Source organism: Pezoporus wallicus, unplaced genomic scaffold, assembly GCF_028554395.1.
Source record: "Pezoporus wallicus isolate ANWC-B61680 ecotype Strahan unplaced genomic scaffold, APGP_CSIRO_Pwel_v1 scaffold_13239, whole genome shotgun sequence".
Taxonomy (NCBI): domain Eukaryota; kingdom Metazoa; phylum Chordata; class Aves; order Psittaciformes; family Psittacidae; genus Pezoporus; species Pezoporus wallicus.
Window position 1 is genome coordinate 1,543,531 of NW_026642052.1, and position 71,842 is coordinate 1,615,372.

The 71,842-nt window shown below is 43.9% G+C and overlaps 2 protein-coding genes across 2 annotated transcripts; both read left to right on the forward strand.

The window, feature by feature from the left end:
- Positions 1-37,732: 37,732 nt before the first annotated feature.
- Positions 37,733-40,372, forward strand: HMX1 (H6 family homeobox 1). Its single transcript, XM_057426763.1, has 2 exons — positions 37,733-38,009; positions 39,666-40,372. The coding sequence occupies exons 1-2, from the start codon at positions 37,748-37,750 to the stop codon at positions 40,241-40,243; spliced, it is 840 nt and encodes a 279-aa protein (XP_057282746.1). The 5' UTR covers positions 37,733-37,747; the 3' UTR covers positions 40,244-40,372.
- A 7,410-nt stretch (positions 40,373-47,782) lies between these two features.
- LOC130608655 (homeobox protein HMX1-like) lies at positions 47,783-49,537 on the forward strand. Its single transcript, XM_057426750.1, has 2 exons — positions 47,783-48,052; positions 48,539-49,537. The coding sequence occupies exons 1-2, from the start codon at positions 47,854-47,856 to the stop codon at positions 49,123-49,125; spliced, it is 786 nt and encodes a 261-aa protein (XP_057282733.1). The 5' UTR covers positions 47,783-47,853; the 3' UTR covers positions 49,126-49,537.
- The last annotated feature ends 22,305 nt before the right edge of the window (positions 49,538-71,842 follow it).

The window sequence follows — 71,842 nt, forward strand, 5'->3', positions numbered from 1 at the left end:
ATTCCTTCTCCTGAGAATTTTAAGGGATCTGAAAAACGGTTTTGATCTAAATCAAAATATGTAAATTTTTGACTTGGACCTTCTCAGAACAGCCTAGATTGAACAAAACATGTTGTTTCAGTAATTTAGAGCAATATCATTATTTACCTTTACTATGTAGAAATGAAAACCTAGTATTAACAGAAATATGAAAATTAAAATTCTAACATTCTAATGAAAGTGTTAGAAAACTCCCCCGGTTTTATGTACAGGAACATTGGAAGTATCCCTGCATGGGAAATTGATTTTGTTGAATACATGTTTTTGGCTGATTAAATATCTGATTAAATGATCTGTAACTTGGTCAGCTTTCAACTGGGCAATAGTTGGATTTAGATGTGCTAAAAATTAAAGCTCTTCATTTTGGGGACAGAAGAATTTTACCAAGTTTTGTTTAGATATGCTTGAATTCTGAATTACTGGATGATTTCTTTGAATCTGTACTCTGCAGTAGATACAATTACAATAATGGCTCTTTTGGTTTTAAAATCACTTGCCCGCATCACTTCATATAAAATCATTTGGTATTTTCTATGCTGAATTGCAAAAAATAGAAGATTCCAGCTTCTATCAATTCCCTCTATTAATATCTATTCAAATATTATATAAATACCTGGAACTGCTCAGAAGGCTTTTATTTGTTCCCACTGGGCAACCAGGATTTCTAAGAAACCTCAGGAAATTGATGGAAGAAGTGCATGGGGAAAAAAAAAATCTGATACTGCAGATTATCAAAGTTTTATCTGTAAGAATAATACACCCAAGGGTAGCTTGGCTTCCAGGCACATTTGGTGCACTGATGTGTTGGTCTTGTGCACATTGAAGTCAACACATCTTAAATTTCCTGTGTAAATCTTCCTCATATTCCTACAGGGTCCCTTTTTTGGTTTTCTCTGGACACCGTCTTTCCCTCTGTTATGCTTTCCCAAACCTTCTGATTTTTTGAGCATTTCAAGGCTGGTGTTTGTCTCTTTAGTGTGCTAGTTGAGGCAGATACAACTGGGTTTACAGAGCTTTTAAATACTGTAGTCCCTGAAACTGGGCAGTGCAGAGAACACATACATAATGTTCAGCAACAAAAGAGGAAAAAAGTATTTCTCTTCCTCGGTTTTCTCACCATCTCTAGATTTTTCAAGGTTAAGCCATTTTTGGGGAAGATGTAACATTGCTCTCATGAGTATTTCTTTTTCCAAATCCTGGAGTTTCAACTGACCTAAGTGGTTTTTAATTCACCTGGCCTTGTCCAACAGACACAAATAGTCTTTTCCACAAAAGCAGATCCTTTTTAATTTTCTTGCCTGAAATTTCCTTTCCCTGTGTGCCCTTCCTCTTGGCATTTAGGTTTTTTTCTTGGCATTAGGGTATAGGGGTCTCTAACCTTAAAATCCCAATTCCTACTGACAAATTTGTCTTTTGCTAGAGAGGACCACCACTGTCCCTAAACATTCCTCTTGTGATTGTATCAAGAGTTCACGGTCAGGGACTTACATGGCACGGTTCTGCTATCATATACTGGATCTCAGTTATGCAGGAATGTTATGCGTACTCGTAATAAGGCAAATTCAGAAATTCACTGAATCAGAATTTACAGGTCAGACATAGATTGCCTAAATTGTCTTGTCACCTTTCTTCCTTGGGCAACAGTGGATAGGAGAGTTTGTCTTGGATCTGAGCCATTAAGAAAGTTAGGGGGAAAAATAAATTCATTTACCAGAAAAAGTATAAAAGTTCTTTATGAACATGGCACTGGACCAGATGATCCTTGAGGTTCCTTCCAACCTGGAATTCTATTTTTTTTTTCCTGTAAGTAGTTGTCATTGCATTAGAGTCTCTCAAAGCAAATTCTTCCTTTTGTCCTTCTTGAAGCATGTGAAAGTCTTCTTCAGGACTTGTCTCTCCAAAGTGAGACATGACTCACTATCACAGTGATATGGAAGGGTACACTTAATATTCCTTCCTGAGATAGTTTCTCCCTGTAGTCTTAAAAAAAACAACAGGGTAAAAGCCCAGTCATGCTCCGGTGCGCCTTTTGAGGGTTTTCTTCCATTTACAGTCTAAAATCCATAAGTATTTTCTAACTGGAAATCGAGAAAAAGGAGTGGGGCACATCACACGCAAATTCTGCTAGTAATGTGCTGGAGAACTAAAAGTATTCCTGACTTCACACAGTGAAAATAGTAGAAATAAGATTTTCACTGACTTCCCTTCTTTTCACTAGACTGAACTTTCTCCAGTGGAAATATGCACGTACTTCATGAAAATATTGTCTTTGTTTCTTATCCATGCTCATGCTCTTTCCCTTTTCAAGGATATCAGAGGTGACAGATGCAAAACAGGCTGAGAGCCACCCTGCAACACTGCCAGTTTCAGTCTCAAGTTTGGGCAAGTTCAGTCCAGACCTAGAGGTAGCAAACACAGGGACAGCCATTGTCAGAATGCAGTAAGAAATATAAAGTAGTCTTTGCTGCTGCTGTCACTTCAGTCTGAGAGAGAAACTGGAGGCTGGTAGCAAACTGTAGCCACATTTTCTGAAGAGCATGAGATATGTATTAATCCTTTTGACTAAGGGGCAATAAAAAAAACAAGTTGTGTCTTGTATCTGCATGTAAGGTGCTGAAATCAATTTAAAAAGTCCTGTGTCCAGAGTTGCTTTTTGCTGCTTGAAGGCTTCTGAAAAGTAGGAGACGGGAGGAAACAGGAGAAAGGAAAAAGAGCATGAAAAGAACAACAAACAAAAATATGTCTGGCAACTGAAAATGAAGCCAGACAAACTCAAATTGCAAAGAAAACAGGATTTAACCGTCGTGGTGATTCAGCAGGGGAATGTCCAACCAAAGGCAGCCATGTGAGGTCCATCTTTTATCTCCTTGATTGTAGACAGCCTGTCTTTTTCTACAAGAGGCATGTCTGCCCCATAGAAACTGTGTCAAGCACGAGCTAATTCATTCAACAGGACAGAAAGCAATGGAGGTATAACAGACTGAGCAGAGTTCCCAACCTAAATTTGTACTTCTGTGTTGAAAAGCTAATAGAAACCTCCAGCTGGAAAAAGGAAAATCAGTTGTCCTTGGCTGTCAGCTACAGTTGGCAAACAGGAGCTAGATTTCCCTGAGCAGAAATTCCAGTCCCTACTGGTTTCATCCAAGAGTATTCCTGCTCTGGCAGCAATAACATCTATCTTACTTTGAAAGAGCTTTTGCCACTTAGACAAATAGAGAATAGCCTTTGGGTCTTCAGGCAGAGAGAAAAAAAAAAAAAGAGGAAAAATCAAAGAAAAATAAATAATTATTTTGATTCATGGGAACCAAAGAGGAAAGTTGCTCTTGTAAAAGTGAGGACCGGAGACTGCAGTAACTGTGCATTTTTCAAGAGCATTTGGCAAGTTAGCTGGTGCTGAATAGTGATGACAAAATGTTCAACAAACCAAAAATATTCCATCTGTTCAGTAAAAAAATGGAATTCTATGAAGCAAGACAAATAACAGGAAATACAGAATTCTTCCCCTCCTCAAGGCATTTAAACTCCAGCATCTCAACCCACCTACTTAACCAGTATTAAAAATCATTAAACCTGGTCTCTAAAATCAATTACATCTATTGCAAAACTCAACAGAGAAAAGGTGAGCGGGGGGGCAGGACACCACAGAGTCATAGAGTGGTTTGGGTTGGAAGGAACCTTGAAGATCATCTAGTTCCAACCCCCCCATCAGAAGGGCTGTTCCTGGGAGATGTGGCTAAAAGCCGGGCTGTCTCTCCTCCTCTGTGAGCCCTGTGTCCCTGCAGGGATTTCAGCACAGCAGGCAGTACTGCTGCAGGGCATCTGCAGTCTCTGGAGGCAGAAAGAGTTTTACTTGTGAAGAAGCTCAAGCTGTTTGGGGAGGACTGGCTGTGTGGGCTGTGCTGGGCTCTTCTTCCACCACTCCTCACCCCACCTCCCCGTGCTTGCTCAGATGGGAGGCTCTGCGGAGGACAGTACGGAAAATGTGCTCTTTACTCAACAGTAACACTTCATGGCTGGTTTTGACAGCAACGCTTGTAAAGACTGTTAAAAATTCCCCCCAGTGATTTGATCTAGGACTCCGCTGAAGCAAAGTTGGGTAAAACAGACCTTTCTGAGATGCCTGTCTCCTCTAGTCCTGTGAGCTCTTGACATGTTAGAGCTGCGAACAAGCATTAGCTGTCTTTGGGCAGACCATGCAGAAATGCTTAGACTTTGAGCAGTTTGTGTTGCTAGATTATTGTACTAGGCAAATGTTTCAGAAGCCTGGTTTGAGTAAAATCGGTAAATTTCTTTGAAATACATTGTCTTTGGAGCACACTGTGTTCCCCCAGGGGGAAAGGTGGAGGACTGTGCTCCCCGCTTCTGTGAATTTTCTTTTTCCCCAGGTAGACTTTATCCCTCGTTTTCTGATTTTTTTGGGCCCTTCAGCTGCTCACAAAGCAGAGTCACAAATATCTTTCAGCTTTATTCTTACTCTGCCCCTCTTTGTATGTGTATTTGGGCAAGTGTTTTGGCTATTTCAGAGTAAGACTGGTGAGGATTGTCTTCACTGAGCAATGCAGGAGAGCACTGTTTCATATTGTCACATTTGCATAATTTATTACAAATATATACATTTTGCACTGTCTGATTATTATTACTATATCTCTAATACAGTGATATATTTAATTAGAAAATTATTGTATTAGAACAAAAGGAAACGATCTTCCCTGATTTGATTTCACATCTCTGCTTGTGGTTCTGCTTTACTGGTAGTAGCTTTAAGCACAAACATGCAAGTGCACAGCCCATGTGCTATATATTGTGATGCCCTTCTACAACCTCCTTTGCCTCTAGCCTCGATCCCATCTCACTACTTCTCAGTAAAGACAGTTCCAATTTATACCTATTTCCAGCCATTTCAAACTGACACTTTTAATTCATCTCACAGTAGTTACCAAGGGCTCAGAAAGATAATGAAAAAAGGAAGAAAAAGAACACATACTGCAATCTCTGAACTATCAGACTCCTGTGACCGCTCTGAGCTGTCTAACTCCAACAGGTATTAATGCCATTTCTTATATTTGTGGGTAAATTGATTTCCTTTCTCCCAGGAAAGGAAAGAAAACGTAAATCTGAAAATTCATCTTCTGCAGTACCTGAGAATATATTTGATTGCAATAACCAGGTTCTAAACCATTTACAGTGACAACAGAGGGAATGAAATTGAGGAAGGCAGAGCCACGACTGCTGGTGTCCAAGTCTGATGAGGATCAGCTATCTCCTGACAAAAAGTACTACTCAGCTGCACATAGTTACAGCAAAGTTGTCTGCTTGCTTAAGAAGCCAAATTAAGGCACCAGCGCTTTGAAAGATATATGGAAATGTTAAAAATGAGTGATTTTAATGTAATGATTTTCAGGATAAAATTGTAACTTGCCCGAACAACTAACCCTATCCCTCTGGCAGACACTGTTTTTCCTCAGACAGGGAAACCAAGCTTCTGAGTCTTTTTCACCCACCTTTGAGCCCATGAAACCTTGTGCCCAAGTAGGACTTCACTCTTTTGAGGTGTTTCATCATCCCTCAGTAGGGTATGATGATGTCAGCTTTTATGTCACATCAGCCAGAGCTCTGCAGGTAGCAAGAGCTGGTTGTAAATCACTACAGGGTTGGTTTTGCCTTTTTGTTTGGGGTTTGTTTGGGTTTGCTGGTTGTTCTTGTTTTTATTTTGGACTTAGAAAGGAGTGTCATAAAAGGAAACTGTGGGGAAAAACTCCTCAGCCCCTCTCTGAACTGAAATTATAATTATAATCCAAAATCATTGGAATAATTATATAATAATTATCTATATATTCTATAGATAATGATATATAGAATAATTATATATATGATCATATGACAATAATGATATATATAAATCTGTGATGCTGCAAATTATTTGTTCACACTGTGAACTGCTCAGCAGAGCACCCTGAAATGTGACATGTGGAAAAAAACAGAATTTTAGCTAGTATAAATGCATTACTCCCAATGCAATGATGCTACTTTTTTCCCTTTACAAAAACATAAGTTTTCAAAAATATATTATAGTTTAACTTTGGTACTTTTCCTTAACATCTGCATAGAGGTGTCTTTTGGGGATAAGACCTTGTTTATAAATGGGGCAGGCATTCTTAGCAGGCAGGAACAAAGAAAAACGTTTTTATTAGCAGCAGGAACCACATGAACAGCTTTGACCTCAATTTAGGATTTAGCTTATCATTTCACACAGAGGCTTGCATCAAGAATTTGACACTGGTGCCCTTTTCTAATTTGTAAAGCAAACTAAAAGGAAAATAATGGAGTACGGATAAGTGCTGTTCATGAACCACTGAGCAGGCTCTATTCCATTCTGCCCAAATTACTCCACAATCAGTCAGAAATCTCACAACAGACTAGGTTGTCTTTTTGTTGTTTTTATTCCTCTAGGAAAGAAAAAAAGGCAAATTAAATGGCCAGGCCTGTCTGTCCCGATCCTGCTAGCGATGAGGAGTATTGTGGAATCGGCATTCCTTGCGCTTATTGCTTCCTTATCTGTGGAGGGAAGAGCTGCCGGGGCATGGGGGAATATTTGCCTGTGATTGTTAGAGCCATGGTCGTGTGATCGCAGAGCAACCTAAGGTTAGGTCTTAAGCGTGGGTAAAGCCCTGGCAGCTTTGCTCCAATTGGCTCCATGACATTCCCCGCTCAGCTGTGATCTTAATGGCTTGAGACTGGCTGAATTCTTCTAACCCCAGCAATTAGTTCTTTCATTTTCTAGAACTCCACTCACTTGAAGTGTTATTTTTTGCACACAGAGGGCATGTTGGACCTGGGGCTTAACCAACTCAAATACACTCACTGTGTGAATTGTCTTTCAGGCAAAGCCACAATGTTCTATGCCCCCCGTGCTGACTCAGCTGGATTTTTGTCCCTGACAGCAACAAAAAAAGATTCACAAATTTCATTAGATTTTCCTGAACAAAAGAGCTGTGTAAGAGCAAAACCATACAAATAAATGGTCTTGCCACATACATGGTATTGACATCTCAGTGAGGGAGAAATTTAGTCTTTAGCTGAAAGATGGCACAAGGCAAACCCAAACTGCATTATTTGTGTTTCCTCTCCCACAACAATGCCAACCACAAGTTTATACACCAATACTCTATTTCTGTGTGCCACAGCAGCCTCACAAATTAAAACTCTTTTTTTCCCACCCCTTGGGCACCACTTCCCCAGTCATGTACTCTCCTAGCAGTGATGGCTGAAATGAGGATAACTTCTCTAAATGAAGACAGGCATCTACATTGCTCAAAGTAGTATCCATATATTATATGGGAACTGCTGAGTGGCTTTTCCTCACATTACCGAGAAGCACATGTTTCCTCCATACATTTTGTAATACCAGGCATATGGCCCCCATCCAGCAAGCTATGGAAGGGTTTGCTATGTGTGATTTTATGAAGCACAGTAGGAATAGGGGCTCCTCAGGAGCTCTACGTTAAGCCTTTGTTACCCTGGTAGGAGGGAAGAGCAAAGGGTGTGTAATGTCTCTTTGAATCAGTTTGTGGATATATGAAAAACACAAAAACCACCATCTGTTTACATGGGTTTGTATCATTTCTGAGAAGAGGAAGCATATTTATGTAGGCTCTGCCTGTCATTGGGGAAAGCTAGATATAGGGCAAAATGAGAAAGCAGACTAGGAAAAAACCCAAAGCAGGGCAAAGCACAGGCCTAGAGGAGAGAGAAAAATGAAATTTAAATGAGTGAATAAGGAGAAAAGATATGCTATAGCTGTCTCCTGGATGTCTGCCTCTTAGTCTGTGCACAGGTCTACTGGTCTACTTGGTGCTCAACACCTTTGGAAAACCCAGGCTTCCCTATCACATCACCTTGGCATGATGCATCTGGGAAAGTGTATGGAAAACACCATCCATTCTCTGGATCTGCCACTCTAATACCAGCAAGTGTCAAGTGCACCAGGTGCACCTCTGGCCTCACCTGTGAAGCTCAGCCATCTCTGAGCTCAAGCATGATTTGACTACTAATTTTTCAAGAGAATTATCCTCTCTTTGATCCTCTTGTGATAGGTAACATTTTGGAAGCGATGTTGTCTGCGACAACCTATCACAAAGACTACTTCTGAAAGGCAATTGGAGCACTGGAAGAACACAGTTACATTGCCCACAGACCTGTCTGTACTGAGATGGCATCACTGGCATCTTGAGCAAGAGCTTGAAGTGCTTTTTGAAGCCAAAGCAGCACACTTTTAAAGAATGCGTGGTTAAATCTAGCCCTTGCCCTTGACTCAACAAGAGCATTAGGAAAGTTTGCTCTGGGAATTCCTCCCAAGCAACAGATCATTGTGATGGGACAATAGGGAATCCTTTGCAGGGAATCCTTTGCTTGCATATAAACCAAGAGTTCAGAAATGGAGAAGATGAGATTGGAGGGTGACTGAAATTAGCTAGGTTCAAAAAGCCTTCTCGCTAATTTAGTACTTAAACAGCACACAGGTAAAGGCATAAAATACATATTGTTTCCTCAGGTACAGCCTGCCACTTCCATGCCCTGAGCATAGCCGAGTAATCCTTTGCAATGTGGATCAGGGATAACAGGGAATGGCTGAGTCCTTTGCAAGCCAGGCAGGTCTCACAATGGCTAGTACATATATTGCACGGTGCTGCAGGGTATTGACAAGAGGCTGTGTCTGAAGTGGTGCTTTAGCCTCGTTTCTCACCTCGCGAGTGGTAGTTGCAATATTATTTCTATTTCCAGGTCCTTTAACAGTCCTTCGCCAAGGTTAGTTTAAACACACTCAGCAAAGGTAACTCATTCTGCAGCTAGAAGAGGGAAAGGAGCAGAAAATGCTCCCAGCCATTTTGGTGTGCCTGTGAAATGACCCTTTTGATCTGATTCTTCTTGACTCATTGTTTTCCTGCTATCCTCTCTGCCAACAAGCTCTGTTAGACAGGACCGAGTCTCGCTGCAGAAAAAAGGTTAAAAACCATAGCTCAGCAAGTTTGGCATGAAATGGTAAAATCAAACAATAAATTAATTCATTGCAAGCAATGCAAGACGGTGCTTAACAAGTAGCACTTTCCTAGAGTTAGAAAAGACTACTTGTACCTGTATTTTCACCTCACCATGGCTGATCAGAGAGTGATATTGCTGTTGTGGTAGCTCTTTCCTATCATTGACTCCCCAGACTTCATCCTGCAGCAGGTAGAGTTAATTTTACAGTTAGGCTAGACAGTGTAAGCAACGGAGATGGATTTATAGTATCTGAGGTAGGAATGAAGGAGCTGGCAGTGGGATGTGTCTTAGAACCATGTCTGCAGCCCATGGCTAAGACTGGGAAATTAGTAGAGGAGGAAGGCATATACCCACAGGCCACCATTAAGTCAATGGGACACCTTTCGAGTAGCATTCAGGCACCTCCAGAGGTAGACATGTTGCCCCTGCTCTGAATGGCTGTTTGGAAGGTCTTAAATCTCTTCACTGTTTACCTATGGACAGACTCATTTCCAACCCTGACACCTAAATATAAGATCCAGACTTGGCATGATCCCTCCTCATCATCATTAGATTTTGTCAGAAACAAAGGATGCCTAAGAAATGTTGGGGAGGGTTAATATTTTTTAATAAGAAAATTAATCAAAAAACCCTTTGAAAATGAAATGTACAGCTCTGTAATGACATTGTGAACTGAAAGAAAAGCTACCATTTCTAGACAAAATGTCTTTTATGTTTCTTTTAATACACAATATTTTTACTTATTTGAAGGTGATGATAGGTTTACCAAAAGGAAGTCTGTTAGGAAATTTCAGCAACATGCTGGCAGAATGGAGGATTTATAGCAAATTATCTGTGAAAATAGCTTAAATATCTTCCTCACTTTTTCCCATGCAATACCTTAATTGGATATCTGGTGCAGTTGTAAATAGCAGTTGTTCTTTAGTTCTTTGTGCCTGTTATAAGCAAAAATTGCTAAGATAGTGCTTGCTGAGACAGTTCAGGACAAAGTGAGACTAGGAGCGATTCTTCCTAGAGGGCACTTCTCATTCCATTTGGACCTTGATAGGCTACAGAAGTACCTGAGTAGTGTCCTTTCTGGCTCAGCACATTTTTTAAAAACCCCTCAGCTGTGCTTTCTTTTCAAAACCTGCATTAGCTGTAAAACCCCGGCTGGATGGCCTAGTTTCCTGTGGAACTACAAAAACAAACAAGATGTGCCTTGAGCAGAACGACCTTATTCTTTGCATTCTTATTCCCTGCAGCACTTCCTTATGCTTTTTACTGCTGTGATGTGTTGGATTGTGTTTTGCATCAGGCAGTAGTGAAAGGCAGTAGTGAAAGTAAGGAACTTGGTGTGAAAGCAGCAGTCATGTGAGAGACCCTTCCAAAACAAACTCCTTTCAGTGGGCACATGGTCTTTCCGACCTATGTAACTTCATCTGTTCAGCTTTCTCACTGACTTGAGCAGAAGCAGCACAGTCTCCTGTGAGATGTGGGTTCTGCCTGATTCTTCTCCTTCCCAGGTGATTGTGTCTAATCATTAGCCAATATATTTTGGTGCCATTAATATCATCAGCTGTAAAAGAAAATGTGTAGGTGACTAGCCTTTAGGGACGGGAAAGGCAGGAAGACAGGAGCTGCCTCCCACATCTCAGGACTTTGCTAGAGGGGAACAAACACAACACAACACTCTCAAGTACCAAGGGCTTTTATCCATGGGGACTCAAACACTGATGGCCATTGAGCTACAGAGGTTTTGCAAGGTGCCTGGCTTTCACTCCCTCCCGTTGGAGCTGCTTCACTTTGTACAGGCAATTAAATATTCATTGAGCCAGGGAGAGAAAAGCAAGAGATTGATTCTGTTGCCCAGTTGTTCTGGTGCTCACCTGGGATGCGAGAGATGCAGGGTCAAGCTCTTGCTCCAAAGATGATTTAATTATTTATACAAAGTGGATCAGCTCCAGCAAGGAGGATGCATGTGCCAGCAGGCCTGATGGTCCTCTCCTGCACTGCACAAAACTTCCTCCCTTTTAACCCAGTGCAGTGACTTGATGCAGGTTTTCTGCTTGCCAAGTAAATGTTTCCTGCTCGCACTGTGATTTGTTAACTTCTCATTCTCACTCCCGGAGCTTGGGCACAGTGCTCCACAGCAGGATTCAGGGCTGAGGCTCTTTGCTGAGGGCCCCTTGCCCTCCAGCAGTTAATTTTTCACAAGGGTCAAGGATTAGCTTTTTACTAAGCCATGTACCCACCTCTATCCCTAGCATCTCAGCTATCTTCAGCATCTATGCAATGGAGGAAGCCTCAGCACCTGCAGCAAGGGCCAGCTCTGAGAGGCACCAGGGACCAGGAATGTCCACAGGGGTTTCCAGGGTCACAGGGACTGCTGTGAACAGAAGGGTGGTGAAAATAAGGAACTCACCTATAATAGAATCTTCTCATCCTGTTGGTTTCTCCCTGTTTTTATGTGCATTATTTATTTTGCTGTCCTAATATCAGTGCAGCTGTTGTTATTTCTGTTTCCAGCTGACACCATTATCTAAAATTAATTGAGATGGAGAGCTAACATTTTCCCTTGCAAGGGCTGGCAGGAATGGCCTGTGCCCTGTTATTCTCAGCAGGTAAATGATCTTAGTTTCAGCAGTGTCCGACAAATTTTAAAAGGCCTGGATTAAAGCAATGTCTTTAATAATGAGCTAGTCTGCTTTACAGAAAGGAAATTTAAGGACCCGACTACTAACACAGCGGGTTTTCCATGGGGCATTTAAATGGAATGTGCCGCCTTCAGCTGACTAGGCTGTTTCTGCTCTGCAGCAAATGTCATCAGGTAAAAACCAAAGGTGTCAGTATGGAGTCTAAATTTACACTCGCAGTTGTAACAGTGCCATGAGCTCATTCACCTCATTTTACACACAGTTTGCTCCGCTGCTGTCAATTTTTTTCCAGTATTTACAAACAAAGGAAAAGTTCTTCCTAAGCACAATCACTGGGCACAGTAAAATACAGCAGAAATAGGGCCATTCTTTACCAGAATTATTCTTTTAAAGCAAAGACAAACAAAAGCAGATTTTTTCTTAAATCATTATAGGAAGGAAAATACATAGTGCTTGTACCTGCTCTCAAAATCTGGTTCTGTTGATTTTGACTAATGGCTTACACACCCAACAGAAATGGCATTGTTTACTTTCCTACCCAAGTTTACATTTATCATTACTGCTAAGCTTTCTGTTAGCACACGCTGTTTTAAATCAAATGAATATCCAAATACCGGTTTGAAGTTGCTAATGGCACCATATGCACTGCATTAGCTTGCTATTTAAAGAAGAAGTCTTAATTGTGCTACCATCGCCTGAGGATATTTCTGTGGTAAGCGATTAAGATTCATTTTCCTGTTCATGTAGAAAATCACTTCATGAAAACACTAGAATATAAAAACTTTTGTCTAGTTTATGCGGTTTTGCTTTGATCCTTTAGGCTAGGGCAGAAAGAGAGCTATCATTTAAAATCTGAGTACCTCGATGTTTAGTGGCTATTTCTGACTGAATAGTTCCTTCCCTATCCATAAAATCAAGAATGTAACAAAATTTGAACATTTATTTCTAAACTTCACTAATGAGTCTGTTTGTCTCCTGGTTTCACGGCTAACCAGTCCACAAAAGGTGTAAAATAGGCAATATAAACCCCAAAGTGGGCTGAAGGATTTAGATTCAGGGGCCAAAACAACAAAACAGCAACCCCATAAGTGCATCTAATATTTAGAAAATACTGGAGGTGAGAGCCCTCATTCTCAGCAGGGAGGTGAATTGCAGGCTGCCTGCAATGTGTCACATCTATGCCACCAGCAGTCCTCCTTTCATGGGGTCAAAACCCACAGCTGCTGTGGGGCTGGCAGGAAGCAGAAAAGGGTCCTTGTTCCTTGCCGGGGCTGGACCCATCCCTGGGTGTGAAGCAGCAGAGGAGGAAGAAGCTGGGAGCCACTCCACCAGTCCCACACTTCTACATTGTTCTGGAGTGATTTGTTCTTCATGACAGGGTCAAGCTGCTGTGAAAAGGTTAAACAAACGGATTTTGTAAGCTCCTTTTAGGGGAAAGCTGGTCAGAAGGCCCCTTTAATCACCAGTCCCCTTTAGCCCTGGGAAAAGGCATCAGCCAGACTCACTTGTGCATCTGTGGGGAGCCGGGTGAGGATGGGGTGGAGGCTCCCTGCCCTCCTGCATCTGCCTTCAGCTGTAAAAGAAGAAATCCTATAGGGAAGGTGTTTGGCTGGAAGTGCTGGTGTGCCTTCTCCTGCACAGAGGTGCTGCCGCAAAGGAGGAGGACATTCCTCTGGGGCTGGTGTGTAGCCCAGCGTTCCTAATGCTGTCTGCACCCATCCTGTCAGGAGGGTAATGAGGGGAAAGTTCCCAGACAAAAATTAAAAGATCCTCGGTCTTCAGTGGGGGCTTGGAGGAGGCTTGTAGCATCCTCCTCCTTCCCTGCCCATGGCTGCATGCTCTGCTGGAAGAGGAGCCCTCGTGGGTTAATCCCTGCAGACAAGTGACTTTTAGCTCAGCTTCTCCTGCCCATTTTGAGGTGTGACCATCTCCTAGATACCCAGTGCATTACACACCTGAACTGCACACTCTTGGAGATGCCTTAGGGCAGGGATGGTTCTTCCTGCCATGTTAATCACAGGTGGTTTATAAACAACAACAGCTCTACTTCTCTCCTGGTGAGAGTGGCAGCAGCCGAGGGCAGCATTGCTCCTCCTGCCATGGGTGGTGGAGATGGCAGGAGATAGCAGTGAAACTCCGTGGCACAAGGTGCTGTATAGAAAGAATGAGAAGACACATGGTGAGAACTGAGCTGAGCAACAAGCATCACAGTCACTGTGCTCTCTGTCCTCAGAGATCCCCTGCCCTTCACAGCTGAGTAATTTCTTAACTTGGCTTCCCATCTATATCCTGCTTGTCCCCATTAAGCGTCCTACTTCCTCACACTCCACTCCCCAAGTCTTGGCTGTGAATTGTCCAACACCCAGTCACAGACACGGGCTTTCATTCCAGGGGCAATGCTTGCAGGAAAGCCCCGGAGTTGTTATGAGCAAACCCTAATGTCTCCCTGTGTCAATTCCAGCCATGCCAGGATCATGTTTGTCTGCTTCCTCCCTTAGATCCTTACATCACTCACCTTATTCTTTTCATCTGCTTTCTTCTCATCAAGGCTCCTTTGGTAGTGATTTTCCACAGTGACCCTAAAACTGCTCTTTTTGATTCCTGATCTCCAACCTGCCACTGTTTCATCCTCCTCTCCTTACTACATCCATCTTCCTAATTTCCTTCTCCTATCTCCACCTCACTGTCAACCCATTCCACCAACTTCTACTTCATGTACACTTTCCCCTTTACTCTGCAGACAAATATGACACAAAATAAGTTCCCACCTCCCACCCGTGTATTGCCATGCCCCATCAGATGTGCCATAATTGCTTGTATGAGCACTCATCTATTCCAGTGCAAATAAAACAGATTCATGCAGAAAAAGAAAACAACAAAAAAACCCTGAAGCTGATTTCCCCTGGTTGCTATGAAAAGGCCTGGCAGTTACAGAGCTCCAGCTATAGGACCAGCTGAGGACCATCATTCCTCAGTTGCTCCAGCTGGATCCTGAAGTGCATGAGAGCATAAGATGGGTGTCAATGAGAGTCCCCTCACTGTGCTGCCAGGTAGCAGGGGCTTTTCTTTCCCCTCTGAATGAGGATTTTCTAGCTCTTCCTACTTTTCTGAAAATCACAAGAAATCAGGTAAGTTAATATCTGGAGAAGAGCTATAGGAGATCTGCTCATGAGGTACTTCCTTAACTCCTTTCAAACTTTGCCTAAAACATCTTTTGCCCCTATGTTATTGATCACACCATTTTCATTTGTATTTGCAATAAGTATCCTCCATGACCAAAACTTACAAAAGCAATACAGTGCTCCCTACTTTGTGTTCTCCAAGTAATCTTGATGGTTGAAGTAAAAATGTGGGTCTTTTTCCTATAAGGAGGTCAGTTTCATACCCCTTCTGCACTACTAAGGCCATTTCTCAGGCAATAATTCCAGTACCCAAGATCTGGATTAAGATTATTCTAATACAACAACCAAGGGCAGAATGAAAAGGTTGGTACTTCCATTTAGTAATGTAGATGTGAACTGAATAGCCTAAACACCTTCTGTGCCCCCTGATCTCTGACTATCATACAGCTCATGCCAAAATAGCCATTGTACTTCACAGAGCTGGAAGAGGTTTGGTAAGAGGCCAATCTTGCAACGCTTCTTTAAAACACAGCAAAACAAGCACGGTAGCAACTGCCAGCAAAGGACCTGATACCGAGCTACTGAAGTCAGCAGCGGCCCTGCCAGCGATTTGGGTGTGAACTAAGAGCCTGAATTCCAGATGAGTCAACATAATTCTACCACCATAGTCAGCCTTCAGCTGAGTTTAAACTCTGTCCTGCATCAGCTGTCAGCCAGCTGAATAGTTGCCTTGCCTGCAGGGATGATAGCTTTGTGGCAAAGAAGCACTAAAAGAGAATTCAAGAAATGAACCAGGCCACTCTCCCACCATCCAACCCCCGGTGTGGAAGTTAAGTAAATCACTTTAGATAATATCTTATGGATATTTCTTCTAACCTGCATTTCTGCAGCACAAGCTCTGGGATTTCTACCAAACCCTTTTCTTGGGTACCAGTTTAAGAGACAGTCTGTGTTTCTAACATTGATCCTGGTTTTCTTCACTGCCATTTAAAGTGATTTCTCATTCTTCTTCAGTTGGTCACAAGTGATCATCATCAACTTTGTAGCAACATTTTACACATAGAAAACTATTGTCCCCTTGCTCTTTTTTTCTTTTTCCCCAGTTTAAAACAAAGCCACATCATTCACCCCTCATGTTTTCCCACAGAGTCTTTCCTGTTGATCAGTATGAGGGCAGCCAAGCTTCCAAACTCTGCAAACAGCACGCCAAAATGCCATTAGGCTGGGAACTGTAAGGCACGTACCTTGGAAAGAGTATGAGGGAGGGAGCTGGTGCTCTGGAAATGAGTTGCAGTGCAAAAGGATTTGGGGGTTCCTGTGAAAATCTGGAATGCCTGCAAAAACCTGGAGATCTGGGGCAGCTATTCCCCAGAGTGACTCATGGAGTGTAATCACAGCTCAAGGCACCTTGTTTGCTCTATATTGGGAATTTGGATTATTCAGCAGCCCCCAGGCAATTAAAGACTGATGCGATATGGCCCAGACAGGAGAGATGCATTTGGACTGTTTTGGAGCAAGAGTGCGGCCATCCCTGCTTAAAGCATCTGCATATTGAATCTCCTAAAAGTAAGATAAAAGTCTCTTGAAAGAAAGAGAAATTATTTCTTGGATGGAATAATGTTGCCACACACATTTTACAGGCATTTTCATCCAGATGAGTGATACAAATGTTTTTACATAACGTTTCTTTTTCTCTCATCACAAAGATGCAGATACCACAAACATGCAGCTCTACTAGTGGGGCATGGAATTGGTCCTGCATGTTATCCATAATTATATATAGGATCAGATCTGAATTAACTTAGCTTGGTGTTCAAACCTAGACTGTAAGAACATGTGGTTTGTGTTTTAAAGTACCAGAGTCTGGGCAATGAGTTCAGTCTTTTCTAATTTTTTCCTGTGTTTTTAACACTAATTGCCTGTAGGTCTGTCTTTCCAAAAAAAATGATCATAAAGACCAAATTTGCAAAGTTAATTCCAGCGTTTCCTTGCTCTGTTGAACTTTGTAGGTAAGATTTCACATGGACATTATTGAGTTCCCAAGCAATCAAAACCAGTTTCAGAAAGTAATAAAATTTGGCCTTAATGTCTTACAGAACTGGAAATGCTCCAAAATGCAAAACCTCAGAGATTTTCAGAGTATGAACAGATTTGCATCTCCCCACTACCAAAGTCCTTTAACAACGTATCACATTGCCAGGAGACAATCAGAGGTTACAGCCTACTCAAAAAGTGACCTTTGGTTTGCATCTAACAGAGTTGTGCAAGCACAGACAATACCAGTCTTTGGTGACAGTGATACTCTAAATCTGGCATAGAAGAGTCAGGTTAGCATCTTTGTTGCTACAGAAGTTATAGTTAGGTTCTTGTTTTCTGTGGGGTAGGAAACTCTGTTGGCAATATACTGTTACAACTTCTGAGGTTCCTGATAACTTAAATACCAGCTCAAAATGATACTTTATAGACTCCAGAAGGCTCTCCAAGAAGGGCAAAGACAGAGCTCAGCTTCAAGAATGGAAGGATCTGGTATACATTGTATTCTGGTTATCCTTCATACAATTTATTTAAACCTGCCTTTTAATAAATACTGTAGATGTGCCGATATTATGGGATGGAACAAAGTTCAGAAGCATCCAGCAGCATTTTCTGAGTAAGAAGAGCACAAAAATCCAGAGGAGCAATGTGAAGGGCAGTGAGAGGAGGCTAAATCAGTGTAAAACCAGAACACTGGGGTAGTAACAAAAGTGTTTGGCTGGAGAAGGGCTTTACAGAGCCCCGGTGGTGAGAAAAAAAGGATGAAGATGCAGGTGCAGAAGTTAGAGGAGAGAATCTGTTGAAAAATGTGTATGTGGAAAGTCAGCTGTCATTGGCCTTTCATGGGGAGTTCCGTGCCCATGCTCAGAAGCTGTCACAATGCTCACAGAGGGCAGGACACATCTCTGTGGGATACAGCACAGAGAAAACAATACTTGTTCTGCTATTGATTTTCACCAAAAAAAAATGAAGGTAAAAGTTTCCTTTGTGATGGATATGAACAGGGGTCCAGAGCAACAAAATGACCGAGGATGTGCACATTAGAGACGAATAAAGACTTATTTTAAACGACCTTTGCCTTTGTAAAATCAAACCTGGAAAAGATTAGGGAATGTCAGGACTCGGGCGTTTCCTACATGACGCCGCTGTAGCTGGGCATATCTTTCATTTTGATTGGTCACCTATTTTTTGTATATTAATTAAAGACCAGCCCCAGGGAGTGCTAGCAGAAAAAAAAAACAAAAAACAACCCAAGAACTCAGTAGGGTAAAAATCTTTATTTGAAGGAAACTAAATACTCTGGAAATATTCCCGTTTTCTTTATCCATTTTCCAGATGACCAGGAACGGCAGCTACACCTCTAAAAATAAATACAAAATAAATAAGTAGATAAATAAACCACGAACAAACAGACAAAAACCATCTCCCTGCTTTAGGATAAAACCAAATGAGGGAAGAAACAGATTCCTGAAGTGAAATTATTGGGAAGATCCTCCTTTGGGAGGACTTTGTGAGGATCCTCTTGCCTTGCATCCTCTCGCCTTCCATCCTGCTCTGCTCCGCGTTCGCCTTCCAAATTCGTGCAATTATCACCATTGTATTCGGGGGCAAGAAGAAACGATTGAATAAACACCCTCCGGCCGGTCGGCACCCGGTACTCTTCACCCAAATCCCGCGATGGGGGTGCCGCATCCCGGGCGGGGAAGGAAAAGTGTCCCTCGGAGAGGACCTGCAGGGAATTCTCCTCCCATCTGGGCAGAGAAGCTGCTTTGGGGCGCAAAAGTTGAGTCCCCTGTCTCCCAGCCCTCCCTGCCTTCCCGCTGGAGGTCCCGGCTGCGTTCGTCCCGTCCCGCCTTGCTAACGGGACCGCCCAGGCGCTGCAGCCCCGGCTCCGCGCTGGGAGAGCGGGGGAACCCCAAAGGCGTCAGGAGAGGAGAAGCACTTCATTGCTTCTTCCTATGGGAGGCCCTGAAACCCGGGGTTACGGGGCCGAGGGGTCTGACAAAATGAAATGAGCTTGAAATACGGGTTTCCCTCAAAAGGTAATATAAATATAATAGTATAGAGTGGAATAGGGTAGAACAGTATGGGGTGGAGTGGGACAGGATAGACTGGAATAGGCAAAATAAAATAGAAAAAAATCCTTTCCTCTGTCACTGATTTTTCTCAGGACTGGCAGGCCGTGGAGCAGCTGGAGGAGAAAGGGAGAGCTTTAGGCTCTTCGGGGCCGGTTACGGGTCCGGACCGTGGGGAGGATTTCGGGATGTGGCCTGCGCTCCCGCTCGCCGGCAGCCCCTCTCGGGGGTCGCACACGACGCCTGGAGGCGAAGCCATAGGGAGCCTTTGCTCTGCCCCAGCCGGCCCTGGGGAGGATGCTGCAGGAGCTGCGGGATCTGCGGCTCCCATGCCAGCCGGACCTGACAGAAGAGGCGGACACGGGCACGGGTGGCGTTCCCTTTCCCCAGACGTGGCCAGGAGGAGCTGGGGCTGGCCCGGGCACCAGCTTCCTGCAGCCGTCGGGCCGGGGTGCTCCTCGCTGGCCTTTCTCCCCATGGCCTACCCCTCAGTGCTTTCCCAGCATTTTCCTCCCCTCCCGGCCGGTACCGCAGCCTCTTCCATCTCCTTGAAGTAACCCACAAAGGCGATCTTTCGTTCAGAAGTAGGGCACAGTAAAGTCTGGGGCGGGGGACCAGGGAGATTTTTGTCGTCGGCTACAAGACATCAAAAGGCCCCTTCATTATGAACAGCCCAGTTCCTATCCAGGGCGGGGGATCTTCATCCCTGTGCGCACCCCTTTCCCTCAGCCTTGCTCGCCGGGGCCAAGGGGCTCAGACATGCCGGTGCCACCCGCCCCGGCTCTCCGGGGTGCTCGCCCGGCTTCGGCGTCCAGAGTCCGAGACCTTCCCCCATGGGGAAAGCAAGCATCCCCGGACTGGCCCCCTTCGCCCCAGCCAGCGTCCCCCCGGTGCGGCTCTGCGGGCAGGAGGGAGCAAATCAGTGACGAGTAATAAGCCCTTTTCCTAGAGGGAAATGTCTGAAGACCTCCACTTCTGGGTCCGGCGTCTTTTCCCCCGCCTCCCCGCTCCGCGATCCTCACCCCCGTATCCCGGACGCCGGCCCCAGGCCGGGCTTCCCCCTCCTCCGCCAGCATTCCCTCTCCCTTTCATTTGGTGATCGTTTTACTCTGCGGCTCTGCCCAGCAAGTGCATGCAATAAAATGAGATCTGAAACGTGCTGCCTCCTGCAATATTTACTACAGACGACGCGCAGAGGCTATCATTTTGATGAGAACTCTTCGATGAAATTACCTTTTTGCTGCAAAACTGAATGCACTGAAAATTGGCAAATCCGGCATCTTTGGTACTGAAGAATCTTTCTTTCTCAAATAAAGTCTAAAGAAAACCTCAAATGTCACCACGTTGTTGGTCTATCTAGTGATGCAAAGGCAGGAAAACTTGTACTTTCCCATCGGTGCTGCCAGACACAGTATTCATGGTTGAAGAGATCCCACGGATGCAGGGAAAACTTGTTAGAGGCAACTCTCGATGTGAAGACCCTCCCTGAAGTTAAGCATCATCCTTCTCTTTGTAGCCAGAGGGCAGGAAAGAGAATCTTTTCTCCATGTATTACCTGGCAAACAAAGAGCAGAAACAGTTACCATGTGTCTTAGAAGCTAAACGTTCCCATAAAGACATTAAAGTCGCTTTACACCTGCAGTGCACAGAAACCGTGGGTGGTGGCAAGCAGTAGAAGGGATGGGGCTCTGCTTGTCTCACTTCACCTTCCAGTAGCTCCAGAAAACTGCATGGTAACGGAAGCTTTGCTGCTGGTCTGCCTATGGGCTATAGAAAAAAAAAAATAAAGTGAGGTATAAACAGATAATGCAAATGGCACTTCGTTAAATGAAATGGCAGTAGGTGGTTACGATGACATTATAAAGTGTACTGAGTATTTCTCATTGTATTTTCTTCTGATTCGAGCACTCAGCAGGCCCAAATTTGTTTGGTTTACACGTGAAACAAAGACAACTGCTGGAGCTTAACAATTCCTGCATTTCTTTTGAGTTAAGTAGATTTTGTTCGTGTTAAAAACATACATTGAAGTCAAGTAGGTAATGAAATATAATTGACGTAGAAATCTCTTTGTCTCTTTCAAGGTTAAAGAACAGGAATTTGAAATAAGCTGTTTGAATCTACTCGTGAAAATAAAGTAGGTCTTTCTGTGGAGGAGATTGGAAAAAGATCAAGAAATAATTAAAATAAACAGTATGAAACAGGTACAAAGGTTAAAGAAAATTTAAGAGCCTATTTGAGGGAAGAATCGGTCACACGGACGCAAAGGGTGCAACTGGGAGCGGTTGACTGTCGCATTTTGAATTGATAGCCTAATTTTGACAAGTGTCAAGCCTTACAGACAGCGGCAATGGAAAAAAATCAGGAGAGCTGCGAGCTCAGCACCAGAAAAAGTGTCCCAGGCGTGAGGAACGGTTGGGTCGCCGCTAGGTAATTGATAGGTTTTAAAGTGTGCCTGAAGATGGTGCTGTTAGATGGCAGAAGGGAGGGCTCAGACGGCTGCAGTGAAGTGCTATATTATGGGGCAAAAAATACTCACCCACAATTGTGTAACAGCACATTGCTCCATCAGCGATTCTAGAACCTGAACAATGGAGATCTGTTGAGATAAGGCTTAACAAGCAACTTCAGAATAATTTCACAGTGATCAACCAGTTTGTGGCAAGGTTACGTTTCAGTCCCCAATGCCCACCAGCAAATCTCACCTCCCGCTTCGGCCTGGCTCCTTCTGCTCACCCTCCTGACCCCCCACTTCTAACACAGCCTTTATAAACTTACATCTGTGCAACGAGAGCCCTAAGGGAAAGAGAAGCCAAAGGGAAATACTGTTGGCTAATCTTTATTCAACAGATGGTGAAGGAATTTAAAATGGAATTTCCCACTATGTACAAGCTTTAATGTTATTAAGCTTGATTTAAATGTGACTGCAAGTGATCTGCTATGGTTTATGACAGTCAATTCTAGTCTCTTGGCCAGACTGGGAACCAGATTTTCTTCTGATGGTTTTAAGAAGGTGATTTTTTTAAAAGGCACTAGGAACTGGACTAACAGATTCAAAAAGAAATGCACTGACATGTATAAGAAACTTCCCCACAATTAGCAGTAACTAATCTGAGAGGAAAGCTAGCTCCCTGGCAAACTACAGTCCTAGCAGAATTTATGTTTTCCCCTAAATTGCACAATGTTTTCTAACACCATATGCCAATCTGGGAATCTCAAGCCTAGTAATTAGCTTTGAGCTTTTGGAACATTTCATAAAGCCTGGATTAATCCCAACTGTATTATCTGGTGTCAGTTACTGTAAATTGGAGTCTCAGAATACTGAGTTACCAGCCAGTGAATTCTGCAATAATGACCATATGCCATGCATTATTTTGTGTGTTTCCTCTATATGTATTCTACCTACAACCTGTGCTAGATCCAATTAAGGGGAAAGCCATGCTTGCACCTGACAGAAAGCAAAGCACATCTTGCATAAAGTGGATGTCTCCCAAATGGCAGGCTTTAAATCTACCCCCTGATGAGCAATTGCACTGAAATACATGTTGGTTGTTATAACTTTAAATTTACTTCCTTAGAAGAAATATATTATACCTGCACTATATAATGACCAGCCATAGGACCTTAACAGTTTGTAGGGTCACATTCCTGAATGGAAGTGCAACCTTGGTGCAGATTAAGGGATAGAAAGCCCTTCTTGCAGTCTGTTTTTATCTTCTGTGCTCCCTCTCTGCCTCTCCCACCAAAGTCCCTGTGCTGCCCTATGTGAAGAAGTCCTCAGGGCTGGGTCAGCAGTCTACATCAATCTTAGTGAGGTCTCCACTTCAGAGGAATCAAAAATGTCTGAGAGGTCTGCATAGGAGCCTGCCTGTGCAGATCATTACCTTGTAGTAATTTCATTATCTTTCTTGCCCCAGAGCCAAGTTCAAGGTGGCCTTCTAAGTGTCACTAGAGGGACTGTAAGCAGACAGCTAAGAAACTGAATTGCTCTGATGGTTGTTTCGTTTCTTGCTCCATAGCAGGAGCACGAGCCCTCACGCCAGCGAGCTTCTGACCACATCCAATAGGCAGAATCAAATCCAGAGTGAATAGTCGCCTATGATTTAATGAATCACTTTGTTTTTTAATATGTTATCTGAAACGAACACAGTAATTAACAATGGCATTTGTCTTATCGTCTTTGAAGGTAGGAATTAGTTGCCAAACCAATATGTTTAGTGTTGTTTGAGCCATACAGCATCAAAAGGTCATGTCCTGGCACAATGTGAGTCTCTCAGAGGTCCCATGTCACACTTGAAGTCCTGTACAAATACCTTGGATGTCTTTGGGAATATCAAAGGGCACTAAGCAGCCACATTTAAGCAACCTAACTATGTTCTAGAGATGTGTACCTCAGCCAGTCACCATGGGCTCTCCTTATAACCAGTGGAAGGTATTACACAGTTTTAGGACACAGGACATCTGATAAATATGTCCTCTGGATGAGACAGACTGCATGCTATGTTCATATGTTTCTGTGCAATTTAGGGTATCTAGGCTAGCTGCAAATGGTTACATTATAGATGATTTCCACTCCAAATAAGCCAGGTTCTGTTCTTCTGCTTTATATAGTAATAAAAATGGAAATGATGCTGGTGGACCCAGAACATCTGTGTTTCTCATTCTCCAAAGGCCTCACAAATTCTGGTGGGGAAGGAGAAAATAGTTTTTCCAAAGAAATCATGAGAATGCTTCCCAAGAATGTGATGATGTTTCCAAGACAAAGAAAAAAAAAAAAAAGAAAAACCTAAGGAGGAATACAAACTCCTTCTTTCAAAAGAAGAACCTCACTGTGGTTGTCCATGTAGAGCAATTTGCTCTGTATTGTAGTGAGGTTTCTATTTTGGTCCCAAGGCTAAGCACCTCTTAAGACCAAGTCCCATATTGGATAGATGGTGATATAAGTTAAAACAGTTATAGAGGAAAACATATGAGGCTCAGTATGCAGGCAGTAATCATAGAATCATAGAGTAGTTAGGGTTGGAAAGGACCTCAAGATCATCTAGTTCCACACCCCCTGCCATGGGCAGGGACACCTCACACTAAATCATGTCACCCAAGACTTGGTTTAGTGTGAACAAGGCAAGCTAAACATTTATTAAAAGTCCAAGGTCTGTCTCAGGTATGGTCAGAACTTGAGCACAGGACTCCTCTGTGCTGGTCTGATTTTCCTAGCCAAATGATTTGTGATTTGTCTTCATCTTCATAGGGACACACGGGCTTGGCACAGTACCATGTAGGATCTTTTTTTCAGCTAGATGTGAAATCTGAAGCAAGATTTATTGCCAATTTCATAGGGCTGTTTGGGGTATCTTAAATTTTTGTCTTTTTTTCTTTTCTTTTTTTTTTTTTGGTAGACAGACTGTTTGGGGCATGAAAAAATCAACACTTGGAAACACTGCTCTTTGAATTCAGTTATTAACTGTTAAATCCATTTAAGCCAGGTCTGCTTCCTATTTTTTCCATTTCCAAATATAAATTATGTCACTGTTTTGTCTTGTGTGTTAAGCTGTTAGATCAATATCTGAATAATTAAATGCAGCAGGACAATGAACAGTTTAATTAGCTTTGAGGTTTTCAGAGTATTAGCTATTAAAACTAAGTAGGAAAATTAGCTTGCTCTGAGCCCTTTTATTTATAAATTGAAACTTGGCAAAAGTACAGATCTAAGTTAATTATGCATTTGGATGGTGCAAGACAGAACTGCTAGGGAAAATGTTACTCTATCTGGACCCCAGCATTGATTTTTGTTCAAAATCAATTACATGCGCTACGGTCTCACAACATCTGTGAACATCCTGATGGGTTCTGAGGTACCAGGACCCTTTTGGGGCCTTTTAACACCACGGTTTCATATCGACTAAACTTTTAGTAAGAGAAATTAGAAAAAAGACCCTGGGGCTCGTTGAGGGCCCTTTGCAGAGGTCTGTGCTTTGATTCAGAGAGGGATTTGGCCTGGAGATGGCACTGTGGTTAGGCCGATTGTGTCTGCAGTTATCCTAAGGCGGAGGGGTAGCTTTCTGCCCTGGTATTTAAGCAACTAAAACACATCTAAACATCATACCTGTGGGCAAGGGTTAACAAAGATGTTCTTCTTTGTCATCTTATTTTCACTTCTGTTTCGCTTCTCTTTGCGTTTTCTTCCATGCAAGCAAATACAGGCACACATTTTGAAAGCAGATTAAAACACCCTGATAGAGCAATCCGTGAATCTATGCATCCAGTACAAGAAGTGGAAACTAAAGGGGTGGGGAACAAGAAAGATTTTAATCTCTTTCAAAAGAAGTTCAGAGTCACCAGACACTCATTTTGTTGACTGTGTTTGCACAAGGAAAAGATGGGAAATGCTGATTCCTGCTAGCAAAAATGTTTTCCCATGTATTGCTTCACAGGTGTACTGTTTCATACCAAGGAAGTCTGGCTAAATATGCACCTGGGATAAACATCAGATAAGATGGCAGAATAGAAATAAGGCAAATCCAGATAAAAAGCAGTGTGGCCTGCAGTCAAAAATTGCAGTCTTGAAATAGGTCTGATTCAGATACTTCATCAAAAAATTCCCAACCCAAGGAAAGGCACAGATTTTGGATTATTTTCCTCTGATCTCATCCAGATCCACACTACATGGATCTAAAGCTAAATGGAAGCTATATCAACTCACACACCAAGAATTTCCCCAGATTCAGACTCTGTGAAAAGACAGCCTTAAGACTTTATACTTCTTTTCTTAAACATGGTGATTATGTCTGTGTCTGTGTCTACACGTCCTGCTTAATTTCTGATTAGGTACAGACAGTACCTTTAGGTTTTATTAGTGTTTGCATAATTGGTAGTAGTGATCTAATCTGGAATATTAATTTGAATTTAAATTGAATCTAAAAATCTATAGGTCTTCATTAAGTGTCAGCAAGGCTCCCAAAGCTGTCTAAATAACAACGATGGTCACTTGGGAGCAGGAAGATGCAAGAACTGCTTAAATCCCAGTTTAGTCTTCCCATGCCTCATGCAAACTGTAGATTTGTTCCTTCTAGAAAGAAAGAGCTCAGATTACCCAGATATCTCAAGGATAACCCACACTTAAATTTGTAGCTTTTTTTTTTTTTGCCAAATCTCAGTGGATTGCAGATTTCAAAACTGGCCTTAGTAGATAGATGAAAAGGAAAACCCTGTATGTAGGAACACTTGGAATCATCAGCACAGAACAGAAAACAACAAGCCAACATTAAGCAAAAAGACTCTTGCTGTTTCTGACTCAGAATCAAAGTCTTTTATTAATCTTCTGTTGATCCCAGAGGTGCCCACAGCACTTCACTATCACAAAGCCCAAGGAAATATTTCATTGTCACTTCATTATTTTTGGGTTCTTTTTTTCTCAGAATTGAGCGTGAGGTTAGATACACAGAACCAAACATATTTAATTCAGAATAATAGAATTGTTCTGCTTAATGAAACAAAATTATGCTGGAAATGAAGAGTTCCAGATGAATCAATTGTTTTTTATCCCTGTGGACTAAAAGAAAAACAAATCTAAGCAAACACTGTGGATTTTATCCTTAACTGAACTTAACTTTGACTTCACTGTACTATGTAATAATTTGGTTACAATCACATAAAACTTACCATTTGATGTAAGGAATGTCTGCCATGCACTTTTGTATGGTGTATTTTTGAGGCTATATGAATGCACTTTTAAGGCTAAGGAAAAAGTCCTTAATCTGCTTCTGCTGTTCTTCACACCAAAAGGCACAAATGAAGGAAGGGGAAAGGATTATTGCAATTAGACAAGCTAGGAGCAGCCAGGAAATGAAGAAATAAAGGTAGGCTTCATCTCAATCATCATCAACCCACTAGAAGTTAGGTATTTGGTTTAATGCCATTGTCCTATACAGCGCCTTTTGGCAGGACTTGCAGTATCATTCATCCCTGCTAAGCAGGGGTGCATGAGGAGGGGAGATGGGACACCCTCATCAAGTGCCCCTCACAGAAAAAGCCAAGATAAATCTATAAGACTTGACATCTAACTTCTGGTTGTCTCCTACCTCAAGTGGGGATCACGGTGTGCTAGAAACATGTTCACTGTTGTGGACAGCCACCTTGTTTAACACATGCATCCTCCATCCCAGCTGAACCCTGTGGAGACCTGGTGGTGTTCCAGCCTTTGGTCTGACAACCATAAAGTACCATTAAGATCTTGCTCACACTGAGTATCCTGATTGTCATATGTTCAGAAGACATGCAAAAGCAAAGACTATGCTCAGCATCTTAGAGAGCAATTGTAAGCAGATGGTGGACATGTTTCTCTCTTGCTAAATGGAAGAGGACAGCTTCTTAGGCTTGACCAAACCTGGATGACCCATTAGGGCTGCCAAGGGGATTGAAACCACCTCACCCTAAGCAAGGATCAAGGCAGGGTCAGTCATGCTCTGCAAAAGGTGGAGGCAGAGCACATAATATTTCATCAACTCTGAGATATATGACAGAGTGTGTTACCTGCTGACAACTCCAGAGCACAGGGATGCAAAAGGACCCTGAGCTCCTGCTGCAGAGGGGTGCCAAAAGCCCAGAGTGCTGGCATCATTCCATCTGCTTCTCCTCAGTTTTTTTCCATTCTGACCTGTGCAGGCAGTGAGACAGTAGATGTGAATGAGGGAAACACTTCTCGGCTCATCTGGTTTACCTCTTTGACAAGGTAGACTTATTCCCTTCATTTTCTGCATGGAGACAGTCAGCTCTGTGAGGAAGCACCGTTTCTGATCATATGGAATAAGCTTACTAAAGGTTCCTCTTGCGCACCTCAACAGCACAGCTGGTGTGAAGAAGAAAACTAGGTATTTGCAAAAAAAAACCATGGCTCTGGGTTACAAGAGCTATAAGTGTCAACTCGCTGACCCCAACTTGCCAAATGTTGTTCTCCGTTACTGCACGGAAGCCCCATTTAAGCACAAGCCTTGTTTGCTTATTTATTAAGTACATATGTTTTATGGAGTCTACGATCTGCAGAAAACATTCCAGCTTTTGGACCCAAGGGCAAAATCTTTCTTTTCAATCTGCACAGCTGATCTTTATGCTGATTTTTTGCTCTTCCTAAGGGATTTCCGTGCAGTGAGGGAAAGAGAAATATCAGAGCTCAAATGCACCAGGTGTAACTGAAAGGAAAAGCCTGCTTTGTTGTCCTCCTTATTGCTTTCCTCAGCAAAAGGAGAAATGCAAAAAGAAAAATGAAATAGAAAATATTGCTAAGATTTATTAAACTGACTGTTTTGAACTAAACCTGGTGGCTTTTTGCAGTATGATGTCAGCATTAGCAGGACTCCATAGCCCAGCAAGGGAATGGAGATACTTCTCTCACACTCAGCTTATGCATTTGCTGTGAGAAAGAGCAACATTTTGGAAAAGGTTTCCTTTCCCCTCTTTAGATGTGTATGATCTTGGATCACCACTCTAGTTTCTCTTCCTTTTTTTTTTTTTCACGAAGTGTAGTCATTTCCAATAAGGTTCATGAAGGATTTTTGCTTTTGAAGGTCCCAAATGGCTTAAATCACTCCTAGCACAAATGCACTCTATTGTGGAAACTGAAACCTGCCACACCATAAGGTGATCTGTATATTAGAACCAGATATCCCTTCACATCTGCATTTCCTAGCAGAGATGTGGTATGTTTTGAGTTAGCCTACTTTTAGAGTGGTTCATCAGATAGAGATGTAGCTATAAATACTGCTAAAGGGCTGGTGTTTGCCAGGCTTTTGCAAGGATGCTGACTGGGGAGAGGAGAATGTGTAGGCAAGAGGTATTTTCATTTGCAAAACACACATCACCTACCCAAAGTACCATAACTGCCACCATGGTAACAGGGCACTTTTTCTTTCTGCTATCTGAGGAAACTGCTGACCATTGCAGGTGAATTATAGGGGCTTGGGTGCTCCAGGTTGGATCCATGCTGACCCCATCCACTACACCTAAATGCTAGTGGCATGACATGGCATAGGTCTGCAGATTACATGCTCTTCCGTTCCAAGCCAGAGTGGTCTGATATCTACCGGGAGCAGTGCATTAACTTTGTTTTCTTCTAAATACCCTGCCATGGTCTGGAAGGGGACTGATAAGCCAAAATCTGCCAGAAAATAAGTTTGCAGTGAAGAGTATGAACAGACATTTACCTAAGCCTGTGACATGATCCTTTTTAGCTTGCCTATACATTCTCAGCCAAGAAAATCAAGTCATATGAAGCATTTGAACAGGACAAGGTGTGCTGATTTTAGCTGGGATGGGCTTAATTTCAACTTGATCTGGTTTTTGTTCCCAGTAACTCCACACAATAAACCATCTCTCCTGTCCTCAATGACTGCCATAACAGACGGAGTACAAAGTCACAGGCTACACAAAATCCATGGGCATTTTGTGGACATTTTACATGACTGATCCATAAACTAGGGAAATTATGTCTATTACATCAAAGGATGGAAAGGATGGTGGTGTGTAATGAGAATGTATTGATAGTGTGGGACCTAAGCATGACATAAATGGTATGCAGTAAGGGGTGGAGAATGTGCTGGTTTTGGCTGGGGTAGATTTAATTTTCTTTATAGTAGCTAGTATGAAGCTATGTTTTGGGTTTGTGCTGGAAATAGTATTGGTAATTCAGGAATGTTTTAGTTACTGCCTAGCAGTGTTTACACAGAGTTGAGGCCTTTTCTGCTCCTCACCCTACCCCACCAGTAAGTAGGCTGAGGGTGCACAAGATGTTGGGAGGGGACACAGCCCAACACAGTGGGGGACACAGATGACTCCAACTGATCCAAAGGATATTCCATATCGCATGGTATCATGCTCGGCATAGAAAGATGGGGGAAGGAGTAGAAACAGGGGGATGATCAGAGTGATGGCTTTTGTCATCCCAAGTAACCGTTCCGCATGCTGGAGCCCTGATTTCCTGAAGATGGCTGAACACCTGCCTGACCATAGGAAGTGGTGAATGAATTCCTTGTTTTGCTTTGCTTGTGCATGTGGCTTTTGCTTTACCTGTTAAACTGTTCATCTCCAAGTGTCTTCCTCTTATAAAATTCAGTTGACTGCATCTTGTCTGCAGAGCTGCCCTTCACCCACCTGCACTATGGTATGTATTACCATGAAGTGGCAAGAAAGTCCCCCCCCCCAAGACCAGAGAGCTTGACGGAGACATGGAAAGTGATTCAGCTGGCTTTTTGTATGAAAATTAGCCCCTGAATGTGTGGACAATACTGGCTAGATATGCTTTGCCTTTAACAGCAGCACAGAATGAAAAGGTTAGATGTAGAGATCTCAATTTAGTTTGATTAATTTCCACCCCCCCAGTAGATGTGGAAGGAGAATTCTGAGTGAGAGGAGGAGATAAAAGGGACATTGCTACCTCTTCCTACTTAGTTGGCAGGGCATTGTGCTGTGATGTACATTCGGCTCTTCTTGCCCATCTCTCCTGTACTGCCTCCATTTAAATCAAGACTTTTGTGTCCTCTGGGTAAGACATGGATTTACAAAGTGTGATATGAAAGTTTTCCTGGAGCAAGTCCACTTATTGCTCCAATTTCAGATAACTGCAGTGTAGATTTTATTATTCATAGCCAGAGGCCTGTGCAAATTTCTGGGTTGACTTCTCATGTCCTCTCAAGGGCAGAATGTGGGCTGTGGTGTTCAGGTTTCATGAGGAATTACTGTGGGAACTGGCTCACGCTGCCCTAACACAACTCAAGGAGTTTGTGAAGTCAAAGGGGAATCTTATGAGAAGGAGCTGATATGGTTGGGTTTCCTGCTGAGCCCCACTGAGATCCCAGGGAAGATAGCACATCTCAGTGCTGCTTGCCGAGAGAAAGCAGAGCTTTACCAACGGAGTTCACTCAGTGTTTGACCTAGCCTTCCTACTGCTTCAGGGTTTTCTAGGACTAATCACACTTGATCACAAAATAATTCAGAACAAGAAATTGAATGCATTTGGGGTTTCCATGGATTTGCATTACGATCTGAGTTCATTACAGTATTAATTTTGACTAGGTCCAGTCCTTTCTAAAGGCATTTCAACACTACTTTCATGCTATGTGCAAATGTAATTCTTGTATGCCATAATAAAGATATTCATGTGTATGTAACTGTATATATCTCCAGATACATATCTCCACATATGCTGGAGCATTGCAAAACCATTTATAATACATTGCAGAACCATTCGAAAATTGCATTCATCCCAAGATTTTAATGACTCACATTAACTGCTCATAGATTTATATAAATTATTTCTGCACTGACTAAAATAAAATCATGCTTTTACATTTGTATATAAATCACTGGTGACAGAGGGTTGGGGGGCAGAATTTATATCCCTCACTCAAACAGATTTGCAAAAGTATGATTTTCACATGATGGTGAAAAACATTTGATCTATGGCAGTTTTAAAGCTTGATATCTTGTCCTCTTTTATGATAAATAAATGATGGGTCAGTGGAAAGGAGATGCTGTTTTCTATCTATGCAGAGCTCACTTGCTTCGTATTAATGTAACTCACAAATATAAATGATTTTTCAGTATCATAAAGCTCCATGTAATTTTTACAAGTTTTCTTGAACTTTTCCCCTATAATGCACACAGTTTGAATCATTTTACTACCAAAGTACAAAAGCTAGTATAATTCTTACCCCTATATTATTTGGGGGCTAACTTTGATCCATGCATCAATTTTCCTTTCACACGACTGTAAAAATACAAAGGATGTTTTGTACTGGAAGTTCTTAATACTTTCTTTGATTGAATTTGGCTCTGTCCTGGAATTAATCTAAAACTCCTGAGTCAACCAGATTTAAGAGGGTATGAGGATTTTACTAAGTGTACTAAGATCCAACTGTTTTTGAAGTTTGATCTAAGAATCCGATGTATCAACACATGCAAAATATCATTACAGTCCTTGACAATGGTTTAATGCTCCCCTAAAATAATTCAAGATTGGATGAGGGAAGAAAACAGCATCTTGATAAAACTTTAGTTCAGAATCCTTAGCTTCAAGTTCTGGCAGAAAACCTTCAGATTCGAATTGCAGGTACATATAGACTGGAGATAAAATCTACCTTCCTAATTAAAAAGTAGTTCGATTTTCTTATCTTGCGTAACACAAAAAATCAACTGCTAAATGTTATTTCAACATTTAAACAGTTATATTCTGTTGTGATAGTGCAATATATTTTTTCCCTAGATTTTTTTGTTTGTTTGTTTTAGACAAAATCAAGAGTTGTGTGCAGTGATTCATTTCAGGAGAACTTCGTTTTCTGAGGGAAAATAATTCCAAAAGTCTTATGGAAAATAGGTTAATATTCAACTCTGAAAAATCATTGGGTTTTACTGTCTCTCTGTATTTTCCAACTTGATTGTTAACAGAACAAAATATCCATGGTTAGGTCTGGTAAGGATCTCTTTCCATAATGCTCTTTTGTCTGTATAACAATAATAAAAGCTTTATTGGCACCTATTTCACATGACCTCCATAATTCTCCTGTGGCTGACCCTAACCAGTACCAATAAAACCACACATTCTCTCACTGTACATACAAAAAACCCCTCCACAAGCATGTTAAAATTGTGTAAGAAAATCAATGCCAAAGACCTTTCTGGAGTAGTCACTTTAAAACAGGAGTGTATTGTAATTGTTAGCTCATTTCAGTAGGGACTACCTTTTCTTAAAGATATCATTTAATTTGCTGATGAACCATCTCCAGTCACAAAATTAATAAATATTTCTCAAAAGGCTCTGGAATTTTAACACTTTGGAGTAGGTATCCCCCAGAATCTTTCTCAAAGTGTTTAATTCATTCATATATTCACGTACCCAAGGATATCCCTCAGTTTCATGGGTTTAAATACTCCTCACTTAGCAAGGAAACAGCACTTAAGGGTACGATTCATGCTCCCAATTGTATGACATGTATAACGAGCAATAAATAAGCATCACGGACAGTCAGGACACCCTATAGGCTGAAGTTTCCATCCAAAGCACTTAGTGACTACCTGTGAATAATGAATACATCTATGGGAATCAGCGTGCAGGGTCCTTGAAAGGGAAAACAGTTCTCTGTCAGTATCACTGGTGGTGAAGAATAGAGTGGGGTTGTGTTTATAGAGACAATTTGCTGGGGAAAGAGCACAAACAACCCCAAACCGTAGTTATCAGTTTCTGTTTCACCATCCTTGAGGACCCCTCAAAATGCACTGCAAATTTAGAAATTAATTACACAAAGTTTTGCTGCATTCAAGTGCTATCTAACCCATATTTGAAGGGACTTAGGGTTTTCTACCTGCAGAAAACCAGCGGTTCCTACTGCCGTGTTGCCCTAGTCCTTTGCGGGTTCCCTTCTGGAAAGGCCACCCAAAATGGGGTACCCTGGTGAGATATGGAAAGACCCTCACCGAGGCTGGAAGGGGGGACTGTGCGGAACACCCCTCTGAAACGTTCCCTCCTCCTGTCCCAGGGGGGATGTGTCCCCCCTACCCCGGGTCCTGCTCCGCGACTTTCTGAGGGCAGCAGACCCCGAGCAGAGAGTTGGCAAGTTCCATGCAGGGATGAGAGGAGCCCCGGAGGGAGAGGTTTGAGCGACTGCTTCGGGAGCTGAGCGGGCCCCTTCACCCAGCCCTCCGAGCGGGGAGAAGGAAGATGTTACACAGAGGTTTAGAGGCGGTGAAACATCTTATTGCTGATTTTTTATGTTCGTTTTTTCAGTAGGTACCAAACAGCCCCACCGCCACCTCTGCTCCTCTGAAGGAGCCTTGGACCCAAAACGCAAACGCTGCTTTGCATCTGCCTTTCATCTGGCTCCGGACTGTTTACTGAAGATGAGAGTATGGTCTTTACTTGCTTTATTTTTATAACTAAACCGAACCTGGCTGAAAATTTGGTTTTATTTACATGTATATACATACATATCTATGTATCTCAATGTCTCAACCAGTGGCAGATGACGGTCAAGAATTTCCTTACCCGCAGCGCTGCCGTCGGATCTGTTAGGAGGGTGACAGGAACTGAGTGATCTGCTCAGGACCGTTGTTTCCTTGTGGAGACGCGAGAGGTGATTCCCCTGCCCAGAGCCCCCCCCGCTGCCCATTGCAAGAGGGGTTAAACGCGTCCCGCAGAGATCCGGCTCCCAGCGCCTGCGGGCCCGTCGGTGCTGAGGAGCAGAGGTTAGGCAGAGAGCGCTCCAGCCTGTCTTTCATTTCGCTTCCAGTTTACGACAACATCGAGGCAGTGCTGGTGAGGGGGGAGCCAGGGGAGACATCAAACACCAGCACGGTAATTGCATTCACATTGCAGGCGGGCCCGCTCCTTGCGAGAGGCGTGAAGGCAGCGGCGGGAGCGGCCGGCCCGGCTTCACTGCGGCTCTTGTCACATTCTGGAGGTTCTTGTCACACCCACGGACACCGTTTCGGCCCTCAATCTGCTGATTCCCTCCGGAGCCAGCCCCGGCCCATCCCGTGCCTTGCACCTTCACCGAGCCACTCGAGAGCCTTCGGTGGTGGTGAGGGGGCTATCCCACTGGCATCCCAGGCCAGTAGTAGACACAGTCTGGGAGCCGGAGCTGCTCGGCGGGAAAGACGCCATCAGCAGCTCCCCGGAGCTCCAGCCCCTCCCAGAGCTGATCAGAGCTAGAGGTGTCTATAAAGCTTCGGATAAAAACATATATCCGGGAAAGAAACAGAGCCTGAGAAGGGAAAAAATAAGGGACGCGCAACCCATAGTCTAAATCTGGTGTCAAAGCCACCGTTGCTCCTTTCTGACCCGCGGAGGCAGGCAGGAGCTGGATGCCCATCGAACGCCTCTTCATTCACCTGCCTGCAAAAAGCAGAGGTTTCCCGTGCCGCGAAGAGGTGTCTGTGGGAAAGAAGGCTGTGGGGGAAGGAGAGGTCCTCCTGGGACAGCCCAGGCCCGGCTGGGGATGCCCGGGGGTGTTGGAGATGCCCTCGGCGCAAGGGACTCGCCCGCTCCGCCTTACTTCAGGGTAAGTGACACCGAAAGGAGTTAGGACACGGGCCAGGGGTGTATTTCTGGCATTATATTACGAAAATACTGTCCCCAGCTGCTTTTTCTGCTCCCTACACGGAGCACTGCCGGGTGGCGGCGGGGAGACGTCCAGTAAACACACGCCCTGTTCCTCCTCCTCCTCCTCACAGAGAGTAATAAGCACGAAGTGTTAGTAGTCAAGTCACTATAGCAATGTAGAAGGTACGTAAACATAGCTACAAGCTTAAAACAATACCCCGTACACGCAAACACGTACGTACATGTGTTTGCAGGTATAGAATTATCCTTATTTGGCGTTTCAGGAATATGTCTGAGTGTACATGACTTTGCACAATCACTGTTCTGCATTACTGCACCCAGTTATACGTTATTCTAAAGAAATACTGAGAAAAACAAGAACAAATTTATTTTAATTGATTTTATTATACTATTTCTAAGTGGAAAGCAAAAAATATAACATAAGTTGCATGCCCACTCTGTAAGAACGCTTTATAAAACATGGGTACAGAATACACGTATATCACTTGCGAATTGCATATAGAATGTATGGAAGTAACCAGTGTCCACGTTTTTCTGTTTATTCAGGAAAGCCTGTATCTATTTTCTGACTCTGCCAGTCAAACAGAGTTGATGGTTTATGGATGCTGAAGACATCTCGGTCAAACTCGTATTTCCTACCCAGCAACACTCACCAAAGTGCGCAGATCATGAAAGCGATGTTTGTTAACACCGCTCCTATGCAACAAGTGACGAATGCCCGTCTGCTCTGTTTACAACTCACCGGATTACTGCATGGCTCTTCCCAGGTGAGACCGAAAGCTAAAGCATGCCGCCTTATACTCCTGTTTTTCCAGAGTCCCTTTCAGAGCTCTGTTTACACCTTTCTGGCGTCTTTGGAAGTGGCATTATTCCTTTTTCCCCTATTTATTTATTTATTTACATATATATATTTAAAATTTATTTCTTTCCAAATTTTTTCCTCCCTTTCCTAAATAGGCCCTGGCCTCAGAGGTCCCCACTGCCACTCGGTAAAGGAAATAACCACTCCGCACCGGAGGCACCGCCTCCGCACCAGACTGCAACCTGGACCCACCGGACACTCCCGATGGGCAGCAACCGGTGCCCTCGCTCCAGAGGGGAAGGGGAGGTGGGGCTTGGGAAAATGGTGCTTCTCAGGAGTTCCGTAAAGGGGAACAGGTAGGGGTATCCCGGCAGAGGGGGAAGAGCAGGGCGGGAGGAAAAAACTGACCTTCAAATGAGCATCGCAATGATATCTGTGTACTCACCCAAATCTCTACGGGTCTCCGGCATGCACTCTGGATCCACTCGTCCCTTTACAAACCTGGCTTGCCTGGTCCGAAGGAAAAAGTCAGAGGAAAACTCTCCTGCCCCAGAGCCCTGCAGCGAGGGGGGGATATTTGTGGGATTGCGGGGGGTCCCTGTGTCGAGGCGGGCGGATGCAGAAGTCTCCGGAAAAGGGGGCACACAAAGGGCTGGTTTTGGCTTTCCATGAGGTAGAATTACAGCAGAAATAATAATAAAAAAAGTGTGGGGGTTCGGAGGGGAAACGCCAGAAACCTTGGGCTCCGTGTTGGAGCAGACAGCGCAGCGCCGCTGCCTCCTGCCCGGGCTTCGTGGACGGACCCGGCTTCGCTGGGCGGGGTTGGCTCTTTCCGAATAAACTATACAGGCATAATATACGCATATATACAAAAATACATATATATATATATATATATATATAAAGTAGAAGGTTAAATATCACCAACTGGCCCCCGGGACGCTCTGTAGCCGAGAGCCCCCCCGCCCTCCTGGACCGGACACCCTCCCCTCCACAGGCGGGACAGTCCGCGGCCGCGGATACTCCTCCTCACGGGGATCCGTCGATCTACCCCTCCAGGTTCAAGAGCCCCAACCCGGGGTCTCTGGGCGGGGGGGAGCCTCACCGCTCCGCAGCGGCGGCTGCCGGGTTCTGCGAGCGGCGGGGGGCGCATCTCCCCCGTCCATCGCCACCGACGCGAACATGGAAGCGCTCGGCGGGGGGTGGCGGGGGGGATCATTATTATTAATTATATTAATATAACGGCGGTGTCCGCGGCGCGGATTGGCTAGCTGGGCTGCGCGCTGAGCCTTCTACAGCCAATGGAAGAGCCAGAACGTGGAGCGGCCAAGCCCGCCCTTTACACCCCCCACCAAACACTGCCGCCCCCCCCCTCCCGGCTCCGGGATTTGCTCCCTAATTGACCTAAATAAGGAGCTCGTGAGTGACAGCCCCACGGTGGCGCGCGCACCTTCCGCACCGCACATGCACACTCACACGCATCGGTCTCGCCGCGCTCCGCGCATCCCCCGCGGACGCCCCCCCCCCAACTCCTTGGCCGCGGCGCTCCGCCCATCCCAGGATTCCCCCTCTCGCGCCCAGCGTTTAACTCGCGTGACATTTTTATTTCGTTATTAGCGTTTTCGCGCAGAATCTGGCGCCTCCGATGGGTTGTCGGGCTAGGTTTTTTTTCCTTCCCCGTTCCCTTCCCCTCCTCCCCCTCCCCCCTCCCATCCTAGCTTGCAGGAAATGATGGCAAACCGCGATCTGAAATGATTACTCCGGAAAAAAACCCTTTTATACCAGGAGAGCATCCACGGGGCTAGGCAGAGGCGGGAGGCGGCTGCTGGGCAGCGGCGCGACGAGGAGCCAGCCGCCGGCTGAGCCGGGACCCCCCCGTCCCGCACTCCTCTCCGACCATGCCGGACGAAGCCACGGAAAACGCCGGCTCCACCTCCGCCCGCGTCTCGTCCTTCTTCATCGAGGACCTGCTGGGCACCGAGAGCGCGGCGGGCCGCGGGGCTCGGCGGGCGGCTGCGGGCGGTGGTCCCCGCGGGGCTCCGCGCTGCGGGCCGCGCTCGCCGCTCCGCCTCGGCGCCCCGGGCTGCCCCCTCCGTGACGCCGCCGTCGGCTGGTACCGCCGAGCGCACGCCGCTTTCCTGGGCTGCGCCAGCCCCGACAGTAAGCCGCCTTTTCCTATCCTTGATGGCCAGGCCCGGCTGGGGATGGGGAGGGGATGTCTCTGCTCCCCCGGGGTGTCCAGTCCCGTTGCACACTCCACACCCCCCCCCCTCGCAGGCAGACGCTGAGTGGGACGCGTGGAGAGCCCGCAGCCCTCGCCCTGGCTCTGCGGGCAAATCTCCGGAAACGCTCCTTGTGTGTGCGGCACCTGGAGCCTCCGCCTCGCCGCCCAAAATGTAAACAGGGGTCGTGTGCTGGCTCAGGGTTTTTTTTTTCTTTTTCCTCTCCTCCATCTCTTTTTCTTTCTTGTTTTTTAAGAGAGGTGTCTGTTTTGTTTATATATATATATGTATATATGTATGTGTATATATATATATATATTTTTTTGGCACCCCATCATGCCAAAAAGATGGGAAGCAGGAATTTGGGCAGCCAGGGGAGCCGTCGGGCTGAGCCCTACGCTGCCCTCCTCCAGCAGCGCAGCTGGGGCAGGGGCAGGCTGCGGGAACCCCGCTGGAAAGGGAGCTGGAGGAAGAACCTGGGTTCGGGAGGCAAAACTAACATCTGAAAAAGTTTATGGGCTGCCATCGGTTGGTTATTTTTATCCTGATAGAAAAAATATTGCCTTTCCACTCGTCTCTATGATCCTGCACGAGCCTTTAGAGTTCTCACGATTGCTCAGTAAGGAAAAGAGGCACGAATAGTAATCCTCTGAGTTTGTTTTCACAGATATAGGTTTATTAATATTTTTAATTTCTCTCAAAACTACATTTAGAAACAGAAATCTATTCTAGAAAAAATTGCCTTAACTTTTTGCCTTTTTTTTTCTGTTATGCTTTTCTCTTGCTCTAGAAAGAATAGGATTTTTTATCTCCTTTGAAACTGCAAATGGAGAGAGCAATGTTGGAAATTCCTCGGTGACATGCTGGGAGGCAACGTCCCGATAACAGAGTAGCTGACCCGATCGTTTGGTTTATCAAGTTCAGAATAACGTGAAGGGAAAATACTTCTTTTTAACCTCTCTTTATATACACACATGCACTCCTATACTTACCACTTCTACACACAGCAATACACTTATGTGTATGTACGTGTAAGTATATGTGTGTACACATGTGCGTGAATATATTTGTGCCGTATGTGTGTAAATATATACGTGTGTATATAAATTAAAGCTCAAGTGTAGTCATATGTGTACATACAGATATAAAAAGTACATACTTCTATTTAGATAATGTGTGTATGTACATCTCCGAATATATACGTGTGTGTATACATACACATGCACACTTGTATATTTTGTGTAGAAAAAAGGTACACATATCCGCGTGAAAATACATGCATACACTTTGCTGTGTCTACACATACGCACATACGTGAGTGTGTACATAGCTGAGGGTATGTATACATACATGAAACACCATCTAGGTGTTTTTATATAAGTATATAAGCTTGTGTGTCTACACAAACGCTAGGCGGGTTATCCCAGGAGAAGCAGCAGCGGCAGGAGCCATTGCCGGCGGGCCGGCCCCGGCCCCGGCCCCGCTCTCTCCACAGCGGCGCCGGTGAGCGGGGCAAGGGCCGGGCGATGCTCTCCCTCTCCTCCCCTTGCCCGGAGCAGCAGCTCCACCTCCCACCCTCTGCCTCTCTTCGCAGCCAGCGACCGGGACTCGCCCGAGCTGCCCGAGGAGCCGGCAGAGCGGGAGAGCAGCGGCGGACGGGCGGCGGTGCGGGGCCCAGCGGGAGGACGCTCGGGCCTGAGCGGCCGCGAAGAGGAGGAGGAGGAGCGCGGAGAGGAGCCGGGAGAGCCGGAGCAACGCGCCGCCGGCCGCAAGAAGAAGACGCGCACGGTGTTCAGCCGCAGCCAGGTCTTCCAGCTGGAGTCCACCTTCGACGTTAAGCGCTACCTGAGCAGCTCGGAACGGGCCGGGCTGGCAGCCTCGCTGCACCTCACCGAGACCCAGGTGAAGATCTGGTTCCAGAACCGCCGTAACAAGTGGAAGCGGCAACTGGCCGCCGACCTGGAGGCGGCCAACCTGTCCCACGCCGCCCAAAGGATAGTGCGGGTCCCCATTTTGTACCACGAGAACTCGCCGGCGAGCGCCTTGGGCTTCCCCCTGCCCCATATGTCGCCCCCCTTGGTGGGCTTCTCTAGCGGCGTCAGCTACCCCCTGGGCACCTTCCCCGCCGCCTCCATTCCGTTCCTACGATCGCAGATGACAGGACTCGTCTGAGCTCCCACCTGTACCCATCGCCCCCTCCCCCGGCTCCCAGCTCCACCCCCATTCCCCCCGGAATTTTCATTTCCCACTCACACCTTTCTCGATTTTCTGCTTTTTGATTTTCTATTTTTTTTTTTTTTAACGTGCAATAAACTTACTTTTGGAATAAACTCGGAGCCACTCGCAGCAGCCGGAGGGAACAGAAACGACTATGAGGACCACGCCATGAACAGGGAGCGGCTCCACGGGGCTCTCCCTGCTGCGCATCCAAAGAAAGTGCAGCCCCGTAGCAGTGGTCAAGCCCTCCCCACCGCCTCGGTCCCGGCTGACACCGACCGGCGTTTTCCGTGGGGCCCGCAGCTCCCCCAAACTCTTCCTCCCCGCTTTCCGCAGAGCTGCCGAGCCTGAGACGAATGTAGCTATCGGCCGGGGCCCCAGGGACTGCGAAGCTCGCTTTTCTCCCCTCTAAGCGACCTTCCTCAGGTCCTCCGCTGCCCCGGGCCAGCGCTCCTGCCGGGAGACCTTTCCTTGTCCCCGGTGCCCCGGCTGCGCTTCGTGCAGAGCGGGGACTCAGCGGATCTGCCCCCAGCAGCTTCTCCAGGGCCCTTTGTTTTAGCCACTTAATCCGTAAAGAACATCCCCCCTTTCCATTGTTACTCTGATTTTCACCCGATCGATACCCAAGCATGTGCTGGTGCCCCCTGCTTCTTCCCGCTGGAGGCTTTTTGATTTGAAACAACTTGAAGGAAAATTGTTGGAAGGAATTCGATGAAGCCCGAGCTGTGAGGATTAGATTTCTTTGTTTTAGTTTATATTTCCCTTTCAAACGGTCGGCTAAAATACACGGTTAAAATGTATATACACATATAATTCAACATACTGCATTTTTACCAGTGGGTTTGCCACATTTCCGTCTCCTGAGGAGGCTGAAGAAAGCGCATCTCAGTTCGTCCGTCTCTTAACGGTTTGTGTAATCGATTAATAGTTCGTGCTGGTAATTAAAAAGGAAGGAAAGAAAAATAATCAGGTGGGGATAGACTGGGGAGCTGTACGGCTAGTTATGCAAGCTAACCTGTAATGTGATACTATATGAAGTATTATGCATGCCACTCTATTTTTTTTCCTTTAATAGTTGTTTCTTTTCCCCCTCTCTACCCACTGCTAAAATGAATATCGGATCTATCACTGTTTATAAAGGTTTGAATTTCATTTTCCAAATATTAAGGGGGAAATGACCTTATAAAACACAGCTTTGGTGGAAGGTCAAGCTTTGATCCTGCGTTTTAGAGCATAATCAGGTGTAACTGAAGCGACCAGCTCGGAGCACTCGGTGTCCCCGCAGGGAGAACCGGGTGCTGGATCTACCAGGGTACGTGCAGGCGGACCTGCCTCCAGTGAAAGAAGAGCGTCTAATCCTTGCTGTTTCCTACGCTTGACATTGTATTTGGACCAATCTCACCGTTTTTTGGTTTGAAATAGATCGTCGAGATGCGGTGGAGCTTCAGCTTTGATACGAAACCTGAGCAGAAGGAACAGTGGCGGATTACAACCTCTCCAACACCTCCTCCCCCCCCCCCCTTTTTTTCCCCCTTTTTTTTTTTTTTTTCCTTTTTTTCCGCTTTGGCCTGAAACGCGGCTACATACATCAGTCTGCACAGCTAAATCAGGGTGCTGGAAGCCTCAGAAGCACTCGAGAATGAAATACATCTAGATATGCCGGGTTCCTGAGAAAAGTACTAACTTGCCGGGATGCTCGTTTCGATTTGAGCCGCGTTTCTGGAAGTTGCTGTTTTGGGGGCTTTACTTACTTTTATTTTCCCAACTGCTATGAAATCCCTCGTCTCACCCCGGGAGATCTTCGCCAGCTCTTTTCTTTGCATATCCTTCAAACACCAGCCTTCGAGGCTAGTCCTTATGCAGCCCGGCCCTGAGTGGTGTAAGGACTGGGACGAGAGGCTGGGGGTGCCAGGGCCCCGGGCGGGCTTCAGCCTTTCTATGTGCAGAGTAGAGGACCCGGGGAGATATTTTTCTCGGGGCTCAGCCCCTTGACTCAATACCCTTGAGAGCCTGGCTGCCCCTGGGAGAAAGCTGGCAGAGCGTTTCCCAAGTCATATCCAGCTCCCCAGATCCCCCAGCATTACCTACTGGAACAAAATCCTGACTCACTACAGTCATATCAGAGTAGATTGTAATGCAACGCGAAACTTAACATGCCTGCCACTCTCCACATGCCTTTTCTTTGGAGTAACATATGAGATTATAATACTTCTGATTCTACTAAATATTCTTTTCTTGGAGTTAAGGAACTGGCAGGGCTCAATGATCAATCGGATTTTTAAAATGTGTTTTGACATTAGTTTGTTTTTTAAAGACGTGCTGATTATATCAATAAACAGATTTTTTTTTCATACACTGTACTTGTAACTTATGATCATAGTAAAATATTAAAAGGTGCAAGACATGAATTCATCTAAGAAAAAGTGTTTACTTACGCCTTATACTGTACCTGCAGAAAGTGCTTTGTGGTGGCTTATTAAAAGTATGTGCTGAAAGTAGGAGCATATACACCTCAGGTTTCTTTACCTCGTAGCTTTTTTTAATGGCACTTTTCCTTGTATCTGCTAGCAAGAAATTTCTGCAGGATGCAGAGGAATAGCCAAGCAGCAGCCATAGTCCCGGATGTATGTGCACTGACAATTTCAACAGGCAAAAAACCCCGCTAAATCCCAAGCCCCCTCCTCAAATCAGGACAACAGATTCTTGGCAGTTTTATTCTCCGTGTATATTCTTTATTAAACAAATCAAAGAAATAAGAATCACACATTGTGATCCCTCTGCACACAGAACGCTAGAAGGAAAATGTTGGCGGACTGTAAAACTCAAAGTAGTTTCACAAAGGCTGTTTGCGACATATAGAGACATACGTTGCTGCTTTATAGATCAAAGCAACCTCAGAATAGCTTTAAAATAAATCCAGTTACAGTACAGCTGTAATATTATTATGCAACATAAATCCTTGTCTGTTGACATTTATTTAATGAATGTTGCTACAACAGCTTAGCTAGATGGCACTCCAGAGGCGAGGCAAAGGAAAGCCTTGCCAGACTGCTCACAAAGATAACTTGTGTTTATTGGACGCTATTAAAAATAATTAGTGAAAAGGTTTATTTTCTTTTCATTTTAAGCAAAGCAAACGAAAATCAAATTCGGGTCCGAACTGAACGTCTGGAATAAATTCCTGGTGTAGATGCCTTAAAATGTTATTATTAATTACACTTTAAATGAAAACGATCGATATGCTGCAAAGCACCTTGTTAAATGGCGACTTTGCAAATGGTATATTGCTCACCGGCTTAAGCTGGCCTATAACTTTTCTCGTAGACATGGGTCTAAAATATTCATGCAAATCAATACTTGATAAATCTCATAGGTGCGCACTGGCTCCACTGTTGAACAATTTATTTGGATCGATTCCTCCCCCCTTTCTCTTATGCTACATTACCTTGGGGCAGCCTGGCTCTGCTCCCGCCCCGCTCTCACCATCGATCGGGGGAGACTCGCTCCAGGCTTCGGCGGGCTCGCAGCATTTAGTGCTCTCAACCTCAAATAAGATCCAGGCAATTCTCTTACATTTCCCGTCCCATTGCCGATTAATATAACTTTATGGCGGGTGTCTTAATGTTTCATTTACCTACCTTGAGTTTCTCAACTGTTCTTAAGGATCCTACGTTATCATTTCTATGTTGTGAGATACAGGAATGTAAAAAAAAAAAAGAAAATATTAATGGAACTCTAGATGTGTAACTAAAATTTTTCCTCTTTTCTTGTCTTTTCTTGTCTTTTCTTGTCTTTTCTTTTTCCGTTTTTTTTTCTTCTTTTTTTTTTCTTTCTTTCGTCTCCTCTCTTCTCCTCTCCTTTCCCTTTAGCAACTCACATCTACTGAACAGCCGAGAATTAGTAACTTTGTTCGCAAATCCCCTCTAGGATTTTCCCCGCAAGACTCTGGTGTCGAGCGCAGGAGTTACATGGAGGCGATTTGGCCGAGGACTTTGACCTGCCCTCAGAGGGGAACAGAAGGGTTCGGGCAGGGACGCTCTGTCCTGGGGTCACCTCAGAGGCTCTGTCCCGCACCTCTGGGTGGAAGGGTTCAGCTTAGCGCCCCCAACTCCCTGGAAAGCCTGCTTGTGTGTAACATTTGCAGCTGCCTTCCACCGGGCCAGAGAGAGAGCTGCTTTCCTCCCTATGAAACGGATGTCCCCGCTGTCCTGACCGGCGCCGGGAGGGGATGACAGCCAGCAGGGGAACACACCATAGCAATTGGCTATATCCAGCTAATGCCGAACTCCCAAATCAGGTTTGTTTCGGGGACCAAAGCCATCTGATTATTTTTATGATCTTTTCAGACAGCGTTTCTGTTCTGGACCCGCCCACCGGGAGAGCCGAGAGGAAGGCGCGAAGACCGGGGTCTTGTTTGCAAAGGGGTGTGAGATCCGGAGAGGGCCCATGTTACCCTCGAGTACATAGAGGGACAAACCAAGCTCGGTTCCGTAAGCCAAGCGAGCCCGGACTCTTTGGCTTTTCTGGGGAATCTAATCAGATTTCATTTCCATCAGATTTAGATTTGGAAACTTTCTGTGCTTTGAGCTAAAATGGAAATGAAGATATGTCTGCTGGGTAATTTCTGGTAAAAAGCTTTTCCTAAGTAAAAGGTTTCCACTCAACATGATATTAGCTTCTAATACAGGAATACATTATTCAGAGAAAAAGGGTCGCTCTTCCTGCGCTGCTGCTCTGCGGTGCCGGCCTCCATGTCGTGGCATGTCCCAGGCGACAAGATTCCACCCGGATAAAATACAAATGAAACGCGGGATTAAAAAGTACCAGTGTCAGGAAATGCCTACCCATTGTAAGGAAAGTAGTTACTTTTAACCGACAGAGTTTCGGAATGTCCACTTGGGGAGTGAACAGCGATCGTGCGGAGCAGTGCTGCTGGGGGGACCCCTCTCGGGCAGCGAGACCGCCTTTTCTGGCTCAACCAGTGCTAGGAGAGCCCAGGCAAAGCCGCCCTTGGCAGAGATGGGATGAACCATCCACCTGGCAAAGCCTCTGGCTTCTGCCAAGGTCTCCCACCCCGTCGGACGCCGTCACTCCCCACGAGTTTTGGGACAAATGCATCTCGGAGGGGTTGCCTGGGGTCTGAAGCAGACCCAAGAGGGGAGACACCCTCCGTAGGGGTGCATTTTGTAGGCGGTTGGTTGTGTGTTGCAGGATACACTGGGATCAGGCTGTCAAATAGACATACGAAGCCAAGTCCTTAAACCCTCCCTGAAGATAAGGAAGGACACTAGGAGAGGGCATGAGGAGCCCGGTACGGGTCTGGCTTGTAGGACTTGCTGCAGGGGGTACCCCGGAGGCTACTTTTGTTGAAACTGTATTGATTCTACCTTGCCCCAGTGCCTGGGGAGACCCGGACTGTAGTGTGTTCCCTCGCTGGGCAGGGTTTTGTCAGGGAACGCAAACCCGGATTTGTACAGCGGCCAAATGGGGCTAGGAAAAGAGAACAGCCTTTCCCGGCTGACTGTAGAGAATGGAGCCTCCTAGTGCTGGGCTCGGACTGTTGAGGGTGTGGAGGAGTCTGTGATGAAAAAATTGGGCTTTGAAACTTATGTCTCCTTCTTCAATTTCCTTCTTATTTTCTGCATTCTTCAAGTTTTCTTTTTCTTCCAAGAAAGTGTCTTCTAGGAAAACATACAGAGTCAATGCGTTTGATTTTTTTTAAAGATGGATTTCTGCTAGACTAAAAGGGAAATGGTTTGCAGCAAGAACAGATGTGAGCACCTGGGATGTGCCCTGCTCACAAACAGCAGGAGAGGAGGCCGAGACAGGAGCGCAAGGCAAAGACTGTTCCCGCCTGTCACTCAAGTGCTCCAAATTATACCAACTCACAGGGAATTTCCTAACTCATCTTTTCAGCTGCTTCTTTGCATTTTGCATTTGGTACCACTGTTCCCCGTCCCTTCCCTCGCCCTGTCGCTCCTTCTAAAGGGACTTTTCGCTCCATCAGAACCACCAGTACAGGAGATTGCAACAAGTTCAGGCATTTGGCCAATAATCGTGTTGATGGAAGACATACATATATATATTCCTCCTAGTGGAAACCGTACAACTCTTCAGAAGAGGGCTGTACTAAAATCTGAATGCACCTATAAAGTGAAACAAATTTCATGAAAAAGAGCTGAAACCCGTTCTCTCAAGTACCAGCGCATTAAAGATTAACGCCTTAAGATGCCCTGATTTTAGCTCGCAGAATCTCTGGCATCACAATATTTAAGAGACTGTCAGCACTTCCATTGTCAACTGTTTTTCAAGGGCTTCTCGCTTGCCCTCAGCAGTTTTCGTAGTGGAAACCTCGAGAACAGGACTAAAAGGGCTCTTAAAAGCCGGTTGGAAACATTTTCTTGTCTTTACACATGGTTGCAGGGAGGGAAGAGGTTCTCTGCGATCCAGAACGAATGGTAACTCTAGAGTCGCTGGATCTTGAGTCATGCAAACGGGTTTTAAAAAGTTGCAGTGCTTGTAGGTGGTGGGGACAAAAAAATTCTTTATTATACGGGGAAACAGATCGATCTTTCCCCAGGTCCCGCAGGCGAACCCTCATTCATACCCAAAAGATATCCCGCAAGGTGCAACCCTCCTGCTCACCATCCCGTACTAAGTGCGAGGTCTCATACAACTTTTAGCTCTTGAAAGCTACAGAGCTCTGTAGAGCCACGGGCGTGTGTATGTGTGTGGATTTCAGGGTGGCCTGACATCACGGGGCTTCTTGGAAGGAAAAGGGATTCCTTTCTCCCCAGGGAAACTCTGCATGATTGGCTGAAGGTCTGCAGGTGGAAGAACCACAGGGAAGGGACTCGGGCTGTGTGAATTGCCCTTCCCAAGGGCCTCCCACCTCTTTACGATGGCATCATAATCTGCAGCAAATGCCCCCAGCAGATTGTCCGGGGTCGTGCAGGTGCTGTACAAACAACACGGAAGGGATTCGCCGGCTCCCAGCTTCCCTTTTCTCACTTTCCCTCTCTCACTGCCACCACTGCTTTTCCTTGCCGCACCCCACCCCATCTTTGCTCTCATTGCCAGTCCTCTCCCTCCACCCTTCTTCAATTCAGAAATCTCCATCTTGCCATCCCACCTCCTCCTCGCCTTTCCCGTGGGCCGTCTTGGGCCTTACTCTGCCTTCCCTCCACCCCAACAGTGACGGTCCTGACAGGAGGGCAGCCAGCCCTGACCTGCTCTGCTCTGGCTGCCCTTTGGGGGAGAGGAAAGAGGCACCTGGGCTGGCTCCCCTCATCCCTCCCTTTCCGCTTCCCTCCAGCTTCTTCTGCTTTGCCCTCTTCGCTCCCTTTCTTCCCTGCCACACGTCCTCCCCGTCTCCCTCCCCTGCACCACTCCCCTGTCCTCAGCCCTTTGGCTGCCTCTAGCTCCATCCCCTCCCTCCGTCGCCCCGACCCCTCCTCCCTTCCGCCGCCTCAGCCTTCCCTCCTCCCCGGCTGCCGCTGCCGCCCTCCCGCCGCAGCCAGTTCTGCGGCACGGCTCGGCACGGCTTGGCTGCGGCTCGGCACGCCATGGTGCAGCTCGGGGGCAGCCGCCCAGCCCCACCGCCGGTCCCGGCCGCTCCGCCGGCCTTCAGCATCGACAGTATTCTGCAGGTCGGACCCCGCTGCCCTGCCCGGGAGAACGGCAGAGCGCGCTGCGCGCTGCCGGAGGAGGAGGAAGAAGAGGGGCCTGCGGAGCAAGACTCCAGTAAAGGCTCCAGCAGCTCGGGTACAGAACCGGCATCCCGCCGCAGGCTGTCTCACACGTCGGGCTGGCACCGCGTACACGCAGCCACACGCACTCACACACACGCAACCTCTGCGTTCACGCAGTTGCCGGAGGAGGAACCGGGGCTCTGCGGACGGACAAGCGGAGATGGCACCGGCACACGCACACGCACCAACCTGCTCCCAGGGACTTTTCCAGGGTGTTTTACCCGCACCCGGCCTCCTTGGCTGTTTGTGCCGTGTCCAGGAGCCCCTGACTTTGCATGCAGCTGGCAGAGAGATTTCTTTAGATCCTTACTGAATGCTCCTAAGCCTTCCTCTCCCCTTTAAAGGGGGAGACGGGACCCAGCTCTCGGCAACCCCCTCCCTTCCCTGTCCCACCTCACCCTTCGGCTCCATCCCCTCTCCCCAGCTTTCAGCCGGGCCGTGCATGCGGGGCGCGGGTGCGGGCGGAGGCGGGAGCTGATGCTGTGCTTTGCCGTTGCAGGCAGCGAGCCCCGCCGGCTCGGGGACGAGGGGACAAACCGCGGCCTCAGCCCGGAGGTGGAGGGTGGCGGTGGATTGGGCTCCCCGCTCTCTACGGAGGGGATGCGAGGGGCCCCGCAGCCGCCACCGCGGGATGCCGCGGGCTGCGGCGGGGAGCGCGGCAGGTCGCCGGCGGCGGGCGGCAGGAAGAAGACGCGGACCATCTTCTCCAAGAGCCAGGTTTTTCAGTTGGAGTCCACCTTCGACGTGAAGCGCTACCTGAGCAGCTCGGAACGGGCCGGGCTGGCGGCTGCGCTGCATCTCACCGAGACCCAGGTGAAGATCTGGTTCCAGAACCGCCGCAACAAGCTCAAGAGACAGATGTCGGCCGAGCCCGAGGGCCCGAGCCCGACGGAGCCCCCGATGGAGCCGCCGCCCCCCGCCGCGGCGGCGGCTCTCTCCTTCCCGGCCCTTTACAAGGACAGCCCCTTGCTCAGCCGTTGCTTGCTGCCGCTGCCTTTCCCCCTGCTTTATCCGGGCAGCGCCATCCCCTACCTCTGCCTCCCCGACCCCGGCAAACACTTCAGCCTGGTGGACGGGGACGTATAGCCTCTCTCCCGGCCCCCGACTTTCCTCTTGATGGGGGCCGTCCCGGTGTTATTTATGCCCTCGCCGTGTCGGTGGGGTGTCCGGTTTGGCCACAGCCGGCGGCAGCCGTGACTTGTCCCACGGAGGGGCAGCCCGGGCTCCCCTCACGCTTGTTCGTGGGCCGCCGGCACGTCGGTAAAGCTTGAAAAGGCGCTGCCAGCCCTCCCTGGTTCTTGCAGCGCTTTTTCTTTGGTCAGGACGGAGGAGTTAACACGGAGCCACCAAAGAAACGGGGATGTGTTCTGCCTCCCTCCCTCCCGAATTATCTAGTGCCTGTATTGGGGGAGCTGATGCCCTGCCTCAGACCACGGGATCGGTGTCCCCGAGGCTGCCTCAGCTCCGTGGCCGCCTCTGTACAGTGAGCCGAATCACTTTTAATACAGCTTGTAAAAGCGAAGGCCGCCATGTGTTCCACCACTTTGAACTCGCCACCTGTGATAACCCTCTGATTAACTCCTTTCCATCTTTGACATTATCAAATTGTAAACACTTTTCTTAAATTGTGGCTCTGATTTATTTTTTCCCCTGCAGAGTATATCAAAGCTCTCTTTCACACTTTCTGTGCTAACTGGTTCTTAAATTGTGGCTCGTCTGATGTTTTTTTTCGCAGAGCAAGACAAGCTGTCTCATACTTCTTGTGCTCCCCCCTCACCCCGAAATCTCGTAGGACAATTATATCTGCTATCCTATAGGAAAGATTATTTTTCCCTTATAGATCTCCAAATGTTTTTGTCGTTCTTTGGTTTCCAAGTTCACACGCTTTATATTCAAACGTTGGAAATAAACCTTCTCATAAAGCTGAGACGCATGCCTTTTCCATACTGTTACTGTTGGGCAGTATCAAACGAAAGGTATTTCCTTCGTTCCATCGATGGTTTTTATTTTAAAAATAAAGCTTAAAAACACAATGGTGCCATTACGAAATTAACCCGTGCGTGCGACAATGGGCAACTTGTCTGGTGTTTCGGCTGGAGGAGAAGGGATTTTCTTCTCTATTCCCACTCCCCTCCAGTTTGTCTCTCCGAGGGCTGTTAACGAAGGTGTGTACCGGCCCCCGTTCGAGGGGCAAGAGGACTCCGTTGCGGTTCCCCCCGGCGGGGACGGACAGGTCCCGGGCGCCTCTGGGTGCCGAGCAGCCGGGAGCCGGTGCCGAGGCCGATCCGGCGCCCGCCGAGCCCTGGGAAGTGTCTTCGGCTGCTCTGTGGGGTTTTCTCACGGCTGCTCTTATGTGGGAGCTTCCCTTGACCTCTCCTCCTGCTTTATAACTGGTCTCGAGTTAGCGTCAAGGAGCAGTCTCACGGGGTGCCCTCGCCCTGGAAAATTAATACTACAGGGGCTGTTGCAAGGGCAGCTTCTCGAAGTGGACGCGCTGGAGGGGAGCTGCCGGGAGCACTTCACGGCTCAGCTTTCCCCTGTTTTAGCTCCCGGGAAGGTGCAGTCGACGAATTAAGGGTTTGCATCACACAACGACCCTTCTTGTCCAATTTGACTTTGTAATGATTATTAAGATTAATTCTTAATTAAGATGTTAGATCCTCTGAATACGCTAGTTACTCCGTGGCTGAAACCATTTGGAGACACAGATAAGTGCGATGTCCTTATGTCCAAGCGGTAGTGGTTCGTGTCTGCCTCTTTTTCACGATTGATAATCTACAACGAAACCTCCTTTTGGTTGTTATTTCTGTTGTCGACACACCCTAACTCGATTAACCCCACGAGATTAATCAATACCGATAGAGGGTAATCTGTTTTTTTTTCAAAATCCGTACTAATGGATCAGATGCCGCAGCTAAACACTAAGGTCACTTTCTTTAGTTCTTTGACATGGAACAAAAATTCATTTAAAGAAACTGCCCTTCTACATTAGCGCAGCTTCAGACGTCTACATGATGAAATATTTTATATAAACAGTCGCTATTCGGCAATTAATCCACTTCTCACCGCATTCATCAAACCATTTTCAGTCTTATTCTTCCATCTGTTTTATCAATTTGCGGTCCGAATTGTTGCTGGACTTACAGAGGCAAAGAAAATACGACTCCCCTCAAAAGGGAAGAGTTATTTTATAATAAATACAACAGAAATAGATCTTCTGCATGTCGTAGATGCAGTGCATAGTGCGAATTCACAACTTGCTGCCGAGCAAAGTTACTATCCTTAGGAGTTAGTGATAATGAATGCCTGAAACGGCCGGGTAGCTAGTAAAGTTAATCAGATGCCGAAATACTTTTTTTCCCAGAAAGAGATAACTGCTTGTGTTGAGATCATTGGCCAAAAATATTAACCAAGCTGTTGGTACTGGGTGTAACACGGCCAGTGGCCGGGTGGCTTTCTCTGAAGATAACCAAGTTCAGGATGTACCAGGAGTCCCAGTCAGCGCTGCTCACACTGGATATTCGTGACATTTCTTTTTGAGTTTAAACCAATTGCATCTGCAGTTATAAATAGCTCTTTCCTACAAGAAGAGATGGCTACTAGCCACCGTACAGCAGGGGATTAGCACTGGATAATCTATTGATGGGATACTTTTAAAACCAAAACAAACTGCAACAAAACTAAACAAAAAAACCCTCTGTGAGCACTTGCAAACAATTTGAGAATTAAAAAACCCCAACAAAACCAAACAAAAACCAGACCCCAAGCAGTGATGGAGCCGAGATTTTTAAATGTTCTGTTAGCATTTGACACCATGAAAAGAGATATTGAGACTAGGCGAGCAGCGAGTGGAAGACACTTTGTGCTTCCATATTTAAGCAATGCTCTAGTAAAATATCATACGCAGTGATGCAGATTGTTGTTTTTTTGTGGTGTTTTTTTTTTTAGAATAGTTAGAGCCCCTACCTTTGTTAGCGTGGCACGTATGTGAGGACAGGCTGGCTCACAATAGCCTACAAACTGAATAGAAAAAGAAAAGTATGGCTAAAACCTGGCACCTGAGTCTTCCAAAAGAAAAATCATCATCAAACACAACCTTTATCAAGAGGAAAATATATTTGAAAAGCAGCTGGATACATACATAAAGACATTGTTCATGAAACGGTGCAGTACAAGGGTTTTAAAAAGCCACTCGCTTTTAAAAGCCCCACATGGCTGAAACTTGATTTTCATCTCACCTATTACTTAAAATTCCTTGGGATTTGGATGATCAATCACACTGCTGCATGTGGCAGATTTTTCCAATTATTTCTGCTGGAGAATAAGTCTTTTAACTTCTCACTTAACTGTTGGAAGGTTTTGCAAAACTCTCTTAGGACTGCTTTTCCTTCTGGAATCTCCTGATCAGGTAGCTCATCCAGACACTTGCTACTGTTTTGTTGTGCTTTGCTGTTCTCTGATTACCATGTACGAAGACATCTTTATGGACCAGGACAAGGACGCTGTGCCAGCCCTTCTTGTCAGCTCCCCTGCTACTTGGACGTTTGCTCATAATCAGGCTGGGGCTCATGTCTAGACTGTGAGGGGAAGGTATGGTACAGACTAGAGAGAGAAAAGTTACTCATCATAGCTCTTTGGCCCTCCCAGGGGTTGATCTAGAGTACATAAAACCCACTTGCTTCTTCTCCCCTGCTCCTGGATTTGCAGTTTTTCTTTAACTTTGGTTGGTTTGAAATGGTAGCTTGTTTTCCCTTTCCCTTTTTTAGAAAAAGGTTGAACTTACCACCCCTTTTGTATGCTCATGAGCAAAAGTAGGGCTCCATCTTCCTACAGGAAGGCTTGCAGTGTTACCCCCGAATTCAGTAATCTTTCATGTGCTGCAAGGAAGCTGCCATAGATTTACATTACAGTTAGGCAAAGGAAGAGGAGTCATAGCCTTACCTCCCAGGGGAGACTCCTTTGAACCTGGGCAAGATTAATCAAATTTACGGAAGATAAGAATTCATCACAGTATCACAGAAAAGGCACAACAATGTGTCTGACTTAGAGCTGAATTTGACAGATTGAGTCCTTTAATATTTTTCTTTTTAAAGTTTGTGAAGTAGTAATATCCTCTTAGATATGATTTGAAATAGTAACTGTATTGAAAAAATAAGGTATGGATTTACTAGAGAGCCTTGGAAAAGAATGTAACTCGTTACTCCATGCATCTACATCTGCCTCAACACTGATGTTGAACACAGTTTTACATCATGAGATGTGATTGCCAAGGTTCATCTGTCACTTTGAAGTACAGCTTGCACATAAATTCTTAAAATGAAAACCTGGACACCGTCTATTACCAAAAATAAAGGCACCAAACAGTACAGTAGTAAGATTACTTACCTTGTGTCCCGTTCTGTGTCATAGTACCTAGGAAATGCTCTACCCCTAAGAGCAGGAAGCCTTTTCTTTCAGAGAAGAATTGAACTCTATAGAAGGCAGTGTGTTCTGAAGTGGGAAATGGTGATTGTAATATAACCAGTGCACAGACGGGATGACCATATCTGCCTCTGCTCTCAAGAAATCCATTACACTGGTACTAGTCTTTGCATAAAATTCATCAGAGACCAGAAAACATTACCAGACATTCCAAGAAAAATGAAATGTGAAGGAATGTCCAGTGTGAAACAGCACAATGTTCCCAGATGTGTCATCAACATCAAGTTATTTTGCACAAAAAGCAATTGAGAATATACAAGCAAAGGAAGTCTGCAAGATGAGACAATCTGCAGTAACCTACAAGGTACAAAGCAGGAGAGGAAGACACAGTCATGCCTGAAGGGGGCTCTGAAGGGGGCTGAAGAACGGCAGCAGGTAACAGATTATTTTTGAATTGCCCAGCTGTGAGCCTTTTAGGACCTAGCGGACAATGGAAGCTGCTTTACAAGCAGGTATGTGGTCAGAGGATCAAGAGTGATACCTGCAGTCAGCAACCCAATATACGAGACTACCAGGACAATGGGCTGTTGTGTCAGACCAGAATAGATGAGTGGGTTTGAGGACAAAGCCAGTGGCAGAGCTTTGTATAAAGACCTCACTGTACAAAGCCATGTCTGTATTTTCTTCTCCACAGTCTACTGCAGTCATATGTGCCCTTTGAGATAGTGATGCCTGAGCTGGTCTGGTTGGAGCAGACCCCCCCAAGTTTGCTCAAAGGTTTTTCATCAGTTGTTTGTGAATCATTATACATGGAGAAATGACAACTTATTAAACAACCGACACTTTCCCCACAGTTTTGATTTTTTCATTACTTTCACACTCAGATTTACAGAGGTCAGTAGTATGACCTTCATCAAGGATACATCTATATGAAAGAATAACTGGGGAATTTCTTCATGGTCATCTTTTGGATTTAAATTATTGACCCAGCATGGCTCTTCTCAGGTAGGGATGGCATCCTAGCAATTGATGAAGCGCTTGATTGAATCTGTATCAGCTTTCCTGGCTCTTCTCCTCAAATCTGCCAGATTTTTGCACTGATTGCTAGCTATCAGCTGAGTATAGAACAGATGTTTATGTATTTTCAGATATATTTGTATGTGTTTTAGTGTATAATGGAGCACTGAAAAATACTAAATGCTTAAGGGTTTTATTTGTGGCAGTCTCTAACTTTTTGTACATGTAGGATTGTTTGACAACTTTTCTGATGCATGCAGTGACATAAGCTATCTCTGCCTTTTTGTACAACACAAGTGAACCATCCTGGAGCCGTTATGGTATATTACTGTGTAATTTCAGTATTTGCTTAGAGAGTCATTAATGTGAGATTATAGATGCAAAGAACTCTAATTACTCTGTAGGAAATGTTGTGTGGTAGGATGTGCATGTGTTTTTGGAAGAGCTTGTAATTTGTGGATTTGTAGCTGAATATCTGCATTCAATTTCCACTATTAGATAATTACTTCACATATGTGTCTGCTTCCCCAGACTCCTAAACCTGACTTTTTAATGGATAAGGAGAACAGCACTAGTTTATATATCCTCATGTCAGCAAGCTTTTAATAACCATGTGGTAAAAGTTGTACAATTGAGATCCAGGCAAAATAGATGAGAAGACAGCAGTTAAGTTAAAAAAGAAGTATGCTCAGCATTGTGAATTTATGGATTGTATCATAAAATCTGTGAAAAAGTACATGGAAAATATAGTTATGTCTTCATATTAAGGAGCTCACAGATGCTGTTTCTTAATGTTTACATGGTGTTTTTTTGCTAGATCATTTTTATCCTGAAAGAACATTTTATTGAAAAGAAGATTTCTGATTTAGAAACGCAAAATAGTTTAAAAACAAGTAAGAGCAGCAACTCAGTCATAAAGACAAATCCCACCTTTAATGAAGTCTCCCCATAAAAGAAACTCGATCTCTCAGACATTTGCATGTCTGAAGAGAGACAGAGAATCTATAAGCATCACTATCAGGAATAGCAGATGGCAGGTACAGTTAGGACATCAGCCCCCTTTGCCATATCATTGGATTCTGATCTCAATCAATGAGGAAATGTCCCTAATATGTCTGCTTGTCCCTTTATTGTATAATCTTTTGCCCTGGGTCAGATACCAGGATCGATGGATTCTCATGTTTTCTGTTGAATTAACTGGCTTTGTATTACGAAAGGGCTACTTAGGATGGTGACAGAGGACAGTACTTGATGAACAGAAAGCACCTTCCACCATAAATCTGCCCAGGGATTAGTGTAAGCAAACACCAAGAAACATTGTAAGTGAAAGCAATTTGGGGAGAGGCGCTGGGAACTTCTGAAAAGTATGCACTTTTAAACCTGCAGCTTTTCACTCTGCAGCTATGTTTTGGTGAAGTGCTATTGTCAGAATTTGTTAGATCACTGTAACCCTCACAGATCTGCTTGGAAGCTGAGGAACACATGTAGCAAACCCATGGGTTTATGATACCAAAGTAAGTCAAATGGATTGGAAAGAGTGTCTCTTGATGAGGTCTTTTCTGAAGGAGAGTTGGGGTGCTCCTCTCAATAAAAATGGTAAGAAAACCATGGTTTAATTTAGTGGAGGCAAGCCCACACTGGAAATGTGTTGTACATCAGGCTCTTAGAAATAGCTAAAGAAAATGAGAAGCTCTTGCATCTTGTGACAGGCTGTGTGTGCTAATTTTCCACTGCTGTTTTTGCTTTCTTCTACAAGGCCCAGAGGAATATACTGTTTATATTCTCAGTTTGTTTTATATACTCAGATTATGCCAAGGCCTGTTTAATGAACATGCAAAAAACTACAATGAAGTCTCAGTTTCACATATTGAAACAGGCTGTCGAAGGTAAAGTGTATAACCTGTTCACCACTCCAGCAGGGTTTCAGAGCTGGTTCTCTCTCACTTATTGCTTCTGACCAGCAGGCCTAATTGTCCCTGCCAGCATGCGAGGGTGATTTGGCGACTAATTTGGTGTTAAATAATATATGTTGCCTTACTATGCATTTAGTAGCTAATATTGACCCAGGGATGAAAAAACTGAAAAGAGGTCAATTAAAGGAGAGGGATAGCTAGCCAAGCTGTTCACTCTCCCAGTATGAATGAAATGAAGAAGGGACTTACCTTCATCAGACCTTATAGTCCTTTTCCGGTGTCATAGAGTATCAACTTGACAAAATTTGAAAGTAACACTATGTCTGTGAAATGGGGTTTAGTCTCATTCCTACATAGAATATATGTGGCTTTTGGCTATGTTTGAAAGTATGTACATTCCAGTTCAGGTTTTAATAAAATTAGTACTTGCACCTGGCCCCACCGTTTTGTAGTGACGATGGAACAGATCTATAATTGCAATTATTCTCCTCTTGGGTGATTTAGTTCAACTCCCTGCCTCATGCAGGATATTCCCCTACATTATTTCTACTACTTATCTAATCTATTATTGAATAGTTCTGGTGATGGTGCCTCAATTACCTCCATTACCTCTCTCCCAATGCTTAACTGCTCTGTCTGATGCCATTCTCTCCTGCCCAACAATGAATAGCTTGGGCTGTATGGCATGTAGTTTTAGGCTGTATTCCTCATTTTGATCACTTTCACATTGTTTAAAACATCCACTTTGAAGAGGTTTATAGTGTCACCAGGACTTGTGCAATCTTTTCCATCCTCAGACTTATGAACTGGGATCCTGTCCAATCCTTCTACCATTGATGCGGCTCTTCTTTACCCTTTCCTGAAGTATTTATTGTGTGTGATCTGTTTTGTTTCCTTCCCAAATGCATAGTACAGTGAAGTAGTACCTAAGATGGTGATGTACAGTAAAAGTTTAAAAAAATTTGCTACATCCCCTTTTCTTGATGTTCCAGTGACAGAATACACTGCAATGCAATGTAAATTTTCTGAATTACTGTTGTTTAGGGTGAGTGTTTTAATATATTGTTTAATTTTATTTGTAGAATGAATCTTTTTATCTCCCCACCTATTCACCTATCTGTCTGTCTGCCAATACAGCTACCTCACTTCTACTTCCACTATGCAATTTAACCACAGTATATCGATAACGCCACATATTTTGCTCACAGAAGCAGATCTATGGCTCCTACCCTTATTTTCAAGTAAGCAGCATGTCTCTCAAGAGCATTTTGCCAGTGACCCCACTGCCCTAAATATTATGTCCAAGGGAAAATGGTAAAGAAGAAATATAATTTATTATGTATTTAGCATAGCAAAATGGGACCCATCTTGGCTATGGTCTTAAGGCTGAAAAATGAGAGTGTGTTGCACATAAGCAATGATGCTGGTGGGGTGGTTGGAGATCCTCTGTTGAGTAAATATGAAGTAACTTGAAATCTGCTCCAGCTTTCTCACTGTGTGTATGCTGGAAAACAGAGTCCAGCTAGGGAGAGCCTGGGTGTCACCAAATACAGATAAGTAAACCAGAAACATCTATCAGTGAAGATTTCTATGGTTACATATATAATCTCTATTACATCTGCATGTAGCATACACACGAGCATTTTGACTGTGCATCTTTGTTATCTGCAAACAGATGAGAATGACTGGAAAAGCAGCATAATTCTTTCAGGTAGAAGGGGGAAGATGTATGTGAAGGGAACATATGTAGCATGAGGGCTGAGTAATCCCTAGGAAAGGTGTAGCCTGGGCTCAGATTAGTGCCAATTTCCTCATACCACTGCTGTGCAAGAAATGGGCTGTCAAAGGTAAAATGTGTAATCTGTTCATCACTCTAGTAGGTTTTCAGAGCTGGTGCTGGTGTCCTCTTTCCTCTATTGCTTCTGACCAGCAGATCTAATTCCATCTCATGATCACTGCAGCCAAGGCTGCCTTGGAGCATCACATTTCTCTCAGTGCCTCCCGGTCTTGCATGTAACATTTATAGGGAAGACACTTTTTCCCTTTTCTACAACAGCTTTACTAAATGTCATGTAAAGGAACTCCAGATCAGCAAATTTCTCTCCATACTTGCCCAAGATTGAGGTTTTCCCTGCATCTGAAGAACAGAAGAAAGTAAACAATAAATCATTCAGAAGAAAAATTCTTCACTATGAGGGTGGTGAGGAGCTGGCACAAGTTGCCCAGAGAAGCTGTGTCTGCCCCACCCCTGGCAGTGTTCAAAGGCAAGTTGGATGTGGCTTTGAGCAACTTGGTCTAGTGGAAGGTGTCCCTGCCCATGGTAGGAGGGGTGGAACTGGATGAGCTTCCGACCAAAACATTCTGTGTCCCTGTGAGGATGTAAGGGTGCTTTGGTGATTAATTTGATGTTAAGTAATACATCTTGCCTTGCTATGCATTTTAGTAGCTAATATTGACACAGGGATGAGAAAACTGAAAAGAGGTGAATTAAAGGAGAGGAATACCCAGCCAAGCTGTTCAGGATTATGTAGGCAATCTGTGATGTGGTGAGGATGAGACCCCTTGAGAACCTCCAGGTTCCTATTTTCATTTTGTTATTTCCCCTCACACGGGAATACTTGCTGTAAATGTGGTAAGAAATTTTTCGGAAAAATATTTATTTAATTATAAATGCTGGTTCATCTGAAACCCATCATGGGAAAGGGAGTATTTGGCTGGAATACTTTGCTCTTGGGCATTCTGGAAATACTGTAAAATCATCAGAATTTTCAGATGCAATATTTTTAATATGACAAGTGCTAATTTTGTGGTTTGAAAGAAAGCAGGTTTTTTTTCATAAAAGAGGAAAAAGAATTACAGATCAACCGAATAAATTTTCAAATATCTACTGTAGAAATAAACTTTTGACCAATAAGCTTGAATATTTATGTTCTTTTTCCACTTTTTGACAGTTTTCTTTGGAATAAGAACATTTTGAAAATTATAGTATTCATGGTGCTGTAAAATTATTCCATTAGCAGATTAAACAAGGATTAGAGAGGAAATTCAGATCCTTTTGAGCATTTTTCACTAATTTCACCATTCAAAGCTGTGTTTGGTTCTTGGGTTCAAGGCTGGCTTCTTGTTATGTTAGGGGCCAACCCAACCAAAAGTCATGCTTTGGACTGTGAAGGCACCTGGGAATCCACAAAATCCAGCCCTTCTAGCCCCATGTTATTGCACAAGTCAACCCACACAGACTGTTCAAGCAGTATTTCAAATGACAATATGGTGAAATCAATATTGGTTCTAATTATATTTTGGAAGTACTCCATGGATTAGTTCACAAGCAAAAAGTTGAGGAGTGCAATGTTACATGTGCAAGTGTAACAAATGGAGTCTGACATGACCAGCAAGAATTAACTCTGAATAACCCACCTTTGTGCACTTTGACAGACTTCCACAACTGCTCTCTGGAGCATGAAATAAAAGTCCGAAGTGTGACTGAAACTTGCTAACTGCGTGCATGTTTTACCATACTTCTTTTAACATTCCCTGAAAAGAGAGAGAAACCATGCCCTTTCTCCATGGCTTATGCAACCCTGTTGAAGAAGTAACACACACTTGCATTTTTTATCAATAGTTGAAGTAATGAAAACTCTTGAGGACTTGGAAAACAGAAACTGACCTGCACAGAAGTTGTCACACTCGTGGGAAGGAAACTGAAGCCTGTTTCAGATTTTTTTGGAATCTATAAATGTCAGATTAAGTCCCATTTGTAGATCCTGAGAAGGCAACACATTGCTATAGGAAACCAGATTCCTTTCATAATTAAGGGCTCAATTCTGCAAGGTCTTCAGGTGGAAAAATCCTGTTGGGGTAATTCTAAGAAAAATCTTTCAGAGTTGGGATCCCACTTGAATATAAAGGAAAATACATATGCAAAACCAACGACATGAAAAGTTACCATCAACAGTAAAGTGGTGGTTATATCAGGAACCAAGGAAATAATTGAGTCTTGGAAAAGAAGTCAGGAAGTAACATGTTTGATTGGCTGTGTAAGAACGGAAAGAAAACCCAAAGTAGAGGAAGGGAGCAATGCACTTACAGCATTTGTAGAATAAGGATTCAGTGAACATTACCAGTCTGCAGAATTACCAGTGACCTTTGTTTCTTGTTAGATTGAAACATGTTTAATTTACATTATAACCTAGATATCATATATTTCCAATGGTGGGATTCTGATTTGAAATGAATGTGGTCAAAATGAGTTAATTAAAGCACCATCAGAATAAGTCTTTTTATGAAAAGTGTGAAGCAGGTCAAGCTGGCTGGTAATGCGTGAAGTGGGCTAAAGTTGATCCCGTCTCCGTGAAGTAGCTGACCACTTATGATCAGGTGCAAGGATAGATTCAGTTAAGCCAGTGTGCTATGGTAGAAGGATTTGCACCAGAGTCCAGAGCTGCAGAGGACTCAAACTTAATTTTTTCTGTCCTCATGAACAAATAAAAAAGCTATGAAATTGATCCTGTGTAAACAATTAAGCACTACTGATAGTTTAGGAAATTTGTGACTAGAGTTACAGATAATTTGATGTCTACAATATAATTTAATTTACTAATGAACTTTTGATTTAACATCTCTTGTGATTTGATATGTCTGTATACTTTTATGATTGCTGCTGAAGGAAGGACCAATAAGAAAAATTCAGGCAGGTTTTCATGTTTTTCTGCTTGTCTTACAGCAAACAATTGATAGAATCAACCCCTAGACTCAGATAATTTTTACTGTAGAAAAGAGACCTGACAGGTAATTTCATTGCCTGTCTGAGGACCTTTTGATGAAAGATGTGGTCTGACTTTGTCCTTCAACATGTTCCTCCTTTTTGAAGTCTGGACTCAATAGAAAAATAGTTAGTCTTGAGGATTCTCTGAGTAACACAACTGGCAAAGTGGTCCTTGGTCACTTCTTGACTTATGTGAATGAAGGCATAAGACAGACTAACACAGTAATTGTCTATGTCCAAATATATAGTTCTGTGAAAATATGTCTGATAAGACTCCTGACTGAACCTTGTTTATTCATAAAGCAACTAAGGAATACACATGAGCATTTCTCCAATTTATTGTTATAAAAGTATTCAGAGAGTACTTACAGGGAAGAAAACCCTGCTGAGCTTGTTAATCATTATTTTGAGAGCAAAGAAAAAAAAGAGAGCTAAGCTATAATTATAACCTTGGCGATAATGTATGTAGGAATCTGTCTTAATCCAGGCTAATCTTGTTCCGTGTTCTTGCCTACTATAAAAATCTGAATGATTTTTGACAAGATCCAAAGTTTTGTCAGTTGTTAAGAATTAATTGAAAAAATTACTAGAGCACAGCAGCCATTTCAAAGGGACTGACCCAGAACCAATTAGAATTTTGTAACAATTGACCATTCACCACAAAACAGTTATCATGAGCTTTGGCCTCTGAAGTGTGGTGTTGGGGGTGGGGGAGAATCAGATTAAAGAAACTTTAATTTTTTCCCCCTTTAACTAAAATATCGTTAGTAGCAGCTTTCTCAACATAACTATCAATCAACTTATCTGGGTTTTAAAGACTATGCTCAGCTTGCAGGAACAGCAGTACAGAGTATAATGGATGCTTATCCCCTGGCTTTAGATGATACACAATATAGGTTACTATCTTGAAAAAACAGGTCAGACATAGGAACATTCTTTATCAAATTGCTGTTGACAGCCCAAACAAGAGATTGAAGAACACCACAAAAAGGTTCTTTCATCTAAAGACAACAGAGTTTATAATTGGTCATTCTTTCGTCCTTCATCCTCTCCTTCTCAGCAGAAAAAAGAAAATTCCTAGTGCAGTTTCTTGAACATGGTCAGCACGAGGGAAGGCTGGTGTGCACAGAGAAATAGATTCAGTTTTCAGTCTTTCCTCTTAATGTTCAAGCCACTGAGGGGGACAGGAAAAGCCAACGTCAGTCTTAAATGTTAAAAATGAATGAGAGCAAGGTAGAACTTTGCGCTGGGTTATCAATATTTTGGGGCAGCAAGTACGTAATTGCTCTGAAAGAGGAAAGAAAACCCCAAAGGAATAAATATTTCCAGATTATTCTATTATATGTGCAATATTCTATCTTATCGTCAGCCTAAAACAAACGCATGTAGTAGGTACATAACTATGTAGAAATATGTGTGTTATCACACCATATGTTTAACTATATTCTGCATATATGTGTATGTAGGTATAAAAACATAAAGATACAAAGTAGATCAAAAAGGGTGCTAGAATCAGATATTTAGGATTAATTTTGTTTTTTCCAGAGGACCACTAATGTTTAAGATAAGAAAGAATACTGTTAGTTTGATTTTTCTGCCTGTTTCAGGCTGATACGTTTCACCTAGTTACTGCTCAGTTAAGTTGCCTTGGGCTGGTGAAGCATATTTCCAGGAGATGTTTGCAAACCTAATTTGAAAATACCAGAGCTGGAAAACGTACTACCCCATTTGGTGGTTTCTTCCAGCAGTCAATCCTTCACAAAGAGCAGCTAAAAAAAATTGAGATCAGAGCAATTAAATCACTGTCCCACAAACACTTATGCTTTTGCTTACCCTGACACATGTGAGTAACTCCACTGAACTCAATATAAAGAGGAATCAATAGAACTGCTCATGTGTATCAAGTTAAATATACAAATGATTGTGTTTAGATTTGCAGCCTGAAATTGACTTGGAAAAAGTCTACAGTAAGATTTTAACAGATTTTATAAATGAACTCCATCCTGAAGAGGATTCATCCAGGAAATTCATAGTACGTATGAACTGATCCAACCATTATCCTACACAAATGCTCAGCTTTGTTCATGGGTCTTTAGCTCTGGCTTGGTGTTCTGACTGGCAACAGCAGAAAAAAGCCCCAGGCTGCACAAGATGAAGCTTCATATGGACCTACGCATGCTTCCTGAAGGGAGCAACAACCATAATTGCTAAAATTCTGCAAGAAAGGCAAAGCCCCTACAAATTGGTTATATATGTACATAGTCTTAAACTACCTCTCCAGGGACTGAGTAGCATTTGTAGTAGCAATATAACAGAAACGATTGTTCAGAGATTTAGAAAGGGGAAAAGGCTGTTGTACGCTTTTTAGTGAAGTATAAAGACCTTTGCTGACAGGGGGCCTCTGTAGGCAAGCTTCCTAGGTAGGAAGCACAGGACTGACTGTACAGCCTTGCTATTTTTAAGAAGTGAGCAAAGCTGGGTCCTGGATGATGGAAAGTTTGCTGATGTATAGCATTTTTGAGGATGAGTTCCAGTGCAAGGTCTTTCCATCTCTCAGCAGAAGATGGAAATCATACACACATGATCTTGGTACTACTATTACTTTGAAAGAGCTAAAGGCAGAAAGTTTGTGACAAAGCAAAGAGTCTAAAGGTGCTTTACTTCTTTAGGTTTCTTGCATAAGACTTAGAACATCTCTGGGATGTGTTCTATGTTTTACTGTACAGGGCTTTGAATAAAATCCATTCTAAAAGAATAACAAATCATGTCATCTCCTTCCTATGAATTTCAGGGTGTTCAAAGGCAGGAGAGGAGATGAGATGAAGTCCCCACTGAAATATACACTTTGTTCATGATTACTGGCACTGTCCTGAATTCTTAATGGGGCAGGGAGAAAGAAGGTCCTGAAGAACAAGGACATCTTGGCTTCCCTTCTTCTGCAAAGACACTATGTGGGAGTCTCACTTTTAGCTTGTTTTCTGGATGAGTGTAATTCCAGTCACTTCAGTGGATTTACTTCCAATTCATTTAATGTCATTGTGAAAAGAAACAGACACAAAGTTTGCTTTGGCACTGCACATTGTGTTGTGTCATTGTCTAGCAAGCTTCCCATTGCACATTTTTTCAAATGGATGCATCTGCCAGCCCAATACAAACAAAAATGACTTGCATATGTCTTATGTTAAAGCTGAATGAGAAACGTGATGCCACGTCAGTGTTGTCCATTCACCAGTTAAAACCCTAATGTCACATGAAAGACATCAAGACAAAGTGTTTTTTTCTTTCCCTCTTAACTCATAAAGGATAGGATCAAGTCCTAAACATCTTCCATGCAGATAATTTTTAGAAGGATCTTTATTTTTGTATGGCATTGAGATCCTTTTGTGTCATCCTTTGCATAGATAGAATGATTGGTTCTGAAATAATTTATGACCTTATTATCATGGTTACAACTTGGTGGTAGCTAATGAGAGAAATCCTGAAAATCTCAGTTCACATAGAATATGGTAAACCTGCAATGTTGCGTAGAGGTTGCATAGACTCTAGAGATTTTGCTATGACTAGCTGCTTGCTTGCTCTTCTCTTTCTTTCTATCTAATCTGGTTCATGCATTTATTCACCCATTCCATGTTAATATTTTTATTGCTCTACTCTTCCTGTGTCTTAAAGCCATTAGAAGCTCTACACATTGACTCCCAATCAAGCTCCCTAGAAAACGTTCTTTTGTGTCCCGATGCCAAAAACAGAGCACAGTTAGAGGAGTGCCTGGATCTCCTCTCAGCTTATTTATGTAACCCTGTTAGTCCTGTCTTGATATCACCCTCCTTCTGTGTGCACTGGACTGTGCACTCCAAGGCAGGCCAGTAGTTGCTTCCATGCAAGTGTTTCAACTGGAAAATTGGCTCAAAACTCAACCTACTGCAATAAAGTGCGTTTTGTTTGGTTAATTTGTCTTCTGTGGAGATGTTGATGAAGTGGTAGCTTGGCGGCAGGCACCACTTCTGTCTATCTTACTCTTAATATCTTGTTCTTTGTACAATGAAAATAACATTTACAAATACCCTAGAAAATAACAGCAGAATTGTTGCAGGTGTGCTTTAGCTCATGGAAGATGTTTCAGGCAACAGCTGCAGTTGTTGTGTTTAGTTCTGCCTTTTGTTTTTTTCGCTACAATTGCTTATCTATCTATTTATTTATTTATTTGTTTTTTTTTTTAAGCATAACAATGTTTTTGTGATAGGACAATGGGTAATGGTTTTAAATTGAAAGAGAGCAGATCTAGATTAGATATAAGGAAGAAATTCTTTACTGTGAGGCTGGTGAGATACTGGAACAGGTTGCCCAGAGAAACTGTGTCTGCCCCATCCTTGCAAGTGTTTAAGGCCAGGCTGTATGGGGCTTAGAGCAGCCTGACCTAGCAGAAAGTGTCCCTGCCTGCGGCAGGGCGGTAAGAGCTAGATGATCTTTAAGGTCCCTTCCAACTCAAAGCATTCTGTGATTCTATGATTCTATGATAGGATATCTGAAGGCACTAACCAGCCCAAGAGATCCATTCTGTGCCCACAGTATATAACAGATTTTGATGCTCATCACTGTCAATCTAAATAAATGAAACAAATAAATAGTATATTTTCCTTAATCTGTATGGGAATGATGAACAAAGTAATTTTCTACCAAAACTAAGAGTTGAAATAAGTCCAGTGAGTACCAAGCTGTACCTTAATCCAAAATCTACCTTAATCTTTATGTTTATCATATGTTTGTATTCCCCATCCTCTCTTAACTACCTTTTGCTGTGATTTACTATTCACCAGAAAACTGAGAAGCTGTGATTGTCTCTGTAAGGCACATTTCAGCTGATGTTGTTCTGGCCTCTCATTATGTCACACTTCAAGTCAAGGAGAAGATAAGAGCATGAAGGAACATGAGATAGTTTATTCATAACAGAAAGTTGTAGTCTATACCTCATATTATCATGTTCTTATCCACCTATCAGCTTTTCTTGGGGCTAGTGTTTCACTGGGGATAGATGAGTCAAGCTATTAGCAGGGTTGCTCAATAAGAGGTCAGTTTTTTCTCACGTTTGACAGCCAGGACTGACATTTTACCACCTTCATCAACTTTTCTCCATGACAGACCTCTTATCTGCAATGCTGATGATGATAGCAATGGCAGCAGTGGATGAAATATGTATTTCCTACTGTATTATGCTAAGGAATTAATAAAATAGACAAGGTTTGCGGGTTTATACAACTTGTAGCTGCTATTACTGCTTTTCCTTTCATAGTGTTCCCTTTTATTGTGATTAATACTGAGTTTACACAATTTAGTAGTGCATGACAGAAAATTTTTCCCATCTGACACTGCTTCTGCAGGTTTGAATTATGGAATGAAGATGTAATGCGCTTTTACCACAATGTCCTCTTGATGTATTTCCAATTGTAACAGAAAGCAACTCACAAATAACACATGAGAATTTACCACCTTCTTCCTTTAAGAGGAATGTCTAAAAAGAGACCATGATTTCCTCAGTATTCATTGTAAGAAATCTTCTATTTCCATCTAAACAAACACTGTTTGGAGGTTTTTAGTTCCTGTGTTTTGTCCAGAACAGTCCATATGCACACAATAATTCTGCATGGGAGCTGTGCTGATCAGTGGTAATTGCTCAGGTGAGTGATGTAATATTGAGCCCATGGTTGTGTATGGCAGTGAAGATTTATGAATGCAAATAGAAAACTTGGCTCCCACAAGCACTCATGGTGAGTCTCAGCATTTGTTTTCCCAGAGTGTCTCTGCTTATGAAACCTGAAGGTATATATCAATTCTGATATAGCTAGATGTAAGCACATATGAATTTCCATGTGAGTGGATTCAGTGCAGTAACTAGAATCATAGTAAAGCCATTAAGATCCAGCTTGGATGGTCAACTGCAGAGGAAACATTATTGCTGGAGGGATCATAGCTAGACGAAAATATTTTGATTATACTGTGGACTTTAAACATGCTCAGAACCAAAGGAAATGATACTAGAAAATGATGAAATACATCCACCAAAGGAAGGAAATATAAAACCAAGCAGAAAGGAAGTTAACAGGTCAGCATACAGATACCCAGAGTAGGAAACATTATGAGGTTGCAGAATAACAGTAACGGTGTGATAGTTTGAAATAGCTGTAACTAGAAACTAAAACCAAGAAGGCTAAGTTTGGCTGCATGCTGAGACCCCTACAAAGGTGCTGAGAACTCTTTTCTCTTAACCTGACTTACTTAAACTTCCCCAAGAGGCATTTATGGCCTCACTGCCTCAGATTTCTATCAAGTCCATATTCAACTTGTTACCAAGTTTATAGTAGTGGTATAGACAGAGGATGTAAGAGCAAGTCTGAATGTAAGAAACAAATCTGAGGGGTTTTCTTACAAGTCTTTTCTTTATCCATGATAAATATGAACACTAAATACTCTGAAGACTTTCTGTGTCACCCGGGAGAGAGGTATGGCTTTGACTGCTGACGGAGAGCTGTGGGGGTGAGACAGGAGGCAAGTTCTGGCCTTGAGGGTGAATTGTTCAGCTCCTCACTTGTCTGTCCATGATGAATAGGCACCCCAAGGCAGTCCTCTGAAGTGCTCCTCCATCACTGGGCACAAGCTTTCTGAAGACCCTGGCCCTCTCTGCACATCCTACCATCCTGACTTCATTCTGAATATCATCCCGGTATGAAATATCCCTTATATGCATTATGGCTGATGGGGGAGCCTGTCTTTGAGCTGTAACATTATCAAGAGTTATTTTCTTACTGTCATTGTTTGCCTTATTTGCTAACAGCAATAGGGCAGAAAGATGTCTGAGAAATGTTTTTCCAATAAATGTCACAAGTGTGAATCTGCCAATTTAAGATCCCTGTATCCAGGGGTATTTTTGTTCAAGCATGACTTCAATTTACACTTTCTTTGATATACAGTGGAGTAAGATAAATGCTGGACTATAACTGAACAAATGTACCACAAAGTGACCATGTTTGCTTCCAATTGTCTTCGATTTAAATTTGAGTTGGAGGCTATAATGACAAACTGGTTAGAGAGAGGAACCCAAAGGCAAGTTTGAGCAGCTAGAATAGAGTAAATGTTGCATATTTTGGTGGCAGGTGACAATTATGAGGATTAATTTTCTGTCTGAAATACATGGAAATTGATAGGTTTTATTAAAAGACAATTGGTAAACCAGAAGTAGAGAGGTCAGGCACAGCAGAGCAGTCTTGTTACCTTTCCCTTCAAGGTTTTGCTTAGGTTTGGCCTGATTGTTGAAAGCTGAGGTACAACACTGTGTGTGAAAAGCTCACACCACATTGTTTTGAGTATTTTGGAAGGAATCACCAGTCCTGCTTGTGTAGGATGGGGTAACATATCACTCCAGTGCTCAGCTTTGTGTCTGCAAAACCACTTACACAGTGGTTCAGGATCTGCTGTGCAGTTATGGAACTGCATGGGAAAAAGAAAAGGCAGGAACACACATGAACAACCTGGAAGTTAGAAAGTGAGGTCAAAATGTTAAAAGAAGATAAAAATAGATTTCATTCAATGACACAGCAAATTCCAGGTGAAATTTTTAGACAGTTTGAAACCTAATTATTATCATTCCCTGCACTCTCCCTCAAAAAAATTGAGGGTTTTTTCTCTATAAATAAGAGGAAAGCAATCTATAATTCCTTTTTATTTTTAATAAAAGTAAAATGAGGAAGTTTGGGCTGAAAGATTTAAGGAAAACTTTTTTTTTCCATTCAACTTTGATTTATGCAGAAATAAAAAAAATAATTTAGCATTCTTTTTCCTGAGAAACGCTTTAGTCAGAAAAACTGAGACTGCAAGTTTGTTATGTCGCTGACATAAAGCAAGAAATTGTTGTCTTAGAAACTCAATTTCAGAAGGTGGCTCAGCTGTGTTTTCTCTATCCATATAAAATCTTCTGTGGCACCTTTGTTTCTTTCTTTGCTTGGCATAAAGGGCATAACTGTAAGCATTATGACAATATAAGTGAAACAAACTATGGATTTGTTAAGTCATAGGTAGGAAACCTAATTCTAGATATAGTTTGGCCATTTGGCATCAAGATGAAGGTTTTGCTGAGAATTAGGTCACTTTTAAAAAGTCTGAGTTGCCCTGGAAGATGCAGCAGTTTAAGAAACTAAAACATTTTATTAATATCATAATGAAAAAAGAAGAAATGGATCACCCACCAATTATTTTTTTGCTTAAGAAGAATAGTCTGGGCACTTGTGTAGCTGCAGTTTTGGTTGTCCTTGGGGCAGCTCTCCAACATGATGTGACAGAGGGAGCATCACAGATGTGCTGTGTCTCTGACTTGCACAAATGTTAAACAGTTATAAATATCTTTGATGTGCTGCTCTGAGTCTTTTGGAGCTTCTGTCTTTCTGGAAGCTCAGGTGACCCTGTTAGAATCCTAAAATAGTTAGGGTTGGAAAGGACCTAAAGATCATCCAGTTCCAACCCCCCTGCCATGGGCAGGGACACCTCACACTAAACCATGTCACCCAAGGCTCTGTCCAACCTGTCCTTGAACACTGCCAGGGATGGAGCATTCACAACTTCCCTGGGAAACCCATTCCAGTGCCTCACCACCCTAACAGTAAATAACTTCTTTGTTATATCCAATCTAAACTTCCCCTGTTTAAGTTATAACCCATTACCCCTTGTACTGTCACTACAGTCCCTAATGTAGAGTCCCTCCCCAGTGTTCTTATAAACCCCCTAATCTCTATAAGCCCCCTGCTCCTGGAGACTGTGCTGGCTCTGAAGGGGCCAGGGGCTTCTGATCCAGAGGCATGTCCATTGCTGTGCTCCTTTCAACAGTCCTAGATATGCATCATTTGGGATGCTGTTGGGAGTTAAAGAAGCCTTTAGTGTCATATTGCAGCTACTTTCTCCAGTTTCTCCTTCAGCAGGAATATGTTAAAAGGCACATGCATGGATAGCAAGTTGGAAAAAAGCCCCAAACCAAGCACAAATGCTTGTTAGGAACATTTTTACAGAGCATGATCTTGCATATTTGTAAGTTGTCTGGGCAGCGCATGGATGGTCAAAAATGCAGACTTGCTCCCACATTTTCTCATTGTGCCTCAGCCAGGCAGCGTAACTTGCTGAAGTGAGCTTTCCTGTCACTTCCCCAGTTTTGTGTTATCTGCTATGTTTCCTTTTACACCTTTTTTTTTTTTTTATATTTATTTGGTATATAGTCAGGCAGGAGGAGTTCAACCACAGGTGAAGGCAATGCAAAATACCCAATTATACAGTTGTATGGTGTTGCTAGATTCCAGTTTTTTTGAATGTGTCAGAGCTACAGAGGATTTGAACTCTCAAACTAATGTGCCAATGGGTGTCAGCAAAAGGTCTTCAGGAAGCAAAGCCCTCCTTCCATGATGTGGCTTGAAATAACATCATTATATTCTGGATTTATCATTCTTTTCTAAATTAACCACTTCAATCCCAATGAATTGTAATGCATTTTTTTAAATTCAGCTATATTATTAACATAGATGAAATACTGGGGTTCTTTATGTTAGGAAAACAGCTGCTTAAGGTAATCTACTTCCTCTTTTACCTTAATTAACTCAATGTGCATAAAAAAGTCATCTGATACTCAAATCTACCAACTTTGGCTATTGTTCGCTTTTCTGGTGGAACTAGTGAGTACCTTCGAAATCTGAGAAAAGATTCAGTAAAATCCGCTGAATTAAATATCCTCTGGTATTTTAATCTAGCAGTGGTGACCACTTTGTGAATTTCAAGCTCCAAACTCTGCTTCTTGGGGGCAACTGAGTTAAGTACTTCTTGTCTGAATAAAGAGGAAGAAAGCGCTCTCAGTGCACTCTCTCCTTTTCAAAGAGAAATATCCCAATCAGCTTCATTCCTGCTAGAAGCTTACAAAGCAGGTGAGTGGTCTGCATTGACCTATTTCTTATCTTCCCACTGTGCCTAAAGGAAAGAGGAAAAGAGCTCTGCCTGCTCCCTTGCTTTCTTCCCTTCTCTCTTTCTGAAGCCTGGAACCATCAGGCTTCCTGACCATTTCTAAAGAAAACAATGTCCATAAAGCCATGGAGCCTGCAATGCCAGCTGTGAGCCCAGAGCAACACTCAGAGGTGCAGGGAAAAAAAGAAGGTGCCTTTCTTAATGAGCTTCCATTAATGGATAATTTATAGTGCAGATAATGAAAGTATTGATTTAGGCTCTTTAAATTTGAAATATTACATTTAGCTTGAGGTTATAAAGATTGTTTATTATAGCAGTGATAATGACACTGTGGAAGCAACAATACTTGTTGACATCTATGGGTTCCCACAAAAACAGGGAAGAAGTATTTTCCAAGGTTGTCAAGTTATGGAGGGCAGGGAATGGATTTCACAGGACAGTAATGATGCTACTTCTATAGAAATCCCTTACTCAACCCCACTTAGGGACAGGAATAGCGTCTGACACACTAAATGTGAACATCAAGGCTGTACATGTTGGTACAGATACCCTCTGGTGAAGGGGGGGTCTTTCTGTTGAAAGAATCATTTCCATTTGCATACTATCTTGATTTGGAAGTAAACATAAGGATCTGAGGAATCTCTGGAGCCCCAGCCTTGTGCCTGCAAGCAGACAGCTGGCTCTGCCAGGTGCTTCATTGTTT

Bases quoted from the DNA above. Each gene is read 5' to 3' on its own strand.
- HMX1 (XM_057426763.1), top strand. From the start codon at position 37,748: ATGCCGGACGAAGCCACGGAAAACGCCGGCTCCACCTCCGCCCGCGTC. The intron at 38,010-39,665 runs GTAAGCCGCCTT...CTCTCTTCGCAG, and splicing joins GGGCTGCGCCAGCCCCGACA to CCAGCGACCGGGACTCGCCC.
- LOC130608655 (XM_057426750.1), top strand. From the start codon at position 47,854: ATGGTGCAGCTCGGGGGCAGCCGCCCAGCCCCACCGCCGGTCCCGGCC. The intron at 48,053-48,538 runs GTACAGAACCGG...TTGCCGTTGCAG, and splicing joins TAAAGGCTCCAGCAGCTCGG to GCAGCGAGCCCCGCCGGCTC.